The sequence below is a fragment of the Pseudorasbora parva genome, chromosome 7, assembly GCF_024679245.1.
Source record: "Pseudorasbora parva isolate DD20220531a chromosome 7, ASM2467924v1, whole genome shotgun sequence".
Lineage (NCBI taxonomy): Eukaryota > Metazoa > Chordata > Actinopteri > Cypriniformes > Gobionidae > Pseudorasbora > Pseudorasbora parva.
The window spans coordinates 14,068,380-14,140,468 of NC_090178.1; the positions used below are offsets into that span (position 1 = coordinate 14,068,380).

Here is a 72,089-nt window from a genome sequence, read left to right on the forward strand (position 1 = left end):
CCATCACTGTTGACATTTTTTATCTGTGGGAAGGGTATGAAAAGTCCTCATGTCCCCTGCACAGCCTGGAACAGGACATTTGTGTCCATGATCTGCCATTTTCGCTATCCTCGCGTGACGCTTGTTTACCTGATGATTTGGCTGCTCAGTTTTGCCTGACAATGAACATGGGCTACCATGCAAATGTTGGGGGCGTACATATTAATGATACCAGCGATTGCATCCCAGTTGGTTTTATGTTGAGATTCTGCAAAATTTTTGTGGTGTTTTTCATGCACGAGATTTACAAAAGAAGGAGGATGCAATGGTGTTTGAGACTCACTGTGGGTGATGTCCATGTACTGAACTATTATTATTTCACTATGGCAAGATTAATTACATTTTTCATTCTAGGGTACCTTTAATTTGATTGGTAACAGCCCTATTGTGTCTTATTTAATGTATAGATCAAATATAAGAATATGAAATCTGAAGTATAGCCTATATTTAACAAGTTTAGGGGAAAAATGCCCGTTACAAAAGGTAAAAATATCACAAATATGCTAATTTAAATGTCAAAGCTGATTGAACACTCTTGAGAATATTGCTTCAGAATAAAGTATGTGTGTGTGTGCACAAAAATATGAGTTAGTTTAAATATGGGATTCCAGAGCCAGCAGTCTTTCTGTAGGCAAACATTAGTGCCTTGAATTTGAAACAAGTGGCTATTGGCAACCAGAGAAAATTGATGAAGAAAGATGTGATGTCCGCTCTCTTTGGCTCATTCCACTCTCGCTGTGCTCTGGATCAGTTGCAGAGGTTTGAATACATGCTGGAAGGTCTGACAAGAAAGCATTACAATAGTCCAAGTCTCGATAGAACAAGAGCTTGGACAAGGAGTTGTGTATGCTCCGATAGGAAGGGTCTGGTCCTCATAATGTTGTATTAGGCAAATCTGTAGGACCTGAATATATGTACATCCAAAGTGTTTACTGCCAGAAACCGACTTGGAGGCTTCTCCTCCCTCACCACCCTCAATGGAAGAGCTGCAAAGGGTTACACGCAGGTTCCTCACATGCAACGGGTCGTTGCTATGCAACTGTGCCCTAACTCCACCTCTAGGGGGAACCCGCGTCTCAGCCTCCGGCAGCGTCTCAGCCTGCTCCTCACTAAAGAGCGGCCATCTGCGTCTACCTCCACTCCTGCAACGCAGCAGCCTCAACCTAATTGGGGTTAAGGAGCCGGGTGTAAGCAGGCCCCTGCCAAAAGGGGCGGCAAAGCCAAGGTCAAGCGGCCCTAAGACAGGTGACCCAGAGATAAGGAGGACTGCTCTTCAGCAGAGATGGTGACAGCACCCCGGCTCCATCAGGCTCGGCTATGCGATTCAGTTCGCCCAGCGTCTTCCCAAGATCATGGGTGTCCGCTTCACTTCGGTGAATGCCGCAGATGCTCTTGTCGGAACAGACTGAGGCGATCAGTCACATCCTGCCCCGGTGGTCAGCTACTGCCTCCACCTAAATGTCGTCGCCAAAAGGGGGGCGGCAAAGCCAAGGACAAGCGGCCCTGAGACGAACGACTCTAGCCCCGTTTCCAACAAAATTACCCGGAACAATTTGTACCAGGAACTTTTTTACAGGAACTTTTCTCCCCCCCAGACCTGCAGCTGTCTGCGTTTCGACCACGATCTAAAGTTCCGAGAAGATTAGGCAAATTAGTCCGGTGATGTAGGACTGCGCGCGACTGCTCTCCAAATCAGTGAAGGACAGTAATCATTTTTGTGTGTACCGATTGAAAGATTTAGTGGACTATTTACATGAGACGTTATCTAAACCGATCTGGTGATTACATGTGATGACTTTCAATCGCAATCATCAGCCATAGCAACTCTTAACGGCCACCAGGACTAATACAGTAGGCTATTATTTATAGCTATTTATTTGTTGTAAAGTGTAATAATCATCTCAGGAAAAAAAAAAAAATCTTCTGTCAGGCGCAGTTAAGTAAAAACTGCCTGGGGCAATATACGCTGTGTCATTACTCCAAAATTATCTTCATAACTTACGAAATAAAAAGTTTACCCCTCAGAAAAATTAACTTTCCTCTCTTGTCAACATGAGCGCGGCACGCGCTGTCATGTCATGTAAGGACGCACACTTAAAAGTAATCGGTCAGGTCGTTTACATAGTGAAAAAAAATTAATAACGAGTATGGAAGAGATTCAAGCTGTGCTGCTTTTGCTGGTTATGTATAGGTTTACTAAGAGGTAATTAACAACGACAGAAAAGATCACTAATATGCAGATTCAGCAGCATATTCAGAAAGCTTGTAAAGCTAGATTTAAAATGACAATGTATATTATTATCAGCTATTACGGACATTGCACGTGAGATGGCTGAGATGAATGCGGCGCGCGCCATCAGACAGAGCCAAGACTGATATTTACTGAACGAGACCGAACCTCGCGAAAGACTTTTAAAAATGCCCGTTGAAATAAAATGCTGCGTGAGCTCAACCAATCAGCATGTTCAGCGCCCAAGTCCCGCCCTCGAAAGTTCCTGAACTTTGAAAAAGTACTACCTCGCGAGCAGGGCCGTTTGGAGGGGGAAATATTTACCTGGAACTTCATTTAGACCCTGGTTCCTGCGGTCTAAACACACAAAGTACCACCCAAAGTTCCTGGTTCCTGGGTAAAGTTCCTGTGGTGGAAACGGGGCTTCTGAGATTGGCAGAACTGCTCTTCAGGAGATTGGTTCTCCTACTCGGCGCCTCAGTAAAAAAAAAAAAAAAAAATATTTGATTGAACACAGTGCCATGTGTTCCCAAGGTAAGTGACGCACCAGGCCGTCCATGTGATGTTCTACTTTTGACCATCTTGACCACTTTTGATAGATACAGACCACTGCAGACGAGGAACACCCCACAAGAGCAGCAGTTTTGTAGATGCTCTGACCAAGTCATCTATCCAACACAATTTGGCCCTTGTCATCAAACTCGCTCAAATTTTCGGCGTCTAACCAACGCATCAACTTTGAGGACAAAATATTCACTTCCTGCCTATATATCGCACCCCCTAACAGGTGCCGTGATATAATAAGTGTTATTCACTTCACCTCATGTCATAATATACATTATATATATATATATAATATATATATATATATATATATATATATATATATATATATATATATATATATATATATATATATATATATATATATATATATTAATCCAATATAAAGATTAGAAATAAAATATTAATTAGAATAAAACTAATTCTAAGATTATTTTACAAATGTAACCTAGCTTATACTGTAAAGAAAGATACACTCTCGGATGCCCCTGAGGTGCGTGAAATCTCTCCGTTCACAAGCGAGCTCATGGATTAGAGAGATGCGTGATCTCATCAAATATTCAGCACAATCTCTCGAGACCAAAGGAGACCTCACGAGTAGCGATGTTACATACAGAACGCCACCATAAACCTCAGTTTGGTCTTGGAGCACGCAGACGTGAGATGTTCTGAGGATGAGAATGAAATCATTGTCACTATCGGTGTTAAAACAGCTGTTTGTTCTCAGCTAAGGATGCAGTAGATGATTGCAGCGCACACCGACTGCTGTGAAGAACTGTGATGTTTCTTTCCCGCAAGAGCTGTTATCATCAGGTTTGATCTGTGATTTAAGATGCCGAGGTTCCCGTTTTTAAACAGCACTAGTATACCAAATCACAATTATGAATGGAGCTACGAATACTACGACGACGAAGAGCCGGTGTCTTTTGAAGGACTCAAAGCACATCGATGTAAGTCTGTTTCTCTTCAGCATTAAGTCCATTATAGCTTGATGTTTTATCCAGTTTTTGTGTGCATCTTTTTAATAATTATGAAACAAGGCTTATACAAATTTTCTTATAAACGTGTAATTAATGTTTACCCAGCAATAGACATAATATAAATGTTAATATTTATAAAAAATATATACAGTAGGCTATATACATATATATATATATATATAGTGTATAAGTAGTATAAAGCAGCATTGTCATCCATATCCATAGCAGCACACGCACCATAAGTATCCTTGTCTACTAAAATGATGAAAACACATAGCCTATATGTATGACTATATAATACATGTACATTTATTATTAAATTATTTTAACATGTTTAATATATTGTTTTTAATTATTTAGGTAGTTAATATAAGTAGAGACATTTCCGTCACTCAATCACTCAGCTTTGTTTCTTCCTGCAGATTCCATTGTGATCGGCTTCTGGGTGGGTCTTGCAGTTTTTGTCATATTTATGTTTTTTGTTCTGACTCTTCTGACCAAAACAGGAGCCCCACACCCAGAGTGAGTATTTTTTATACCGCAAACTATGACATACAAGCTTTGTGAATCAGCTGTGCAAAGGACAGAACAAACAAAAGAAAAGGCAGTATAAATTCCCAATGGAATCCGCTCTCTCACATCTGCACCGAAATCACAACTTACTAGAGCGAGTCCGCGTTTCAGTAGTTTTTCTGTTTCCCGCTGCCTGCGCTTTGGCCACCTAGCTGCCTCATTATCCTTTGCTTCAGAGAGCTGCGTGTGTGTGTGTGTTTGCGGCCTCCCTCACTCTCATTAGCTCTCTGCTAGGTCAGTATCTCCGATGTGGCACTTCTTCAGAGCAACAAAGAATCTTTTCAGGAGCTGCGCTTAAACCTACAACAGCGGTCTGTAATCTTGGCCCAATTAGCATGAAGTCTGGCAAATTCATCCTTGATAAACTCAGCTTTGATGCCATTTTAATCCAATCTGTGCATGCTCATGTTTATTAAAGTGTACAAATGCACCAATATGCATGCACATACACAAACAATAATTATCACTGTCTGTGTTCTGTTAGCTAACCAGAATTCATTTAAAAGCAAATTAATGTCCAATAATGCCTTCTTTTTACAATCAAATCATTTAGGGGCGTTTATTGTTTATTGCATATATTTCTCTCAGTTATAATAGTCAAGCACTATTAGCCCCCATCCTCTGGTATAATGGAGCAGCGAGGAAGCTCGGGGGTCAGGCTGAGAGTCTGTTTAGAGCCCTTTTAATTAAACTGCTCTATAGATGTGACTCATCCATTAACACAGCCCAGCAGAAACCTCTTACACACCAGATCACTGAAAAGAGAAAAATGTGCGCACACACACATGGAGGATAGAATACAAGATGAGGGTACTCCCACTCTCCAGAAGCACCGGTGCTCATTTCACCTCTACATTAGAAAAGGGAAGTAAAGCTCTTTTAACTTTGCTGATGAAGCTTTTGAGTTCAATATTCCTCTCTCAATCCCACAGGGCAGCGGAGCCTTATGAGAAACGGATGCGTCTCACCAGCTGCGCCGAGGGCCTGGGACGCCAACGTGAGGCGGACACCCGGACGGGTCTCTCACGCCCACTGCTGGAGGAGTCCCGGTCTCTTTTTCACTGTTATATTAATGAGGAAGAGAAAGATGGAGGCAGGGCCACAAGCGACGCTGGCGGTGCCGTCCACGGACATACGGGCAGCGGCGACTCCAGAGGGCAAGTGGACGCGGTCGGCCTTGCCGTCCATAGCATGGGTATGGAGACCAGGGTGGAGCGAGAGGCAGCACTCCTGGCACATTTCAACATCCCCAACTTCGTGAACTCAGAACTGAGCTCCGCACTTGGAGACGAAGATTTACTACTGGGTGATCCACCGATCATAATGGAGGAGGCCCGTCCGCGCTGTACCCATCACATAATTGACTAAACCCCCAGTTTAGAGATGGTCAGATGCCTTTATTTACTCATGGCTCCATCACTGTTCTCAACTCAGCCTATTATCTCTGAAAGTGGAGAGTGAAGAGTGTCTCGCTTCAAAAGAAGCAATTTTCTGGGCATCTGGAGGTCTACAGTGAGGCACGACAACAACATGAAAGATGAAAAAAGATTGGATTGCACAAATGGGACTTTGCGAGTATGCTCTCGACAGCGGCAACAGATTTTCAAGGAAGACTGTGATTAGAAAGAGTCAATGTTTTCTGGCTGTAGGAAGACATTCCAGCAGATTGCAATGCCTTATTAGTTACTACATTCATATTATCAGCATTATTAAAAAAAAATCTCTTGATGTGCAGTAGGAAGACGTTGATGCAGCGTTGTACTTTTGTAGCTGATGATATAAATAAAGCAATCTGGTATCGCAGTGCCTAGTTATCTGGGCCTGTGTGAGCAAATGCCTGGGTAGAAAATAGCTTGCTATCTGCAACTGTCAGCTGAATCAGTGGCTTTCTGCAGAATATCTGCAGTATACTTGCATACTGTCTCTCTGTAATTGTCTGAATACAGCTGCCTGAGCTGCTCAATACTTCAGTTCTGTCTCTCTTGTTTTATTGAACACCTATATGCCAATAAAATTCAGTGCAAAGTTTCCGTTGGTGATGTTGGCTGACGCAGAACAAATCCCTAACCTTAAGACCACACAACGAAGGAAACCTCAAATTATTCAGTGCTATTAATTTCTCAACTGTCATTTCCAAAGTTTCCCAATTATAAACAGTAGAAATAAAATATTATTTGGAGAAAAAAAGTCTCACACATTGTGGGTAAAATATTAAAAAGGATACAAAAGATTATTTTATAAATGTAACAGCCTAAATATCATAAAGACTGTTGAATTTTTTTTTTTTTGAAAACCATAGCAACTACATAGCAATGTCCTGGCAACCACTGAGAACAGTCGGGTGACAAGTTTTGCATGAGAAAGGGCCACTAATATCTTCAGAAAATTCATGAAATTTAGCTGCAAATACTGTTGTAGATTGTAGTGTAGAATTAAGGGATCACAGTGTTTTAACCTTTAAAAACCCATATTGTATTATTACAGTATCCATCATTAGCTAGGATAACTGATCAAAATGTTGCCAAATAGAAATGACTCACAATCTACGGAGCAAATTCATAATTTAGACAGGTGACAGCCAAGGACAGCTTTGAACAGAGATCAAATGTGATACTAGCTGAAGCTTAGCAGGTTATCAGTCCTTATTTAGTCTTTTTTTTGTGATTATGCAAATTTCATTTTTCATTTTCTTTATACTTCATGACCTCTCTAAAGATGTATCCTATGTGCCCAATTAAATTATATCTTGTCAGGACCCGTGGTGTTTATAAACAGTTCTGCATGCTGATGAGCTCTTAATAATCATCACGCAATGCAGCAGATCCATCTCCAGGCACTTATGCAATTTATGTTCTTTTAGTAGTTCATTAGCATTCAGACCGTGTCCACTGAGGCCAGCTCTAAGTCGAGTAATATATCATGACGTCTGCTGTATTTGTTGTGTAAACATACTTTAAGGTTAACCTTTTGAGATGATTTTTTTTTATAACTTATGTGGGTGGTGTATCAACAACCGTTCTAATGCTGTTTGTTCAGAGGCTTTGGATTCTGCTCAATGTTGGATGTTGTAAAACCAATGGAGCAGCAAAACAGGACAAATAATAATTAACTTTAATATAAAATCACATTTGAATTTATGCTGCAATAACTAACACCAAATATCTTTTCGATGTTACATACCCAGATTTTCCTTGACAATAATTAAATATTTACAAAAAGTGTTTTGAATGGTGCAAAGGCAGCTCAGGATTGGAGGGGCAGGTATGTGTGGGTGGTGGTGGAGGTGTGTTCAGGGACGGGGATGACTACACCCTGTCTCTGGAGTTCTCGGAGCACGTCCAGTATAGAGTCCAGCTCCAGTCTGAAGGCATCCAGCTCTTTAGCCCTGCCGTGAGCGAGTCTCCTCCAGCGCTCCACCTCACCCTGCTGCTCCTGTTCCACCACCCGACGTGTGTCTGCTATCACCTGCAACACACCTAACATCAGTGTACTCAATCATGATATAGTGCAGAGGCTGTCCTTCAGCAGACTGCTGCCGAGATCCATTATGAACAACTATATACTGTACATACTGTACAGCAACAGAAAATGAGAAGTGTGCTTACTGTTTATTCTTTGTATGTGTCAAACTGTGCAAGTAAGGATATGTGTTAGTACACTACCTTTCAAAAGTTTAGGGGCAACCAATTTTTTTTAGTAACATTATAAATATCTTTACTGTCACATTTGATCAATTTAATGGGTATTTGCTGAAAAAAAGTATTAATTTCTTTAAAGGTGCACTATGTATTTATGCAGTAAAATATCCAAAAACTACTAGGCCAGTGTTATACATTTTGTTCAGTTGAGTTCTTACTATACCCCAAATGTTTCCAACTACTTGGAAATTATGAGAAAATTGCTATTTTAACCAAGGAACCGGGACATCTGAGGGAGTCGCCTATCAATTGCGTCATATCGGCATTATTCTCGGATTCCGGTTTTATTTTGGAGAAGTGCTTTACTCTTAGCAGAGTGCAACAAGTGTCACAGCAGCCGCTGAGCGATTGCACAGAGTAAAGTCATAACATAATTTTAAACACACTTAAATGATTCTAATACGATAAACAGAGCTGCATAACCTCATACTCATGACCCGAAAAGCAAAAATCGTGCCCGCGGCTGTGTCCCGTCATAATAAAAGTCCCATGAGCCGTTTATTTGGCAACAATCGCTCAAGCTGCTTTGCTCAGCTCCCTCAACATTCGGTCCCACTCTGCTTCATACTACAGTAACGTTAATAACCGCATTCATAAACATGATTTCTGCCAGTCGAGTCCTATCCTGATTCTTTCCCACCACCTGTGAGGTGAAGACCACATGTCCCAAGATTCTGAGCTCAAACTTGGCGCTATCATCAAACTACACCTTTGTTTTGAATAGGCGCCCTCTAACGGACAGCAACATTACATAGTGCAGTTTTAAAGCTTAAAAGTTTTGAACTGTTGGTTATGTATAGCACGTGTAGGTGTGTTACCTGCTGAAGCTGTTTCTCACGCTGATTGTAGCGGAGCTCCATGGACTGAATCTTCTGCTCCAGGCTAGTGAAGTGTCTTAATTCAGGACTGTGGGCTTCTTTGGCCTGTTTCAGCTCTTCCAGAAGCTTAGACAGCTATTTAATAATAATAATAATACGTTTTATTTATATAGCGCCTTTCCCATACTCAAGGTCGCTGTACACAAAATATACACAAAATAGACATACACACACAATATAGGACATAAACATACAAATATACAGAGGAGAAAAACAATTCTGAGCAGAGAAAGATTGGAAATACTGTAAGAAAAGATATGTTTTTAGTTGAGACTTGAAGGAGGATAAAGTAACAGTGTCGCGTAGAGAAAAGCGGAGGGAATTCCAGAGTTTCGGGGCCACAGTACTGAACGGTCTTCCACCCATAGTAGAAAAAGACGGAAATGAGGTACAGTGAGTAGTCTAGAGTCAGATGACCGGAGAGTATGTGGTGGAGAATGCCAGTGCAGAAGCTCAGATAAATAATGGGTAGCAAGTCCGTGCAGACATTTAAAAGTTAACAGTAGAATTTTGTATTGGATGCGGACAGAGACAGGTAGCCAATGAAGATTATAGAGTACTCTTTACTCTTTAATAGAGTATTTACATAAACATAACAGGAAATAAGGAGAGAAAATTAAAAATCCTGTGTTTAAAGAAGAATGGAAATTGAATGACTGATTCTCTACCTGATTCTGCAGGGCTTCCTCTCTGATTTTAGAAACAGCCAGAGCATCTTTGGTTCTCTGGAGCTCCTTTACTTGCCCCTGTAAATGCTGCACTATTATCTGAATAGAAAAGTTACATGAATTCAGAACACATTAAGCTTTAGTCCAAAGCAACTTACAATGCAAGCAAAGTTACTAGTGCCAATTTTATCAGCAAATAAATGCACACAGACATAATGCATAAATAGATATGTTGAAGAGACACAAACAGCTTCAAATTTATTCAAGAACCAACCTCCTGTGTGTTCACTTGATTGGTGAGTTCAGCCACTTTGGAGGAGGAATGCTCAAGGGCATGACAAGCTAGGAGGTGTTCAATCTCTTTTTGATGCTCAGCCTTGACAGAAGCGAGTTGCTCCGCATTCTGCTCCTGAACCCTGAAGAAAGTGCCATTTTGATACTGTGTTAATGCACAATTAGACTGTATTATCATACACTGAAATCTTTCCCCACAATTTCCATGTTTTCACTGTTATACGGTAGTGAAAGTGACATGTGAAGGGCCAAGTATAGTAACCCATACTCTGAATTTGTCCTCTGGATTTAACCCATTCAAGTTAAATTCAAGTTAACCCATGCACATACATTAGGAGCAGTGAGCAGCCATCCTTGCTATGGCACCCAGGGAGCAATTGGGGATCATTTTCTGCTGGTATTGAGAATCGAACCCACAACCTTCATCTGACTCGCTAACTGTTAGGTCACGACTGCCCATAGGGGGTGCTATTACATATTTTCTGAAAGAGTACAGAATCTCTGCATCAAAACACAAGCAAAGAAGCAGAAACAAGCAATAGAAGTTTGTGTGCACCAAGTGTGCTGCACAAGTCCTGAAAAGTGAAACCAAAGCATCTTGGTGGCTGTTTGGAGTATAGGTCTAAACCCCACACTCTCCATGTAACCAAAGGGACACGAGCCAAACTAAAAAATCCATTAAATATCAAATTTTTTTTTCCAAAGACATTTCTATCAATGTAGATAGTTCTCATCACACAAACCTATTTACAAGTTTTCTTTTCCCTGTAATTTTTTTTTCATGCTTTAAAGCGGGGTGTAACATCATGACTGATAGCTGTGCTTACGATTGAGTATGCAGGAGCGGGAGTGCGGGCAGGACCTTGGTCCTGTGACTTCACCTCAGGATAGGCAAAGACCGTTACTGGAATATTTTGGCTTAATTTTCCTACAGTCTATGTTATGCACCTGTTAAATAATGTGATCACTTGTCTAACGTTTATGAAATGTCAAATGAAGGTATAGGACTGTAAAGCTTTGAGTGTGTTGACTGACTCGATCTACTCTTTTTATGCTCTAGATGCATTCTTTGACAAAAAAAGTGTTGAACATTTTCTCAGCTTTTTTTCAAAATGTTGCTTTTTGTTTAAAAGCTAAGGCTTTGTTCAGATATGCACACAACAAAATATTCTGAGGGGCATGACAAAAAAACTGAAATTGAAAAATGCTGGCTGGCAAATAATAAAAAAAAAATGCTGGTGGGGAAGAGTGTTAATGTAAATAATTTGAGTGCTGTACATCCACAAAGCAATACAATTCTTCAGTTTTATCTTATTTTACATATATATTTTATTATTTTTTTGTTAATTCTACAAAAAGAAAATTGTATATTTTGTCCTGATCATTTGTTGCACTGAATTGAATTGATGCTGATTATAATAATTGTCCAAATGGGATTATTTTCATAACAGTGGCCTAAATTTTCAATATGAACATTTTTCTTTTGATTGTGGGTTTGACCAAGTACACCTGGCTGCAGCCTGCAGAACTGGGTGGAGCGTGTTCATAGTAGGTGTAGGATGGAGTACATGTTCAAATCTATATGAACTGGAAAAGAACACACACACACACAAAAAACCCACTATCTCGCAATGTCCCTGAAATGGTTTATGGTTTTGTTAAATTAAGCTGGTCTTTAGGTTAACGCATGAATAACCCCACAACATTTCAACACATGTACTGGTTGATTATCCACGGCAGGAGGCTCAGGTCTTCAGGCAGAAGAATGAATTATGAATCAAATGATTCATGAAATGTGATTACTTCATATCACCAAGGAAATGAAAAAAGATACTTTAAATAGCGTGGCAAGGCACACTTATTTTACAGGTGTCATTGTTTTTTTTATAAGCCATGTAGGGTGCAGTTGTATGTGTGTAATGTGTGTGCCTTGTTGATTTAGTTTCTTGCTTTATTTTTCTTCACTACATTGCAAAGCATAATATCAGACTTTTTCAGGAAAACATGCTGTTCCTCATTATTAATTGCTATTCCTCATTAGTGATGTCTGTTTCCTGAGCGAATCTTTTGATTTGATTATTTTCAGTCAACTGGTTCACAAAGAACATTAAATGGTTCATTTGTGATTCCGACTGATCCAGAACATTAAATTGTAAAAGCGAGTCAAGTGATCGATAAACACTTGATGTGGTCTCACCCTGCTCAAATAAGCCATGATCCAGGAGTAATATGCTCCAAAATTTTCATAATAATGTCAGACTGAACTATAAACTAGTTAAGGTCTATCTTACTTGTGTCACATGAGAAACCTTCCTTTTACTGGAGTAATATTTTAATGAGTGTTTCTCTAATTTAACTTAAGTACAGGTTTTTATGTACACCATGAATAAACACTTTATAATTAATTTATCTTGCCATTGCGGACTATTGCTGCATGATAGGGAAGACAACTCCAAACACATTATAGTAATCATGTATGTCTATGAAAGCAGAAAAATCTGATTTATAGTGCAGCCAGGCTCATCTTAAATCCTGTGAAGAAAATGTATGGGACTGTTTCAAGGTTTCACTTCATGTAGTAGGGCTGCTGTTGTTCAGAACATTTCAAGGGTGCTTCAAAAGGTTTATAAAAACACAACTGAACCACTTCAACAAACGTTACCTGAGGAGCTGATTCTGTGCGTGTGTGACTGCAGCCTGCATGGAAACTTTCTCTTGATCTCCCTGTATCTCTAATTGTGCCAATCTCATCCTCAGACTATCGTTCTCTAGCTGAACCTCTGAGATGTGTGATCCTGAGAACGCTCCGGGGTGGTAGTCCTTCTCATCTTGGGTAGGGGGGAAAGTCTCAGCTGCAGGTTTTTTGGGCTCTTTGGCTGCACCCAAATGTCGCTTGGGCTCATCACGATCGAAGCCAGGACCTGAAAGCATGGTTTTCCTCTCCCTCTGTAGACGCTCTACAGTGCGACTCAGCTCCTGAATGGTGCGGCTCTTGGAGCTCAACTCCTGGGTTAGTCTCTCGATGCGGGTTGCTTGTGCTGCCTCTGCGTTGAGCTGGTGACGTGATGGGCTGCGGGCAGGCTTGTCTGTTTGTGTCAAAGCTTGAGCTTGGGCCTGGCGGAGCTGTTCTTGCAGAGAGGTCAACTCTGCCTGGAGGGTGCTCTCTTGCTTTTGATGGGCCATCTTTACTTCATCCAGCTCTGCCTTTAACCTCCGAGTCTGTGATTCAGACAATTCTGATGAGGTGGCCTGATTGTTCTGGTTCTTCTCAGCCAAACGCTGCTCCAGATCTGTGATCTGCTGTTCATATTGGAGCTGAAAAAGAGAAAAATAAAAATAATTTTAGCTGGCTTAAATATAACTTAAATATAGTCATTAAAGCCTGACTTCATAAGGGCGGGGCAATATAGCTTTAAAAACTAATAAAAACAGATGTATAATTTTATTCAGCAAAGACTTTTCAAAAGATTATGTTTCGAAAGATTTATATTTCAAATAAATGCTTAATTTAAATTTTATTTTTTACTTTCTATTCATCAATTATTATTATTTTTAACTTACTGACCCCAAACCTTTGATGGGTTGTGTATATCACCAAATATATAGTGAATTTTCAATTCATCACCCAGCCTTACTTTGCTTCAGTTTCCATTTTTACTGTTAACATTCTAGTCATGAGGGCACACAGCAGGGTTTAGAAATGAGAGAAATGCTGCCACTCTGAAAGCATATTAAAGTCCATGTGCACTTAAGGCTTAAAATAGAAACCTAATTTTCTTGGCAAACTTGTTTTTCTGTAAATAGATCAATCCATCTGTGGGCTGGGCTCTGGTAAATAACATATTTGGAAAAAGGAAAAATAGTTTGAGTTGCTTTTTTCTTTACTAATTAAGGACAAAGCACTTCAGTCAGTGAGATCAGGGTCACCATGCTCCATCAGTTCAAACTTGTTTCGTAACCTGGGGCCGGTTGCCTGCTCAGACTAGTCTTAAAAGTTATTTGTCTATTTTTTTTCTTCAAGATTGTTCCTAACTGTTTTAAGTCTGTTACATAAAAAGGTAGATTGGTCTAATTTGAATCAGAAAACTTGACTAATTGCTATTTTCTTAATATAGTGTCTAAATTTACGCAACAGATCCCTGGTCTCAATTTTAAGGTGATGATACAAGGGGAAACTTTTTGAGCAATGTTGCTGAGCATTGTTGCTGTCAACGGGCAACCAGGTGAGACACAGGGCCCACGACTGATCTAAAGTATTCAAGATAGAATTTTTTTGCCCATTTTCAATGGTAAAGTGCCCAAGCAACATCGCTCGGCAACAAAAAGTTGCCCTGTGTATTATCACCTTTAAATCATTTAAATCATTCTATAGATTTAAAGGTGCCCTAGACTGAGTTGAAACATGTTAAATTGTTCTCTGATATCTACTTAGAGGGTATGTGGCTTATATAAGGGCAAAAATGTCCAGATACAGTTTTACAGGTCTATTTACAACCCTAGAAATTGTCCCTAGGATATAATGCTCTGTTTTTGCCTTATTTGGAAGGGTCATGAATATTAATAGTGAGCTCTGCTCTGATTGGCTTATTTCAGCAGCTTACACAAGTGCAGTTGTTCAGCGAAGCAGCTCGTGAGTCCTGACAGAACACAGACAGACTAAATGACACTTTAAGCAGAACATCGCAAATGGAGATTGCTAAAAGATTGCTTTATTGGTGTTTTCAGATCATCCGCACGTGCGAGAGAGAGCTCGCGTGCATATGGTTGCCAGTAGGCATGTGCCGATATCAATTTTTCATGTTGTGATTAATTGATGAAGTTTTATCACGATATACGATATTATCACGATATTGAAATAAGTTGCAAAAAAAAAAGTGTTGCCATAGCATAACAGCTTTAAGAACTATTTTTGTAAGAACAAAAACAACTGAATGTTTAAATACAATAATACACCAAAAATATATACAGCTCTGGAAAAAAAAATTAAGAGACCCCTCATTGAGAAATCAATGTTAAGTGGTCTCTTGATATTTTTCAGAGCTGTAAAAGTAAAATTTTCAAACAGATTAAATTGCAAAAGAATTAGGCTATAAAGAACAACAGGTAGGCTTACAAATTACAATAAGGGCTCATTATTTAATGCATTAACTAAGATTGAGCAATAGCTACATTTGGTACAGAAAGTATAATGTTTTTGTTAATGTTAGTTAAGAAATACTGATCATTGTTAGCTTTATCTTAGGTCCATTAAAAAAGTTATTTTGATTTTGATTTTAATGTTATTAAACAGTAACTAAGAAATTAACATAGAATGATTAATTCTTTATAAGTATTTTTCATTGTCAGTTTGGTAATAATGAATTAACATGTTAACTAATGAAGTCGTATGTCTCAAAAGTTTTACTGTACAATAACAAATAATCAGAACAGTTCTAATTATTAGGGCATGTTGTAGTCCAGATTAAAACATAAACATGTTTAAGTTTGAAAATAAATAGCCTATTAAGTCTTTAAGTATTAAGTATTTGGTGCTGTGATGAACAACATTGAGATTACACAAACGAATGGCTGTTTTAAAAACTACACGCTTTTTGTTTGTTTGTTTGCTGGTTTCCGGGGTAACTGCTTCATTCTGCAGTTCATCAGCGCCCTCTGCTGTCACTGAGCGGCACTTCAGCAGCGCGTCTCCTTCACCGGTTCAGTCATGTGCAAACGCACGTTGGCTTGTTTATATCTGAGCGCGTGTCCCTTTGACGCAGAATACAGCAGTGTTAAGCATTTATACGGTTGATGGGCAAAGTATTCTTGAGTGCATTATAAAAAAACGATAAATTGTTAATAAATTATTATTTACGATATTTTAAAGTACCCACGATAACAATATCGTGCATATTCATTACCGTGATAAATCGCATTATCGAAAATCGGCACATGTCTAGTTGCCAGATTGCACGTTTAGGTAAAACACTTCTTCTGTTAATTTAACAGAAAAGCTCTGATTGGAGGATTTAAAATTAGTGAAATCTGGCAACCACAAGGACAAACACTCGAACACTGCTCTTTTTCCCCCGACAAAACCAAAACCAGTGCTTTTTGTTCAAGCTTATATTTTTTAAACTACATTTTAGACTCTTTTTTCGTCAACGATATCGCATGTTTATGTAACATTAGTCACAATGTAGCCTACGCAGTGACTGTGATGTATTCTGAAATACAATCATGCAAAAACATCATAACTCAGCTCTTAAAAATATAAATATATATTTTACAAAATGAATAGAAGCCTTGTCAAATGACTTTCGTTTTAACTTATATGGTGGAGAAGGTGACGTTATCTAGAAGGATCAAGAGAGCAATCTGTAAGCAACTAAACTAATGTAGTATGACATACGTATCTACGGTTGTATTTTGTAATACAAAATAACATTAACCTTCGTCATTAGACACACTATTTAGTTTTGTATGGTAATTGGAGTTTCCTATTGTTACTGTACTAGCATCTTGCGTTATCTAGACAATGCTCTCTTTCAATTTAATCAGAAACTGTTTAGATAGTCTATAAGTGGATAAATCACTGCTTACTGCTTGCAGGAATATAGTTGGAATTGCCTCTTCAGTTTCAGACGCTGAGCGAAGCTTGCTTGATATTGTCCCAGGTTAGAAAAAGTGTCCGTGGTGAAATGGGCTGAGCAAACGAATGATTTTGAATTAATTTGTTGCAGTATCCGATTATAAACATCAACCATGACTGCTGACATTTTTTATCTGTGGGAAGGGTATGAAAAGTCCTCATGTCCCCTGCACAGCCTGGAACAGGACATTTGTGTCCATGATCTGCCATGCTGACATATGCAAATTATGTACATATTAATGATCCCAGCAATTTCATCACAGTTGGTATTATGCTGAGATTTGCATATTTTTCCGTGGTGTTTTTAGTGCACGAGATTTACATAAGAAGTAGGAGGCAATGAGTGTATGAGACTCACAGTATGTTATGTCCATGTACTGAACTCTTATTTTTTCACTATGGCAAGGTTTATAACATTTTTCATTCTAGGGCACCTTTAACATTCAGTGTTTTTACACGAAATTCCCTGTGACCTATTAAAGGGTTAGTTCACCCAAAAATGAAATTAATGTAATTAATGACTCACCCTAATGGCGTTCCTCACCCTTAAGACCTCTGTTCATCATCAGAACACAGTCCAAAAAGATTCAAACGGTTCATGAATCAGTGAATCGATCAATGATTCGGGTCGCCAATGTCACGTGATTTCAGCAGTTTGCCGCGATCCGAACTACTGAAATCATGTGACATTGGCGACCCGAATCATTGATTGATTCACTGATTCATGAACCGTTTGAATCTTTTTGGAGGAACACGGAAGAGAAGACAATGCTGAATAAATTCATCGTTTTTCATATTTTTGGACCAAAATGTATTTTCGATGCTTCAAGAGATTCTAATCAACCAACTGATGTCACATATTGACTACTTTGATGATGTTTTTATTAGCTTTCTGGACATGGACAGTAAAGTGGGCATTGACTGCATATGCTCTGGGACTAAAATATAAAATATCTTAAACTGTGTTCCGATGATGAACGGAGGTCTTACGGGTGAGGAACGACATTAAGGTGAGTCATTAATGATATAAATTTCATTTTTGGGTGAACTAACCCTTTAAGTACTGAATCTGAATCAGAAATGAGTACTTTGATTCTGTGATACTGTTGTTCCATTGCTCGGAGACTACGTTTAGCTTCTTCATCACGGCCCTCTAGCTCTGCCTCCAGTCGATGTACACGTCTCTCTAAAAGAGCCACTGTCTTGGAGGACTGAGGGACAGTTGAGGGGTGTACGTCCAATCCATCAACTTCAGTGCCGGCAGACGCAGCGGCCAAGATCAGGGCTGGCAGGGAGTTTGGATGCCTGCGTTTCAAGAGCTCTTCCATCTGTTTGAGCTGAGAGAGAAAAGGGGAACATGAGTGATAGATGGAACAGAATCTAAGAAGTTCTATTACTGATGCAGCCAATAATAAATATATTGTATCGAAATCCATTCATCACTTTTTTTTAGCATTATTTTTGTTCCTTTGTTTTTAGATATACGGAAGCAGTGAGAGGAAGGGTTTGTGAATTGTTGCAAGCCAAATTCAAACCTACATGAACAACACGACTCAAACTAAATAGAAAAAGTCCGCAAACTAATAAGCCAATTGAATACAAAGTTGTTAATTTAGTTATCAAAATTTACATCAGTCAAAGAAAAGAGTTTAACATGAAGAGGAGGTCTTAAGAAGAAAACCTATTCAGATGGTCTGTTACTCACAGACACAGATGGATAATTCCAGCTCTCAGGAAATTGAACACAAAGAACAATGTGGTCTGAATGAGACGTACCTGCAGAACAAGGCAACAATAACATGTGGAGAGGGACAAAGCTGTGTCTGACCTGTCGTTCTAGGTCCTGGATTCGTTTAGCTTCACCCGCCCTCTCCTTTGTCTTTCTCTGTTGCTCATTGGCTCTCCTGTTGACCTCCATCTTTAGCTTTTCCACCTGCTCAGTGAGCCTTTGAGTCTCAGCGGTGGCGGCTCGAAGTCTGGATGCATCTTTGTCCAGAAGCTCCTGGTTCTCGGCATACCACTGCAGTCTCTTCTTCATCTCTGCAACCTCCTCTCGATGCTTTTCCTGGAGCATCTTTAGCTCGAAACCTTTATCACCTGCCAGACAATTATTTTAGTCAATATGACGATTACCTTGCCAAAAATAGACTGCCACGGTAAAACTTCCATATCTGAAGCTCTTACCAGAAGTACAGACAGCCTGGACTCTGGCAAGGTCTCGCTCTTTCCTCATCATCTCCAGGTCTACATGCAGGGCTTGTTTCTCCTGTTTTACCCTGTGGATCTCATCCTGCAGTCGTTCCTCCTTTTTCTAAACAGAAAGACTTTGCATCAGAAGTGTACCTAAAATTCTGTCTAGGTAGGCAGCTCACTATGTTTTGGAACAGATCTGTTAATATGATGTAGTTCTCTTACCTGTGCAGCTTGTACCTGACTTGTCAACTCTGCAATGCTGAAGCCTTGGTCAGCAATGCTTCTCCCTCCGACGGTTCTTTGAATGCTGTTCATGTTCAGCCGATCCCTGGGGAATGAATATTTATTGCTTTTATATTAGCTGCTGCAAAGAACAGCATGAATAGTAAAAACCTGCTGTGATACGTACTAAAACACTACTGACAGACTTTTAAAGAACTGACCTGGTAAGGGCAAGCTCAGTGAGAAGTCTCTGGTTTTCCATGAACAAAGCCTCCTCGTTTTGTTTGCTTTGAGCTTGGAGTGCTTTCATTTGCAGATATAGCTTCTCGTTCTCCTGTTAAAACCACCGGGAAGAAGTTTCACACATTTTGCTCTGAACCTATTTGTACCATATGAATACTAATGACCAAAATGCAAATATATTCAGTGCATGTAATACATGGTGCATAGTTCCAGATAAGAATTAATTGGATTTGGTTTCTGGAAAGGCCACGAGTTCTCCTGTAATTACAGGAAATGTGAGAAGTAATCACCAACGTTATTCTAATTTCTGAGTAGTAATAGTGTAATTTTAAAGAACTGTTTAATTACGTGCCTCATTAAGCTTAAATAGTCTATAATGATCTGGAAAAAAAAGTCTAAGAGGCTACAGATTCTTGTGTTGTATCACATTAATATATGATATTTGTAAGATCTCACGAAAAGAGATGTAGGACAAGAGAAAAAATAAATAAAACCTATTTATAATAAATGCACATTAATGTGAGCCATGTTTCAGCATGCCTCATTCTAATATATGCCAGAAAATGAGCAGAGATGAAGAGAGAGACTCACTTGATGGTAACCCTGAATCAGAGTCTCCTGTTCCTTTATCTCTTTCTCTATGAGCTTGAGTTTCTCTTCAGTCACAGGATCTGAAGCTTTGCCAAAACTCCACTTTCGTTTGTTACTGGCCTCCTCTGCACGGTGTAGCTATGGAATTAGAAATGTAACAGTTTAGAACTTAAATTTGAGAAATGACAGGGAATTGTTTGCTCAGGCTTTAGGCTGTTCAGTTTATTAACTACAGTAACAAAATATTGAAGCTATCATGCTGTTAACTTAAAGCCCACCTGTGGTGAAAATCAAGTTTTTAAATGTTGTTTATAATGTCTATGTGGTGTCTAAATATGCTTTAAGACGAAACATGTAAATTCAGGATACATAAGGATAAGGATAAGGATACATATTTTTAAAAGGCAGCTGTCTGACTCTGAGACGGTGAACGGGAACATGGTTTGTGTAACATTAGCAACACATTACTGGCTGTTACTGATAACCTAGTCAAGCGAAAGGCTAATCATATTAATTACTGTTATGTGTCTGACGTTGTAAAGAACGATAACATTGTGGTTACTACAGTAACTTGAGGGCTAATTTGCATATTCATCGTTCCACGTATACTAAATGAGGCAAGTTATCTGCAAACTATTTTAAGGCATAAGAGATTTTTTTGTTTTTTACAGGAGAAACATTTAAATGTCATTCTGGTAATCAAAGTTTTACAGGATACAATTATTGATTACAATGGGACTTTAAATGCATTTTTTCTGTAGTATGTAATAGTTTTTTTAAATAAAAGCTTTTCCATTTAAAGTTTTTTTGTGTGTGACATAGCTGTTGTTGTTGTTGTTTCTTACATAACAATTGCATACGCCAACAGAGTGGGCAGAATGTACTGTCCTCCTCTCAGTCAATCTCAAATAGCTTTGGTAAGTCCAAATCAATAAGCCGGTTTGTTTAGACAGGTTCATGTAAACTAACTGATTACAAAACAAATTCACTTGAACCGTGATAAAAATAACATCTTTAGTTACAGGTACACTATAAAAAAAAAAAGGTAGAAGTGGCCATCACTGGGTTGGTACCCTTAAAGGTCATTTTTTTGTACCTCTAAGTAGAGGAAACCAATCGTATAATTGTCCCTAAGGACAAATTACCAGGACCAAAGGACCAAATATGTTTTTTATTTGAACAAAATTGTACCTCCGCTGTACCTTTTTTCTGAGTGTTATTGTCATGAAAATAATTGTAATTAATTGTATTTTTTGTTCATGTCAGCCGCAGGAAATTTCCCCGGGAACTAGGGACTTTGGGGTGGTACTCGCTGTGTTTCGACCGCAGGAACCGGAGTCTGGGGCCGCTGAACATTCTGATTGGTTGAGCTCATCCAGCATTTTATTTGAACCTAAAAGTCAGTTGCGGTGTGTGCAGTAAGACTCGTTTGCTATTCGAATCAACAATGAAGTTTAAAAAAAATATGAAGATGGAGGACAAAGAGGTTCAGGCTTTTTATAGAATTGCCTTTACAGGGACTTTAAGTGTTTTAGCTGAAAACTAATTCACGTGCAGTCCTCTGTCACCGGGTTAATCTTCACGGTACTTTAGACCGCAATGGAAACGCAGACAGCAACAGGTTTGGGCCGAAAAAAGTTCCTGGGACAAATTGTTCGGTGGTGAGGGGGCTTTATTTCACACAAAGGAAAAAAGCTTGGAAAAGCTGTTTAGTGCTCCCTTATTCCAAAAGTGGAGAAACAGGTTCCTCACCTCCTTTGAAGTTGGTAACCAGGCAAAAACATTTAGTGCTGAACATAGAGCTTGTTGTGCTCTTGGGACAGATTTAGAAAATCCAAGCCAGTCAATTATGGGGCATTCACATAACACACTACTGCACTTGATAGGGAACTTAACTCAATTGAGGGTTTGATTCAAAGGAAATGTATGAACTAAGAAAATTTACCTACTAAAGATTTAAGATGCTTTCCATAAAAGCATTTACCAAATACATAAATATAAATGGAAAGACATGCAGTACAAAGTTCTTTTAATTTGAATTATAATAATGTAATTGGAAATTAAAGTACAGTCCCTGACAAAAGTCTTGTCGCTTATCTATTTTCTAGAAATAGCTGATATTAACCTGACTTTTAATTAATTCATTGGTGTTAGAAATAGCTCATATGAAAAGCTAAAACCCTCCCAAATGATGTTTAATGCACTGAAATAAATAATTTTCACAGAAAAAATATTTATCATTTAATCAAGACAGAAAGGTCAAATTTTGGCAAGACAAAAGTTTTGTCGCCTAAACAGAAATGGAACAAATTTACTGCAAATACAAAAATATGTCAGCAAATTAAGTTGTGGTGCTGTGAGATCCAAATGTAATATCTTGTATGACTTCCATGAGCTTGAAGGACTGCATCCATGCGGTTTGGCAAGGATTCATACAATTTATTGATGAAGTCATCAGGAATAGCTAAGAAAGCAGTCTTGCATGCCTCCCAGAGTTCATCAATATTCTTTGGTTTCGTCTTCCATGCGTCCTCTTTCATCCTACCCCACATATGCTCAATGATGTTCATATCTGGTGACTGGGCTGGCCAATCCTGGAACATCTTGATCTTCTTCGCCTTGAGGAACTTTGATGTTGAGATGGAAGTATGCGATGGAGCACCGTCCTGCTGCAGAATTTGGCCTCTTTTATGGTTGGGAATATAAGAGGTAGCTAAGATTTCTTGGTATTTTAGACTATTGATGTTGCCTTCCACCCTGCAGATCTCTCGCACACCCCCATACTGGATGTAACCCCAGACCATGATTTTTCCGCCACCAAACTTCACTGTTTTCTGGGTGAATCTCGGATCCATTCGGGCACCAGTAGGTCTCCTGCAATATTTGCGGCGACTGTGGTGTAATTCAACAGAAGATTCATCTGAAAAATCCACCTTCTGCCACTTTTCCTGCGTCCATCCTTTTAGCAGGCTGTGGGCCTTGGCAAATGCCACACGGTTTTTCAATTGTCTTTTGTTTAGTGCTGGCTTCTGGGCACTGATTCGACCATGGAGGCCATTTCGAGACATAATCGGACAAACTGTTCTGGTTGACACAGGGACTTCAGGTGACCAGGTCTCGTGGAGCTCTGCTGCAGTGGAAAATGGGCTGGCCTTGGATTTTAGAGCCAACAAACGGTCCTCTCAAGCAGTTGTCTTGCAGGGTCTGCCTGACCTGGGCTTGTCAAAAACGTCTCCAGTCTCTTCAAATCTTATTTTTATCCTCTGTACTTGACGCTGAGACACATTGAAGGTGTCTGCCACATCAGCAGTGGATCTGGTCTTCAGCCTCTTGATAATCAAAACTTTAGTCTCAGGGTGAATCTTAGGCATGTTTGCAGAGGTCTAGTTGCAGTTGATGTGAAGGTCTAGTGTACTGGGGTTCTTTTTATACACACTTGAGACCTAATTGATCCATTATTAGTCACAGGTGAAGCTCATATGACAAGGTGACAACACTTATTTCTTTGCAAAAATTGACCCAATGGGCTTTACCAAGCTGTGAATATTAGAATACTTTTTGAAAGTTTAGTTTTTCACTGAAACATTATCAGAAAAGCTGGTGGGATTAAAATGAGCCATTTCTTGTAAAAAAAATCTTAATTAGAAATATATTTCAGCGGCACTTTAGGTCAATTTGTACACAAGCGACAAGACTTTTGTCAGGGACTGTATATAATGATTATGGTTATTTTAAATAGGCCTGATTAGATCAAATTATTATGATTAGATGGTTATTTAAAATTTTTAAAAGGTCTAATGGCGTTTTAATGGTGTGTTTTAGTGGCTCAGGGCACCCTGTAAGGAGTGATCTATGAGTCATCTTCATTGCGCACTTAACCCCAGGTAGCTCCAGGCCAAATGTCCTGAAATATGTTTATGGTGCCATTGTATGGCAACAATGTGCATAAATCATGAAAACAAATATAGGTGGTGAGAAATGTTCTATGGTAATTTGTTCAAATGTAATTAATTCTTCTTCCTGTTATCTGCTGTCAATAATCTTTACTTCTCTTGTACTTCACCAGCAGGATGTATAAAGCTGTGCATGCCCCCATGTGCCCTGTTTATGTTCATTTACTGTTAAAAAAATTGAGTTTTAAAAATGAGACTCATTATTTTCCAGTACAACAAAAAGCACGTCCAAATGGAATCGCAGCATGGCTTTTATACATTTTTCAGGGTATTGAAACAAACAACTAGAATAAACCTTACATAACACATCTGGGCTAAAAGCACAATTCATCACCGTTAAGAGTATTGAACAGCTACTTAAACAGCATACAAGTGAAATCTATGTTGCATTTCCAAAACATTCACCTGCAAGTACAGCCCTTTTTACCAAACACACTTATGCAGCATGTTACAAAACATACAATTTACACTTCAATCATACTTAAGGAGATCTACCAGTCAGCAAAAGGTTTTACCGGTATATTGATCTATGTGCTTTAAGGCTGGTTAAAAAGGCCATGAAAATAGATGAACTTGAGTAGATTTTAAAGGGGTACTTCACCCAAAAATGAAAATCGTGTCATCACGCTTATGTTGTAAGAGTAACTCATTAGACTTTTGTTAATCATCTCAAACACAAATTAAGATATTTTTAGTGAAATCTTAGACAAAAAGTATATTCACCCAAAACAGTTAAAAACTCTTTAAAAGTAAATAAATAAATCCTTAATATTCATTCATATATAAACAATGATCAGCTAACATACATAGAGACGTCAAATATGGTAAATGAAAGCTCAAAAGTACATGCTTAAACCAATGAGGTTTGCTCACAAAGCAAGCATGAATTAGAATTAGAATTACCAAATTAGAGTGCTCTATGTATATTCGCTGATCAATGTTTATATGTGAATAAAAGCCTAAATAAAATCTGCTCAACATATAAAGCGATCATATTTCTTGGATTAAACTGCTCAATTCATGTGCATTTATTTTACAATCTCTTTATGAATGTTTTGAAGTGTCAAAGATTTTCAATGGAGAGAAAGAATTCTCAAATATCTTTATCGGTGTTCCGGGCAAAAGTCTTGCGTGTTTGGAACAAGTGTGCGTCTGAAAAAGTGCCAAAGCGCCCCAATCGCCCCAAGGTGGCTGGATGCAGTATAGGTTATAAACCTCACCACAGGCAGACAGTATTGAAGTATTTTTTGTTTTTCATGTATATGTACTTAATCAGTGTTCTTCTTTGGAAAACCTTTACTTCACAACAATCCAAAACATAATATTGTACTTTTTTACAGCAATGCATTTCATATTGAATATCATTAAATACTTAATTACATAAAAAATGTAGCACTGTATACCTTTACTCAAGTAAAAGTATTCAAAGTTTTACTTGATTACAAGTAAGAAAGTGCTACATTTTTAATGTAATTAAGTATTAAAGTTAAGAAAACAACAACTTTTATTTATGAAATGTAATGCAGTGAAGTACAAGTTTTCTAATGAAAAACACTGATAAAGTATACACTTAAAGATTTACTTGAGTAGAAAGTAAAAATACTCCACTACTGTCCGCCTCTCTGCATCGCCCTCTCAATGTGATGAATGGGACATAGACAAACTAAACAATCACATTACACTTCTAATATTTTTTTTATTACACACTGATGTTAGTTCAAGTGTTCGTTCCTTAAATAAATTTGGTTTTAGTTAGTTATTTGATGCTATAAAAACGGGAATGTGTGACGTCATGATCGACAGCTGATATTGAACGCTTCTTTGAGCTAAGTAGTTACTGACGCACAAACAGTCACTGGAAATTGGAGCTTTAACTTTAATTTCTACATTTCCTGTTTATTTTACAAAAAGTTTTTGATTAGGCGAGAGTGTAGGCAGGACCTTGATATTGTGGCTCACTACTGCGCAGACTCGAGAATCAAGATGTCAGCCCGATATTTGGATACGGGTGGCTTCACTTACTTTAATGCAAAAGAGTGAAGGTGTGTCGCCCATCTTTTTTAACAGTCTATGGTTTGGAACGACATGAGAGTGAGTAATTGACAGAAATCTCATTTTTGGGTGAACTAACCCTTTAAGTCCATAATTATGAAGAGGTAGATCAGCAACCAGAACAGAACCAGCTGGTGATGTAGAGTCATGGCAAAAAATATCCACCAAAGAAAAAGAAACTTTCTAAAAACACCATCTAAGCTTTATAACTACACAAAAGCGTACCTTGCTCTGTAAAACATAGTTTTCCTGTCTGAGTGCTGCCAGCTCTTGCTTGTGCTCCTCTTGTAAATGGTTTTCCCTCAGATGGAGCTCTCTCTCTTTTTGAGCGAGCTGAAGACGTAAACGCTCCAGTGATGAGTGCGCCTGCTGAAAGGGCATACCACCATCCATATTCTCTTGCATCACCTCACACTAACAGACAAACAGAACAGGTGGTTAATGAGCTGGAGGGTTTGATCCAATGCTCTGATTCAGTCCCAGTTAACTTACTCCTGTCAATGTTTCGGGTGTGATCCTGTCTACTCTGGGAGGGCCGTTATCCTGTAGACTGCTGGCTTCAACCTGATGCTGTAGAAATGTAGCAAAAGACTGCACAGATGTCACCAGTTCACTGCTAAGCCTTAAACTCGTGTCTAAACCTGTAAGGGATGCAAAAAAAAAAAGAAAAAAAAAAGACCATTGTAATTACCATTTATTAATGACTATTATCATACAAGCAAATATGGTTAATTCACAATGAAAATAATTTTACCCCCAATATTACAAGAAATAGAAAATGTTAAGACTTTTTTTCTTAGGACAGGCCATTCATTTTTGTTATTGCATTGTGACATTATTTACATTATAATTAAGATGATTTAAGATAATATTGTTTCCCCTAATTCCTCATTAAATCACTATTTTACTTTGTTTTGGTAAATATTGATATTTGTGATCAAATTGATTAATATATATCTACATGTAATGTAATTCAAATTGCCTGCTTCTATATAAACCTATTGCATTAAATGATCATGAGTTTTTTGCATTTCAGTACACAGTATTTAAGTCATGTTAACTGTTGTAAAAATGTTACAAATTTCATGAAAACTATGAAAATGTATAAAATAAATGATAATTAAAATAATTTATGAAAATTAGCTCAATATTCTTTATACAACACACACACACACAAACTTAATTGTATTATTTTTATACAGTATTTGTGAGGTTAACCCAGGTACAGGTACCTTTGACTGCTTGTGTTTGCCTGAGGTTGTGAGTATTTTTTTGGGTCTGGTTCTGAGCTTTCCTCTGTGTTAGTGGAGATGGAGGTTTAGCAGCTTGGCTGGTTCTGCTGGGTGCAGGTCCTCTGGGCAATAGTCTGCTCTCAGGTTTTTTGGCCCTTGTTGATGGAACAGGAGTTTTTCTAGAGGAAGCAGATGCAAATGCATTGGTTCTGGCAGGAACCTGAGAGAGAGAAGTTAATATTCCATCATTATCTTCATAAATGTGACTATCATCACCATGTGAATAAAGGCGGCACGTAGTTGCCCACAAAAATTATACCTCATTTACTTTGCAGAGTCTGTGCCTCTATCTTTACATTTTCATTTCTCAAAACCCCAGAAATAACAGGATCTAATTTATGGAGGAAATTCATGAGGCAAATTACTCATAATAGCAGAGTCTCTAACCTGGCGTTTCTTGGGTTTGACAGGAGGTGGTTCCACAGAGGAGCAGTCCTGTTCCTGCATCAGCCATTTGATCTCCTCAGCGATGCTCTTTTGAGTGTACTGAAGGGAGGCTGGATGTCCCCCTTCTGTAAGACTAGCTTTATTACCCCCTCCACAGCCCTCATTAGCAGAACTGAAAGGGTTCTCGTCTGAAGATCTCCTTAATGGACTATGATTTTTGCTGCCTTGAGGCACAGCCTCACTGTAAGACAAATGCTTCTTCTAAAGCTGCTGTACTGAGAATATATGACTCATAGTGTGTGAAGGCGAATAGTGAACTCACCTAATAGGCTGGAGAGAGAAGCCACGGGTGAAACCAGAGTCTGGTCCAATTGGTCGCATCAGTTCCTCTGCAGTGGGTAAATCTATGGTACATAAATGAGAGCATGGTGACAAAAATTTCCCTAAGGCCAGAGTCACTAGCTGATTTATAGTTAAGTAAACTTTATTTGGACATGTGACAGTCTCACAGGCAGTGTCACATGATCCTTTAGAAATCATTCAAATGATCCAAACCATGAAACTTTTTTAGAAAGTTCTTTGATGAATAGAAAGTTCAAAGCCAAAACTTTTGAGGGACAGATCTGTCATAATGTATTGCTATTCCTTCAATTTAGTGATCAATATTTATAAAAGTCAATAGGGGAAAACAAAAGTCTGCAATTTAATTTTAGCTGATAAATATCCAATCAACTGATTTGCCACTATAATATATGTGCCAAGGAATCAGAAAAAATGCTGAAAAAAGAAAGCTGTTTAAGTCCATCACCCCCTTCCATTCATTTTCAGTTAGGGTGATAGACCTCCAACAGAAGACAGTGAAATTTCAGGAAAAAACATTGGTGTGACATCCTCATTGAAAATTGAGTTGTTTAGAGTTTGCTAGCAGGACTTCACCTAAACCAATAGTGCAAACAAAGCAACTGGTAAAAATCTCACGTATTTGGTTTAAAGCATAACTGGAAGTATCTGTGGGGGTAAAGCTGCAAATCAGGAGGTTTGAAGCACAGGCATGCCCACAGTGACTGCCAAACATTAGCTAGGTGCTGAGTCTGACCTGACTCCACAGTGGAGACTGGATGGAGTGAAGAAAGAGAGAGGGGAGTCCTGCCGCCCTCTGCTCGCCCGTCCTCACACTCCCCCGCTGAGCTGCTGATCTGCCTGTATGCCTCCTGCAGCGCCTCAATCTCACTCCCTCCACTCTGACCGTATGATTGGACTTCAATGATATGGAGGAGAGAATGTATCACATCATCTGTTGGAAGTTTACTTTAACAATACAAGCTTTAAAAAATTAAACTGGCTCTCAAACCTGCAGGTTCTGGGCATTTTTCTTTTCCTGCTTCCAAACTGGGAACTGAAAGAGGCAATGCTCCATCCGTAGAATTTAGAGAGTCATGCAGTGACACTGGGACATAAGAAGACCATTTCACCTCCTGATCTGAACATTTACAACATATACACAATGCAAATTGGGATGCGGTTTACCTTTGGAAAGCATACCATGTCTTTCAGGTTTCTGAAACAAAGAGTATCAAAGATTGGTTAAAATTAGGGGCCAAGAGATTTTGCCATACATTCACATTTTGTCACAATTCAAAATATAAAAATTTAGATTCTACTTTGATTAATTGTCTAGCGGCCTTTAAAATACTGCATAATAATTATACGTTAACACTATGTTTCTTAGCCAGCCAGCCACACCTTCATTTGTGTCCATGCATCTCTACATACCTCACTTCTCAATTTCCCAGGCAGGGCTCATATCATAAGCTTAAAGTGCATTAAACATTTATATTCACCTTCTCTTGAAACCCCTCATCACTTTTCTCACTTGCCTCTTCCTCAAAATCTTCACTATATGTAGGAGATGCTGACAGAGAAGCAATATACAAGTGTTTTATTGCTTCAGAAAGTAATAACGAAACATCCATTTCAAATTCTTATTCTCTTCTTTGCTCTTACCAGCGGTGTCTTTATTTTCCCCCTGTTCTTCTGCATTTGTTGAATCTATTTTTTCTCTCCTGAAAGGAACACAGTGAAACTACATTTAAAGAAGGACAATATGCAAATGCTCCCTCGCAAACAGCATCCTTGGAATTCATTATACTTTTGAGCCACATAAAGCTTTTTTTCTGGCACCTTTGTGGGCTGGTGGGGGTGGATGGCTCCTGGTCTTGATTCAGTCTGGAATAGTCAATGGAGGATGAGGACTCTTTCTTCAGATTGGACAAAAACCTGGTATTGTCATCCTCATCCAACAGGTCCAGCCTTAGAGCACCCGCACTTGGTACTGTTCCAGAGACCATCACAGAATTTGTAAAGGAGCATTAACATATGCTGCTGGTCAAACAAACACAGCAGTGGTGGATGTTATGGATTCAGAGGTAGGCTAGATTGAAGAAAAATGGGTTAGACTGACCTTCAGGCTCAAGACTGTCTCTGCTAAAGACGACTAGGTCTCTATTCCCTTCATCATCCGAGAATAGCTCTTTTGGCTGCTCTTCATCCACCTCCTTAATAGACGGAGTCTTTCTTAGAGACTTCAGGAAGGACTTTCCAGTAGATGACATCCCTACATTCAAATGACAATTAATTTCAAACCATACAAAAGAAACATCTACACAGTAGGGCTGTTTCGAATGCCATTTTTTGAGCTTCGAAGCTTAGGTGGCAATCAATATCGAATATTCGAAGCTTCGGTGGGTGGGGCTAAATATATAATAATAGTGTCGGTTTGTATTTGTATCATCTTTCACGACTTCACGTTTCACTCTTCGGCATCGTAAATGTGTTGCGGCAGACCCAGTGGAGTGCAGTGTTGCATTTGGTGCAATATGATCAGGTGGCACACATTCTTTAAATATTAATAAACATTTAATAATCTTTTAAATAGAACAGTTTCCGGTACGCATTACATGGGCAGGTTTATGCTCCGAAAACGGACAGTGCACAAGTGATACAAAACACAAAGCCTGTTGAGAGCAAGAACTTTAATAAGGTATTAATAACGAACCTTTCTTTAAAACAAATGAATCCCAAAACAGAAATTAAATTAGTAACACACAGTGATTTCAATGAACTGTAATAAATAAAGAACACGGTAGCATGCTTATAAACAGTTGAATAAGAATAAATGAATTGTTTTTAAAATGACACAAAATGTAATATCTATTACAATTAGTTTTATTCTATATAAGGGATTTTTGTCTTATTCTGACTTTTTGTTAATTTAAATCTTTAAAATGCACGATGCTTTTATTGAAAGAATGTTGCAGTGTTTTTTAAATTTATTATTATTATTTCAAGCATGAGTGAGAATGAGTCCGCGACGGAAGTCACGTGTTGAAAAAAAAACACGAATATTCGAATCTCAAAACTGAAAATCGAATGCCACCTCACCGAACGAATATTCGAATATTCGATTATTCTAGTACAGCCCTACTACACAGTTAATCAGACTTCCTTGAAAATGGTCTAAAAAACAACTACACATTTATTTCACAAAAGGCCCATTTACCCCAAGGATATTATCTATAATGATTACTATAACTATCATCAAGTTGTAATAATCATTTAAAATGATTTAAAAATTGGGAAGTTTACACCACAACTATAACGTTAATGACAATGAGGAGTGATATAGTTGCAATCACTTTCATTTTCCAGCTGATGATTGACAGCCAATCAGAATCCACCCCAACTTCAACGAGGAAGAGCATTTAATGAGCCACATGGCTTAACTGCTGTATGTGCTTGTAATAAACAGAACATTATAATCTGTTGGTGTGTGTGGACTGTGTGGACACTAATATAATTGGTGTTCTTGGTGTGCACAGGCCTTAATTCCACAGTTTGATGCACTGGCCCTCTGTGTGGCTATTATCATTCTGAGCTGCACATATTCAATTAACGAGACATCAGAGAAATGACTGACTGGCACAGCACGTTCTACAAACAGGCACTATTGCAGTGAATTTGCTTACAGCAGAAACTGGTGCTGAAAACACAGCAATTACATATAATCAAAACAACAGCTCTGGTCTGTTGTGTTTAATTATTGAATATAATTATATATTATTAAGGGGAAAAATATTAAAAAGCAAAAAGATTTGTCTCCAACAGAAATTCCAGTGAGAGAGTTCATCCTCAAAAACTATATATATATATATTATTAGGTCAAAACTTCAAATTTCATGTTAAAAATAAAAAACAGTCTACTGATTCTTCACATGCTGAAACTTTACCATCTTCTCCCTTGACTGAATCACTAGCATTGCTTTCCACAGAAAACTCGGAATCAGTGTGAATGGGACTCTTCTGTCCTGATGTACCAGGGGAGTTATAAGACACTAGACTTGGTACACAGCAAGAGTTTTCCTCTGACACCCTCTGTTCCTCTAAACAATAATTATGTTCAGGTGATGGCATCTTCTCATCTACTGCATTATATTCAGGACTCTTCTGATGGCTTGTGTGGCGGGATGCCCTCTGATTGGACAGCTGGCTCACCCTATCAAAGGCTTTGCTACGAGGTTTAGGGGTGGGCTTAATAGGGACTATGGTAAGGGCAACAGACAAAGAAGAAACACAAAAAGTTAAAGGGTTAGTTCACCCAAAAATGAAAATGTGATGTTTATCTGCAACCCCGATTGCATCCAAGATGTAGGTGTCTTTGCTTCTTTAGTAGAACACAAATGAAGATTTTTAACTTCAACCGTTGCAGTCTGCCAGTCATAATGCATGTGAATGGGTAACAACTCTATGAGAGTAAAAAAAAAAAAGATTTAGACAACATGCACAAAAACCCTGCTGCTTGTGACGACACCTTGATGTCTTAAGACACGAACCGATCAGTTTCTGTGAGAAACCGAACAGTATTTATGTTTTTTTTGTACCTTATATGCAGATGAATCTCATCTAGTGTTCCCATCTGCTATGGTCTATGATCGCATAAGTTTGACCTTGCCAAGGAATAGTAAGTCACAGAAACCGATCGGTTAGTGTCTTAAGACATCAATGTGTCGTCACGAGCAGCAGGGTTTTTGTGCATGTTGTCTAAGCATGTTTTTACTCTCATAGAGTTGTTACCCATTCACATGCATTATTACTGGCAGACTGCAACGGTCGAAGTTAAAAAACTTTATTTGTGTTCTACTGAAGAAACAAAGACACCTATATCTTGGATGCGCTGGGGGTAACAAGAAAAAACAATATGAAGCTAGAATATGTCTAAGTCAAACACATCTTAAAAAAATAGATTAGCATACTGTTGAATGAAGTGTGTAGTTTTGCAATGTAATAATACTTTCAGGAACCGTTTTTTTTTTTGTGGCAATTCTTTGGGGCAGAAATTACACACTTCATTAAATACTGAGTGAGATGTACCCAGAGGGGGGCTTTCTCTCTGTCTGGATCCCACCTGAGAGTCCACAGCTTGGAACTTTTGAATTTTAGCAAAACGACGTTTAGCGTTTTTTTCTGCAAGATGGATGGACAAAGAGAAAAGCAGAATAAAAAGAGAGATAGAGACATAGAGAGAGAGTAAAAACAAGATGATTACGTCATACAAAAGAGAAAAACTACAGTTTGACGGATAAAATGTGAAATTGGACAAATTATATACAAAGTGGTGGCTGCGGGGGAGACTTCTTCATCCATTGAAATGCTGAACAGTAATAGCAGTAAAGTACATCTCTGTGAACAGCACTTCAGAAGTTCAAGGAACAGCGTACAAAACCATTCTTGGAATTATTACTATTTATCAGACAATACTTGTACACACCATGTTCTCTTATCAGAAGTAAACACAATTGTTGAATAGAAAACTATATGCAAAAAAATCATTTTGATAGTTCTTACTATGAAGCTCTTTTGTAATAAAGTAGCAAATTCATCATACATACACACATTAATGCTCAAAAAGTTTAGGATCGGTAAGATTTTATTCAATGTTTGCATTGTATTTAATGAAAGAGCTGCTGTGAATAATCCAAAGAACAAGGAGCGGGACACGGAATGAATGACTAGATCATTTTCAGCTACCACAAAGAGTGAGAGCATAGACCAAACAACTAGCATATCAATAAATACTGGTCAATAAACTAAATAAAAAAACATAGGCTAATTAAAGTGTTACTTCAGCGTTTAGCAGTATCTTCGAATGATCGTGCTCACCCCCCCCCCCCCCCCACATCCCCCTGAGCAGTGTTGCCAACTATTTTCCAAGGAAAGTAGCTAAAGCCTGCCCAAAAAGTCACTAAATGTCGCTAGATGACGTCATGCGTCAATTAGCATATCATGACGTCATCACGCCATCCTTGCGTTCTGCCTCCCTAACGTGTTTTTTCTCCTAATCCGTGCTCATTTAGTGTATTTTAAAATAATATAATACAGCTGACTGTCCAATAAATGTTTTTGTAAAAGGACTATGATATAGTGAATTACAAAATTTTGATATGTGTACAATCTGAATTGAGAAACTGGATGAACTAAAGCTCTGTGTCTGTGATAGTGAGTAATATAAGTGATAAGCACAAAAGAAGAGTGGAACTCATCATAACTCAGTCATTTCTTTAAATATAAAACAAAAGAAGCAGATAACATTAAGTGAGAAATCCGTGGCAACCCTGTGTGCTCACGTATAGCTCGCTCATTCACGTCTGCCAACTGCTGTCTATGTACGTTCACCGTTCATCTCTCAGCCATTCACTAAACAGGGGTAGACGCAGAGAGAGGTGTAATGGTAGGGATAAAGCAAGACCTCACGCTTGCAGGAAAGTGCTGGCAACATTTGTAAACTAAAGTAGTTGACGTTTGTCCAAAAAGTTGCTAGTTGCTTTTAAAAAAAAAAGTTGCTAGGAGGGGTCTGAAAAGTCGCTAAATATAGCAACAAATCCACTAAGTTGGCAACACTGCCCCTGAGACGAGAGATGTATGCATTTTATTTCTGGAAAAATTACTCCGATGATGCAAATATCGTCAATTTGCATCATTGGACAATTTTTTGGCCTTAGGCTAAAGACAACAGCCAGCAGAGGGAGCTATTTCTGCATGTTTTAAACTCGCACATGGGGGATGGGGGAGATCTCACTCACAGCTCAGCTCGCCGATGCAGGCATTCATGTAAACGAAGTGGCCGGTGGACCAAAGTGAGTGTTTCAACTTGTCAAATTAATTCCTATTAAAAGTTAAGCTTCCAAAGGCATGAACTGAAAACGCGCCAGACTGAACACGCGCTGTAAACAACTGCCGCGAGTGCGGACGCGTTTACCTCAGCTCTCATCACGAGAGCTCATTCAGCTAATTCATCACGGTGAATGTAATCTGACTTCTGCTGCGTTTGTGCTGTGACGCTCCCTCAGCGGCTAAATCACTTTATATTGAACAGATACGTTCAGTTCTCTAACTGAACTGATTTTATGAAGATGAACGCGATGGGAAAGTATCACAGTGGCTTTGGGAGTGGCCAGGGCAGCAAAGCATTCTGGGAATTGTTGCCTTTCATCCCCATGAGACAAATTTTTTTGTTTTGTCTTTTCTCAGTCTAGAAAGCACCAAATTAAAAAATAATTTCACATCTCTACTAAATTAATGACCCAGTTTAAATACAGATTCCTCTTCCCAGCACTGAAGTACCCCTTTAACAGAAAGAGGTGTGCTTTATTTTTGTGTTTTAAATTTCGTTCGTTTGTTTCATTTGTCCTTAACATCAATGAAAATAAGCATATGCATATATGAATATGAATATAAGCATATAAATCCTGGCACATTTTATGTATAATTAATGTGTAGTATACCTGATTAAATAAACATAAATAATCAGTAACCAAGGAAACTAACTATGACAAAGAAAAAACACTGACAAACAGGAACAGAATGAGAATGTTAATGTAGTAATATTGTGCAATATTGCTATCATTTAAAATAACTGTTTTATATTTGAATATATTTTAAAATGTAATTTATTCCTATGATGGCAAAGCGGAATTTTCAGCAGCCATTAGAAATCATTCCTTCAGAAATTATGATAAAAGGCTGATTTGATGCTGATTTTTATTATCAATATTGAAAAAATTAGTTTTGCTTAATATTTTTGTGGAAACTGTGATGCATTTTTCCAAGATGAATAGAAAAGACAAAAGATCAGCATTTATTTAAAATATAATTTTTTTGCAACACTATACATTTCTTTACAATTTAATACATCTGTGCTGAATGCAAGTACTAATTTTTGAAGAGTAATATGGGTAATGCATCCAAATGCATGAATTCAGCATTTCAATTTTGGATAATCTCATGAATATATAAACAAACCCAATTAATTGTTCACCCTGAGAACAGCAATATGTGCAAACAAAGTAAATAGGGTAAATTTTGATTAAAAAAAAAGATTAAAAAAACACAGTAAACACCTAAATCACTGAGGGACTTAGCAACCCTTTATGGCAGAACAAAGTACAATTAGTTATAAGTATTTTCCTATTACTGTGTTATGCCACGTTGCTTTACTGTTGTTTGATTATAAATGCACTTGCAACATTCAATAGACCTACATTTTGTGTTAAGTGTTGGTATAAATTGCTTCATGTTCCTTATTCGCCAAGTCAGATAAAAGCATCTGCTAAATGACTAAATGCTAAGTCAATTTACAGGCACACAAGTGCAAAAGCACTGGAAAAACCCTAACTTTAAAAGCAGATCATAATGAGAAAACAGAAAACTCCTCAACCGGAGAAGAGAAAAGTAATTAGGCTGCCAAGATGAAAACAAATATGCATCAGTTCATATCTAGATTGATGTACTGAACAAAAAACACCAGTCAAGCTTTGTTTTTGTATGATAAAGCCAACAACAGGAAAACAACAGTTCTAATCAGCTGTCCCATTTAATTGATTCTATTCAGAAAATGAAAATAAATGGCTAAGTCAAGTCACCTTTATCTATATAGAATTTTTTACAATACAGATTGTTCAAAAGCAGATTCACATGGTTAACAGGAAAACAAAGCAACAGATTTAGACCCCCCCCCCCCACCCCCCAAAAAAACAGAATCAAGCAAGTTATGGATTTGGATGAGTCAAGCGATTTAGAAACAAAGTAAGTGCAATTCATAGTTGCATTTTAGGGGATTCCTGATTAATTTATAATTTAAAGGGGAATTATTATTTATTTTTTCTGCTTTGTGCTTGCTGCCCTCAAGTGGACAGACTCCTAAACTACAATATTGTTGATAAAAAAGAAAGTTAAGCTATGTTCAGACAGCAGGCTAATCAGATCTTTTCAGACAGACTGCCCACACTACTAACTGCAAGTGATGAAATAAAATGTGTGTCTAGACATAATTAGCCTATCTGCATGGGTTGCTTTGGTAAAGACTTAAGTGTACCCACATATGTGACAAGGCTTTCCATAAGAATGAAGATAAAATATAGGTGCATCATCGCTTTTCAAACAAGCACTCTGTTGAGTCATGGAAATCTTTACTTCTGGCATTATGGTCACCAGTATTGATGTCATCGTTGTGTTGCATTAAAGGTTTAGTTCACCCAAAAATGAAAATTCTGTCATTAATTTCTCACATTCGTGTTGTTACAAACCCACAAGACTTTAGTTTTTCTTCAGAACACAATTGAAGCTTTCTGTCCCTCCATTGACAGCTACGCAACTACCACTTTGACGCTTCAAAAAGTTCATAAATAGATCATAAAAAGAATCCATATGAATTGACATTTAAATCAAATTTCACCACTTAATTTTAAATGCATTAGTTGTGGTAAAGCTCAAGCATGTTCGCTTGACGTGAGTGAACCAATGTACACACATCACAGTAAACTAGTGAGATCCCAAACCAAGTTGTTGTTTGTTCACATTTCTGTTGTTTACTTAAAGATTTAAAATCCAAGAATTTATGTTTTACTATAATACATGATACAAACAGATTACACATTTGTCACAAAGAAATAAAGTGGTATTTACCGTTACTTCACAAAAGAAAGAGAAAACATACGCGTTGCTTATTCAGTCGCATCTGTTTCAGTTTGTTTGCAATCACTGGATAGTTTATCTGCCAACAAAAAATGACCTGAGCAGCTTTAGTGCTCAATGTGCTTTACAGAGCAGCTTTACTCTCTCCAATGTGATATTTGTATTTTCAGTCAGAGAAACGGAGTAAGCTCCTGAAAAAGATGCATTATTTTATGACATATAGTGCTCAAAATGGATATCAGACAGTCCGGTATAAAGAGACGAGATCTGACAGATCAAATAAAAAGTGATTTTTGAGCTAAAACCATTTTTAACGTTTTTGCTGGAATGTAAAGTCACGCGCGCGCCCACGGCGCTGCCATCTCTATACTCTGCCTTTGTTCGTAACCACTCCTCAAGACCGAACTGGCCCGCTTTAAAACAAGGTATTTGGCGGCTCAAAAAATCCTGGCCGTTGGCCCAGAGGAAGCTCCGTCAAGGCCCGATCAAGCCCCGGAAGTAACAGTGGAAATGTGACTGGCCCTGACACTAGCCTCCCCGCTTTGGGCCCGACAGTGGAAACGTGGTTATTGACTCCATTCAAATTATATTTTATTTTGTTCAAATTAATTTATCTTTTAAGCACACTAAAGCAATGACCATTTTGTCAGAACCTCTAGATTGCATGTTCTTTTGTTTAGTTCTCTGATGTTTTTTGCCTTCAGAATCGTGGGAGAACCGCAATCTCCACTTTGAACACAAAAAACGTGAATCTCAATTTATCCAGAACCGTGCAGCTCTAGTTCACACGCCTCAATCCGGTTTGATTGAGCCTCTGTTTATGTTCACTGATCAAGGTTGAACTAAATAAATATGGATTCGTTTTACAACCTTTTTATGAAATTTTTGAAGCATCAAAGTGCAAGTTGCATAGCTGAGAACAGAAAGCTCTCAGATCAAAAAATACCTCATGTGGTTTAAATCAGATTTGAAAAATAAAAATCCAATTTCATGTTGCTGTTTTCTTTTTGCTTTCCAGACTTTCAAAAACCCATGATCTGTATATAATCTAGATATGAAAATCAAATTTTTGCTGGCTGTCTGAACATGACCTATATTTTCTATCTTTTCTCAAAGTATTTAAAATATACACTTATTACAAGAACAGCATGCTTCCCTGGAAATCTGGGATAAAGATTCAAGGGCACTATAGTGTTAGTGGATCTCAAAAACATCCCAGGATGTGAACCATAAACCTTTGGCTTTCAAACCCAGAACAAAGATTATGCTAAAGCTTTCAGCCATGATGGTGAGTTCAACCAAGCTCTCTTTTTAATTCAGGTAACAGCAGAACTCACCAGTTCCCCCTTCACTGTCATCATCATCCTGCCACCATGGCACAGACACTGAAGCCTTTTTCACTGGCCTGACAGGTGCTTTACCCAAGCTGTCAAGGACACTAGAGTGCTTGGTGCTGGAGCCCAAATCAATAGAGTCATCAGAGACAGACTAAAAAAATAAAACAAAAGCATAAGTACACAACATAACAGTTTCCTGCAATACTGGACTCAACTATTTGTCTTTCAATGAGATGTATAAAACAATTTGTAGAATAAGCCTGTTTAAAATAATTATAGATAAAGTATAGCATGTCATGCCACAAGAAGCATATAAAAGCATAAACAAACGTAATTAAAATTGTCAGTAGTAAACAAAAGACTGTCAACAGTAACGTTAACGTTACCTCTTTCATGAATTGCTCAAACTGTTGATCCAGCTCCTCTTTAGTCAGTCTATGAGCCATAATTCACTGAAAAACTGCGAGACAAACATAAGAATTAGACCAAACACGTGAACGTTAACTTATACGTTTTATATAAACGTGTTATTATAAGAATAACTAATAAAACATAAACAATCTGCTAAACATCACAATCTTAAAGAGAAAGGTAATGGGAGAGAGATATGGACGTCAGCTCGTTCTGAGTTATAAACATACAGGTCGTTGTTTGATTTATTAGACCAAAAAAAACTGTTATGTTGTTTTTGTGTGCTGCGATTCTAACTAAGTTAGAGGTTTCGTTATTAGCTCGCTAGCTCTTTTGTCATGGTAACGGAGAGAAACGAACATGTTTGCTAAACGGAGGAAACACAGGAAGCAAAAGACTCACCAATACAGAATGAGCTGGGATATAAATATACAGTAAATCCTTTAAAGTTCACATTGTTTTTTGAAATGATACAGTTTATCATAAAGTTTCCCGCTGCAATAACCGGGGGATTACTGACAGCTTATTGGCCATGTCCGTCACATGTGTCCGAAGATTTGATTGGGTGGCTCAGTTCCGTATGTTTTTGGGTTGCCATGTTGGAGAGAAATCTGTAAAAGAGAGAGAGAGAGAGAGAGAGAGAGAGAGAGAGAGAGAGAGAGAGAGAGAGAGAGAGAGAGAGAGAGAGAGAGAGAGAGAGAGAGAGATGCATTTTTTTACTCAAAACAGGTGATTAAGAGCATTTTAGTTTTTCATGTCTGTTTTATTAGCCTACCTTGTCTAATGAAACGGACATGCCCGCCCACACACATTTATTCCAAAGTGTAGGCCTAAATCTTTGCTAATACAGAAATAAAGAAAAAGCATCACCATGAAAAATAAATAAATAAAATAATAAATAAATAAAAATATTTTTTTGTATGAAAATGTATAATTATAGACTAGGCTACAAAGTAAAAGTAACCTTTCATTAATAAAGACATTAAAGTAATGTGCAAGGAAAATGACCCTGCTAATGTTAATACAGTTTTTATTTTTATTTTTTATTTATATTATTCTAGCTGTTTTAAAGGGTTAGTTCACAAAAAAAAAAAAAAAAATTTAATAATTAATAATAATAATAATTAATGATCACCAAAAATCATTAGGCTGCTCACCTCATGTCGTTCCAAACCCGTAAGACCTTCGTTCATCTTCAGAACACAAATGAAGATATTTTTGATGAAACCCGAGAGCTCTCTGACCCCTCCATAGACAGCAACTACCACTTTCAAGGCCCAGAAAGTATAAGAAAGACATTATTATAATAGTCCATGTGACCCCCGTGGTTCAACATTAATGCTATGAAGCAACAAGAATACTTTTTTTTGCGAAAAAGAAGAAGAAAAAAAGCCAGTTCATGGCACCTTTAAAAATGTTCCTATCTTTTGTGTTAGGCCCCATCCACACGAAGCCAGCGCTTTCCCAATCCGATTCCCAATCCTTGTTTCAAGAAATATCTGCGTCCAAACGAGATTACGAAAACAGACTAAAAACGATGTAGTTTGCATGCCAGGCCAGTGTGTGTGGCGCTGTAATTCTGCCACAGAAATACACTAAAAACGGAGAAGAAGAGTTGTGGCTAGGCAGGGGTATAGCAGTGGTCGGAGGTGAGGCAAAATCTCACAATAAAATAACAATACATTTGCTACTTAAAGCCCATCTTTCAAGTTGAAGATCACTGTGAATGAACGTGTAGATAAATAGTATAGGAACTCGACTTGCGTGAAGAAATTAATCATAAATGTGCATTAAAACAGTTTTTTAAAAGAAATTGTAAGTTAAATTACTTCCGTTGTGAAAAACGCTCTGATCGGAAGTGACGCAACGGCCGGTAAACATCGTCTCTTTGTAATGGAGTCAGACAGCGAAGAGGTTGCAGTTGGAATAAATGTCAACTCTTACGATGGGCTATTGCTGTATAATTACGAGCCGCCTAGGTGAGAGGGGGGTCAGGGAGAGTTAAGGGGAAGGGTAAATGGACAGAGGAGAGAGATAGAGTTGTGGGATAACTACGTACACGTTGCGGCATTAGTTTTGGCTTTTGTTCACACAGCGCTCATCCCGGGTCGAACCCCGCAATGTTACTAGGTCCCAGACCCGGGTTCAATTCGGTAATTAATGCCGCGACGTGGTTGCTTTCACACAGAAGGCGACCCGGCAATGTTCCGGGAATATTGCGGGTCCGACGTGCAGTGTGAAAGGGGCTTTGGTGAGTGACCACAGGGTAACGTTATAGCTAATTGTGGCTAACGTTGTCTCCATGTTTATCACATTGCAGTATCTTTAATAAATCATATTTAGCAATATTGTTGTCGACTTTGTTGTTTTTCAAGCATCCATGTAGACTGTCACCATCTATGCCAGCAATATGTGTCTTAAAATAATTAATTTAGATCCCAGATTTTATATGAATGTTGTAGGATGTAGGCTATAGCTTACACATGTGACGGTCAGATAGGGATAGACATTCTGCGCATTTCTACACAACATAGTTTATCGTGAAATTTTGTAGAAATTGCTAGCTGATGTTTAATCATTAACTACTTTTAGATAGGTGCCCGCTCCGCATGTTCTGCTTCTGCAGATGTCAAGCGTTTGGGCCGTATATCTGAACAACATAACCGGACAGCTGGAATTCCGACCTTAGTCGGCTGTTATACTACTCACCTCTTAGTATTTCCGACGGACATAATGTAAATGAGCTCACATGTACTGTGGAGTATGTGTATGAAAGCAGTTAGTCTTTCGGCTAGGACGGGAATATGCTGTTCATGTAAATACAGTCATTGTAACAACGATCTTTTATTGATTCACCATTGTGACAACAGAATTCACCATTGTGATGACTCAAACCTACTATAACTATAATTACGATAACGAAAATCTCTATTTTTTGTTTCCACCTCTCAGACTACGTAAACCCACAATGAGAGCCAGGGCTGCAGCGCCTATGTTTGCCTGTTGTTTTGGGGGTTTTTGGAGCGTAGCTTAGAACAGGCACTTTTTTTCTTAATTTCTGCGCGTGGGTGTTGTAAAACATATGCATTCTTATGCATGTCTTTTTAAATTGACATTTTCATAAAATATTCTGTATAAAATTAGTTATAAAATTAGATGGCCTTTAACAGATGTATTTTATTACGCCTACACCTACCCCAACCCAAAACATACCCTTACAATAATGCAGATACGTTAATTAAATGACGCGATATTGATGTGCGCATGCCCAGTGCCCGTAGTTGTATCCCTTAACTCTTTCACCGTGCTGGACGTAGTGTGATGACATCACCGTTTCAGAAAATATACGGATACACACGAAAACGGAAGATGATCGTTTTCAGATTTACCCACTTTGGGACCCGGTTTCGAAAAATATTGGATTCATGCTTCTAAAACGCCGGATCCGTGTGGACGAAACACTGATACGGTACAAAATTTATAAGTATACAGTTACAGGCCTTAGTCGCTATGCTATTTACGTTGTTACTGCAGTGCAGCACTTTGGGGTTCTGTGTCAGTATCACATGAATGCGTTGTGGTGCTCAGATGAACAGCTTCGGCTTATAGTGATCCGGCGTTCTGATGTAGAACCTGGAAGTACTCCACTAAGTTCTTTACTAACTTTCTGGGCCTTGAACGGCAGTTAAGTTGCTGTCTATGGAGGGGTTTTCCTCTTAGGGGTTTGGAATGACACGAGTGTGAGTAATTGATGACAGAATTTGAATTTTTAGGCGAACTAACCCTTTTAGGGTGTTTTATCTGTTAACAATTCCTAAAATACAAAAGCCAGCAATTTTAACATAATCTAGTGATGTGAATGTCACATATCACCTGCAAAATCACTTTCTTGAAAATGCACATAAAGTTTTTTAAATGATTTGCTGGACAGATAATTTAACTCCTCCCCCCTTCTCAATAAAACGTCCATAAATTGTATGTCTAATCATTTTCAAGGTACAGTATTCAAGCCTTCTTCTGACGTGGCGTATACAGCACTGACTGTGAGTGACCTCAAGGGGCAGTATTGCTCCACAGATTAGTCACTTTTGACTGTAACATTTTTCACAGACTACAAACTCTGTAGGCTTCAAGATTTGCAGATAACTAATAACAGTCTCCCCAACACCATACTGTTTTAAATGCAGAATTAAGCATTTGCAGTAAATATCTGATCCTTAAGTGAGTGAAATAATAAAAGCCTTTATTTTTTTAGCTTCATCCATCGCACATCATTTGCCTTGTCATGTCTTTTCATTAGCCCCCTGATGGGTGCCTGAATGGGACTATCAGCAAATCACTACCGGGAATACAGAAAAGCGAACATTTATGAGTGTGGTTCACCCTCATCTTTGTTTCCGATTTCTCTAAATGAATGCTTAATGCATTCTAATTGTGACCCTGGTGTCATCAGAGCTCTATCTGACTGTCTGAATGAGATAAGTGAATGAGTGATTAGGATGTGCATGCTTCCCTTGTCCCTCGTTTCTCATGTAAATGCACCCCCATCGTCCACCAAACGCACCCTATACCTTAATGAAGGCAGTGTCCTCTCCCGTCAACTTGACATTGGGATGCTGGTGTGCTCGCTGATAGGAGCCGGACAGGATCACCCTGTCCACCCCACCCTCACTGTAATTCATATTCATGTAAGGCCCTGTGAATATTTTGGTGGGGTGGGCATCTTGTAAGGGAGGGGCTCCATTACAGATAATTGGACTGACCTTCAGTTGTATTTCAGCATCATACAGTACACTGACATTGACTGTCCTTTAGAAAACTTATACATTTAAAAGCCACATGGAATACATTTCATCAGGCTCAGCTCTTTGGGAGATTGCAATGGCTCTGAGCTTAATTTATCATGCAACTTTGAATAAATCCAACAGATTGATAACCAGTCCTTTAGATGCTATAGCGATATGTATAGTGCTGTCCTTCCAAGATCTAGTAACTTTTTCATACTGATACATTGGGTACGGACAGTATTCAGACCCTGTTAAATGTTTCACTCTTTGTTATATTGCAACAATTTGCTAAAATCATTTAAGTTCATTTTCCCCCTCATATTGACATAAAAACACAGAATTGTTGACATTTTTGCAGATTTATTAAAAAAGAACAACTGAAATATCACAGGGTCCTAAGTATTCAGACCCTTTGCTGTGATACTCATATATTTAACTCAGGTGCTGTCCATTTCTTCTGATCATCCTTTAGATGGTTCTACACCTTCATTTGAGTCCAGCTGTTTTTGATTATACTGATTGGACTTGATTAGGAAAGCCACACACCTGTCTATATAAGACCTTACAGCTCACAGTGCATGTCAGAGCAAATGAGAATCATGAGGTCAAAGGAACTGCCTGAAGAACTCACATACAGAATTGTGGCAAGGCACAGATGTGGCCATGGTTACAAAAAAAATTCTGCTGCACTTAAGGTTCCTAAGAGCACAGTGGCCTCCATAATCCTTAAATGGAAGACGTTTGGGATGACCAGAACCCTTCCTAGATCTGGCTGTCCGGCCAAACTGAGCTATTCGAGGAAGAAGAGCCTTGGTGAGAGAGGTAAAGAAGAACCCAAAGATCACTGTGGCTGAGCTCCATGCAGTCGGGAGATGGGAGAAAGTTATAGAATGTCAACCATCGCTGCAACCCTCCACAAGTCGGGGCTTTATTGCTGAGTGGCCCTACAGAAATCTCTTGTCAATGCAAGACACACAAAAGCCTGCATGGAGTTTGCTAAAAAACACCTAAAGTACTCCAAGATGGTGTAAAATGAGATTCTCTGGTCTGATGAGACCAAGATATAACTTTCTGGCCTTAATTCTAAATGGTATGTGTGAAGAAAAGCAGGCACTGCTCATCACCTGTCCAATACAGTCCCAACAGTGGCACATGGTGATGGCAGCATCATGATGTGGGCTGCAGGGACACGACAACTGATTGTAATTGAGGGAAAGATGAATGCGGCCAAGTACAGGGATATCCAGAGTGTAAAAACATTTACCAGAGTGCTCAAGACCTCAGACTGGGGCGAATATTCACCTATCAACAAGACAATGACCCCAAGAACACAGCTAAAATAACGAAGGAGTGGCTTCACAACAACTCAGTGACTGTTCTTGAATGGCCCAGCCAAAGCCCTGACTTAAACCCAATTGAGCATTTCTGGAGAGACCTGAAAATGGCTGTCCACCAGACAGAACTGGAGAGGATCTGCAAGGAGGAACGGCAGAGGATCCCCAAGTCCGGGTGTGAAAAGACTCATGGCTGTATTAGATCAAAAGGGTGCTTCTACTAAATACTGAGCAAAGGGTCTGAATACTTAGGACCATATGACATTTCAGTTGTTCTTTTTTAATAAATCTGCAAAAATGTCAACAATTCTGTTTTTCTGTCAATATGGTGTGCCCCCCCCCCCCAAAAAAAAATAGACATGAAAATGCACTATCCAAACTTAAATGGCTGTAATTGAAGAATGCATTGGAATATAAACCTCAGTTTGGTCTTGTTTTAAAGAAAACACTCAGCAGATGATTGCTGAAGTGTTCTTGAAGTATTCTTTATAAAATAAAATATTTTTATTTAATAAAGAATATATATTTTACAAAACATGTTTTACTCTAAAATTACTATAAAAGCAAAGCCATGTGTCTAACCAAGTTGCAAGTTGATTTCACAAAAATTAAGATTTTGTTTAGGCACAGTACTAAAAATAGCCACCGAGTGTCACACATTCCATAGATTGTTTTTTAAAAAGCATTTTGCTGTAAATTTCTGTCCAAATATCACTTCCATCACAAAAAGTCACCAAATATGGAACATTGAGACTCTGACCTTTCCGGTGATATGTATTTTGTCAAGATTAGAAAAGATTTTGATTATAAAGTAGTTAAAATAAAGGTTGTAATATGAAACATGACAATGCCCACTATGGGAGGAGCCTGCTAGAAGAAATTTGAGAACCGTTTCCATGGTAACACAACATCCATTTCAAAACAGTTTTCACAGGATGAATTTTTTTTGAGCTCGTAAGCTTTCAAATGATACCTAATTTATGATGATTACTAAAATATAGGGTACAAAAAAAAGGCCATCAAAAAAGAGTGCCCACCTGTTGGACGGTGACAGTTAAGGGGTTAATAAACTTTATTTTGTTCTAAAGTGGACTCATAGTAAAGACAACCGCGACACTATTTATATTGTTGTTCAGTCATTGTGTGAATATAATACTATTAATTAATATATTTTATTTCATAAATATTTTAAATGTATTTTTTTATTGAATTAAAATGTTAAATTAATTAATAATATATTTTAATAACATTAATTCATAATACATTTCTAGTCCACTCTCCAGTCTTGAATGTAAGCAAAAGTAGGATATAAATGTAGACTTCTCTTTAAATGTGGCTCAGATAGATTGAGAGGTAGTAAAGAAAAATGAGCCTGCACGTGTGAGAAGAGATGAGGCCCATTAGACACTAAGGCTGGCAGTCTCTCCAGACATCATCTCTTTCACTCGTGCTTTTCTCCTGGCCGATCAATTACTACTGCCTCCTGAAACACTTTGGCGGGGGACACTCAAGTCTGGCAGCCTGCTTCATCATCAGCTTTCTGGGCTCGTTGCCTCAGGCCCATTTCTGCCACATAGAGGAGAAGAAGCTGTTTATGATGTTATGAGCGGGGACTTTGGCTATTGATATGTGTGTGTCTGCACCTGACATGATACTGAGGTCTGTCTGCGCACACAAACACACACGCACACGCATGTTGTGTTTCCATGTTTTACATTCCATAGGTGTAATTGTTTTTTATACTGTACAAACTGTATTTTCTCACCCCCCTACCCCTAAACCTACCCATCACTGGAAACATGGTTCTGTATGATTTATAAGACGTTTTCCTCATGGGGACCAAAAAATGTCCCCACAAGGACACAAGGACAAGGATTTCAGATATAGCCATCTTTGTGGGGACATTTTGTCCCCATAACAGGGTTTAACCCCCCACACACAGCAGCTAGGGAATTTCCATAGGTGTAATGGATTTTGCACATTACAAACTGTGTATTCTGTCTCCCTATAGGTACACTGCCCCTAAACCTTACAGGAAACTTTATTTTCTATCCCATTACACAAACCCTATCCCTAAAACTACCCATCACAGAAAAAAATCTGCATTTTTACATGTTCAAAAACAACATTGCCAGCATATTGCCATCTTTGTGGGGAAATTTTGTCCCAATAATAGTGTTCACCAGAAAATGCACGCACACATACGCACACATGCACACATTCACATACACACACAGCTTCTTCACTGTAATTTTTTGTGACGTCTTTCCTGAACAGACTCATATTATCTGTAATTATGATTCATGACCCACGTTTCAAGCTCTTTTGTTCAGTTTTGTTGACCTGTCATAACATCGCTTAATGAAAACCAAGTGTTTTGGGAGATTATTAATACCCAGAGATGTCTGAATTCATGTTTAAGAGCACTTACTGTTGTGCATTTATATAAAAACTGAGATGTAAAATACAAATGGTAAGCATTAATATTTAATACCAGCCTATTATAGCCACATTTTTAATAGGCAGTTCTCATAGAGCAAAGGCTTTTAAACTGCATATAGGGACCCCCAGGGGGCCGCAAGGAAACGTTTCGAGGAAAACAGCATACAAATTCAAAAAATATATAATAAATAAATAAAATGTAAATGTAACCTAATGAGTAGAAAAACATATTTATAGTGTTCATTTATGCAAGGAACTATACTGTAGATGCCTGTTCAGTTTTAGGATGGCTGTCCTTCCTATGAGGATGATTAATTTGGGGGTTTGTTGCATCTAAAAAATGTAACCCCCCTATAGGGAATGAAAGATGTAACTGCATTTAAAAGTCACAATAATATGTGTACTCACTGGATTTCAAACCTATGACCTTGTGTTTGCTAGCGCGATGCTCTGATCATTCTTGTTTTATGAATACTGTGAATACTTTCGCATTCTGTTTTCACATATAGAAGTATGCATAATAGATGCAGCCTTAGTTTAGTCTGATAATGAGGGAAAATTCCTCATCCATCATCTTCCAATAGGGGGCAGGATTGCTCTATGCTTTAAGCGTTTTTATAGCTGTAACATCCCTGACCAGTAGAAACATACACACTTGGCTTCTGATCATCTTTCTGCCCATCTCTATCTGTGGGATTTAGGTGTAATCCCCTGAGCATACAAACCTGCCCTCCAAACTCCTACTCAATCGACCAAAGCTCATTGATCACCAAGTGCATTTGTCTCAAGACCACTCCAAAGGTGTCAAAATATAACCCACTACGAGAAAACAGAACTGTGTTGTTTAATATCGCTCATTATCTTCACAAAATCACTTCATCTCTCAGAGGCCCTTCACCTAAAACCTTGTCTACAGTGAGATATCCTGCCCTCAATGTTCACGAGCGTTGGATTTTCAGATGGTATATTACTGTCTTCAAACTGACTGGCCCTTGCCGCTCACCTTCCCATCATACCTCGGTTAGAGTGAGCCGGGCGGCGAGATGCAGAGCTGGAGGGTGGCCCTGACTCTGGGGGACGGGAGGGAGGGACTCTGCACAGTAACTCTGAGAGGAGGGTGCAAGAGGCACAGACTCACTGCTCTTCAGTGGAGAGGAGGAGAGGCACATTAATCATCCCAAGACATCTGTTCTTTCTGCTGCTTTAGAATTCTGTCAAAGTGCTCCTGACTTCCCCCCTATAGCTGAACAGAAAAATGGGGAAAAAAAGAGATTTGGTGGAAAAAGCCAACAATGGTCATCTCTTTGTCATGGGCAGACAGAGTGAAACATTAGATTTAAGTCTATGATCGTCACTTCTCATTAAATTCCATTAAATTTTTATTTGAGCCATTGACAGGTAGCATTTAAAGTCAGCACTGAATTTGGAAGTTGCGATAATCTTTTCTTCTCTACTCTCTTAAAAATAAAGGTTCTTAAATGGTTCTTTGGCAGGGCATATGGTTCTAGGAAGAACCTTTAATATCTAAAGAACCTTTCCATTAAACAAAAGGTTATTTGTAGTGCAAAAAGTTCTTTAGACTATAAAATGGTTAAAAAATGGTTCTTTAAAGAACCTTTCAAAAAAAGGTTCTTTGGGGAACCAAAAATGGTTCTTTTAATGGCATTACCGTGAGACCCCATTTTTGGTTCTTCCTAGCATCTTTATTTTTAAGGGTGCATCCATCTTTTCCTGACGAGTTTATTTCCTTTTCAATGGGTGACATTTCCGGTTTGGGGAACGTCCATTCAAAAAGACCGAGGGTCCTATCACCTAGCGCAATGCGACGCCAGCTTAATGCAAGTGTTTTTTTGTTGTTGCTAGTTTGAGCTCGACGCAATTATCATTTTCATGTCCAGCGCCCACGTTGTTTAAATAGAAAATGCACTTGTGCCCATCTGTTTACCCATAGGCGTGCTGGTCTAAAAACGTGTTCAGGTGCATTTTTGGTGCATTGCTATTTTGAGGCAACTGAAAACCACTGTGCTGAAAACGACTTTGCCATTGACAAACAAAAACCTGGTAAAGTCAATTTCATAGTAATTTTTGACAAACTGCACACATAACATTATTACTTTATTCATAGAGGGAACGTCCCCAGATTTATTAGCATCCAATTGATGCGTTAATAGGTAGGCCTACGTGCAGGGATGATGACAGAGTTTTCTATATACATACAGCGGTAATTCCTGAACATTATTCTCGATAGATAATACGGCAGGGCGAAATGTTAAATGTAATTGTTTTCTGGTCAAATTTACTCTAGTAGTACTTCAGACATAAACCAGAACTGTTAAGATGTAAATACTCAATCGCATCTTCACCAATTCAGAATAAGAAAGAGCTTTACTGCCAGGCATGTTTACACATAAGAGGATATTTTTTCATCTTCCACAGCACAAACATAATGACTGAGAAGATAATACAAAAATAATAAAAATAAAATATACTTGCGTTAACAACTCTTAAATATTGCAGTAAACAGTAAACCCACTCAGATTCAAAGTCCACGTGCAGCTTCATGGAAGAAGTTACTGAATTGTAATGTGGCATGTGATGGAGAGAAGGAAATAGAGAAGTGGTCAAATAAACGGGCTAGTAGAGAAGAAACATTTTTGGCATTATTTTCATAAATATATTCATGCAAATGATGTCATTAATACACCGTAATGTCTAATCTTAACACAATGGAATATGTAGGCAATTAGGCGTGCTATTTGTTCAGAGTCTGTAGTGCTATAAAGATTTTGCCAGAGAAATGGGCTGTGGTGTGTTTATGACAGTTGTTAATATTAGATCTCTTGACTTATTAAAAAGAAGACTGTTGGGAGTTGTCTTATGGCCATGTATTTTAAATTGCAGAAGCATATTAGACAGTGATGATATATAATCAACACTAAAGACATTTCAGAATATATATTCAGACTATAGGTATGTCCATAAGCACTCCTGGTTTTTGGTAGGAGGGCTGCTTTGTTCATGTTATAGTTTCACCCAAATATGTGATTTACAAACTATTGTAATGTCCACTCTTGTCTTGACATTGTTCACACTTTTGTCCCATGATTTATATGATGTGTCCACTCACATTTTAATGCTTATCTAGCTCTTTATCAAATAACTTGTAGTTCTTGTAGACTGGCTAAATTTGAAAAAATAAAATAAATAAATAAACACTTCATAACATTATGGGAAACTTTACACATTTCTTCAAGTGTAGTGTGATGATCTTTATTGCCAGATTGGATGCATTTACATCTGTCACATTAAATTATGTCACAATAACAAAACACTTTCTTTTGTGAATTATTAATCGGTCACTATCTGCTGCTTTCAGGCACATGCATATACAAAGGCAGATGTTTACATTATGCAAAATGCTGTATAATGTTTTATTGTCAGGGGTCTTCCTTTTGTTTTAGATTCCTAGAAGGGCAATGTCCTGCATTTGCATTAATAAAGAATTACTGAATGCAAACCTTTAGCTTTTCTTCAAAGAGGGATTTTGATCATTTGAATTACATTAGAATTAAAGAATTAAATGTGAAATGTGTATTTTTTCTACTACTACATCACCGGAACTACAAATGGAACTACAGAAATTATATATATTTTTAAGACATTTTAATATATATAAACTTTATTGCACACAAACAATCAAACAATAAGATACAAAGTGGATACACAATATACATAAAATATACAGGATATACCGTGTTGCATGTATACATGGAAATGTTTCCATACCCAATTGGTTGAACATATACAGATAGCTTTTAAAAATGTACAACTCTTTTATATATTATACACATTTTTAAAAGCTTTTGTAAATACTTTGATGCTGTCAATTAGTTTTTGTATTGTCTTTTTCAGTGTATATTTAAACACACAAAATGTGCATGCAAACACTAAGAATAGTCTATGAATATATATCTTGAGATCAGGATGCAGGTTAAGCTTGGTTAAGAAAACTTATTAATAAAGAAAAAAATGCACTGTACACAATTGAGTCTACACTTTATCTTCAAAGCATATATATATATATATATATATATATATATATATATATATATATATATATATATATATATATATATATATAATAAATATGACCAAAGGTAGGCAAATGTTAATAATTGCATTAAAAAGTAAACCCACAAAGGTTCAAAGTCCAGGTTCAGTTTCATGGAGGAAGTTACTAAATTGTTTTGTGGCATGTGATGGAGAGAAGGAAATTGAGAAGTGGTATAAAATTGGCTAATATAGAAGAAAAAAGAAGAAGTAGAAAAAGTTGTTTAGATAAATCTGAAAGTGCGAAAGGCATCTGCTGTGGGGAAAAAGTGGAAGCTAATGGGGTAGTAAACAATTATTTTTGTAATAGGTAAATACGTAAAAACTCAGGTAAATACGTTTTGAGAGATTATTGGGAAAAGCTTCTGCATTGAGTTCTGATGCCGACGTAAGTCCTCGATGAGAGATGGAGCTAGTTGAAAAGTTCTGAGAGGATTATAATGCTCTGATATGTAGATCTCCTCGATTTTGTTCTTGTTCATGTTGAGTTTCACAATGACTCTGTCCATGTTGCTCACTTTATTATGTGGATCATAGTATTTCCTCACTTCATAGGGAAGATCCTCAGAGTGCCGGTAGTGAAGGTTTCCTATGGTGAAGTACGTATATGTCCGTTTGTCCTTCAGTGGAGGGAGCAGGGACCCGCTGTTATGAAACACATGGAACCCAAACTCTCCAGCCACGGGATTACAGAGAGCCACCATGTTATTGTCAATGCAATTTTTCACATACCACTTAAGTAGAGCAAGTCCATGTCGGGGTGGTGGATTTCCAAACCCAGTCTCCTTCAGCTCCTCCTCAGTGTTTAATGTTATAATGGCGAGGACCAAGATGGCAAGCAAAAGGATGAAATGTTTTATCATTTCTGTATGCAGTCTGCAGGGAGAATGAGATTATTTTAAGATCGAAACAGCTGGAAAAATGACTACAAGCCTTTCTTAATGCACGTTCCCAGCTAACAGGTAACGTACTTAGAACTTAGAAGGTTCTCTCAAAGTTATGAACAAACATTATTTAAGCAACATTAATAGAACATTCAGATATATAATGTTCTCAAAAGGGTAAAACAAAAACATGATTTTTGAATGTTCAGAAATAACGTTTTCATAACTTAATGGGAATGTTAGCAAAACATTTTTAGAATGTATTTTGTTAGCTGCATGGGTTCCTGGTCTCATCTAACCGCATACCAATAAAAGAGACATTTTTATGATTGAACCAATTTCTAAAAATATTTGAATATTTACAATTTTTAGGGTTGCACCAATATTGCAGAGAATACTATTCTATACACTGTAAAAAATTATCTGTTCAAAAAGTTATGACAAAATATGTTTTTACATTGTTTTAACTCATCAGAATAAGTTAAGAAATGTTAAACTTTTTTTTATTAGTTAAACAAGATGTAACTCATTTTTTAAAGTCAGTTTAACATAATTTAAGTAGAAATAACTTAAACATCCAAGTCGATTCTACTGCAAAAGTTCAAAATGTGCCCTTTTTTCCAGTGTACTATTTTGCCTAAATTAAAAAAAGACAAAAGAATTAAAAATCCATTGTTTAAAATACTACAATTTAGGCACAACATTAATGTACAATATATATGAAAAATAAATATATAGTTTATGGATTGCTAAAAACTATATTTAACAATGTTGTTACATTATTACACCATATATACACTGGATGCAACCATTGAGATGTTCCGCCACAACAACTAGAAGCTGTCTACAGATGTGACAAAGTGACCGTCGCAAATCTATTTGTAATTCATATGAGAAGTATCGCCATTGCATTCACGAGGCATCAGTTTACTGTCGGGGATTTGCCGTGTCACACCACGCACATCCAGTGTAGACAACATCACTGATAATAATGGGTTATATTGCCTTTTGTAGTGTCACATTGTGCCACTTGCGTTCAGTGTATACATGGTGTTAGTATTTTTAAAGATTAGCTTGTAAGGGACAAAGCTAATTTAAATGTGAATAAAGAAGTCAAGAAGCTCAATAATTAAATGCTGGATCAGTTGGTTGTGCATGGGACTGCATAGACCAGTCAGGTTGCCCATGTTGATCCCTGTCAGAACAGGGCACATTCTTCTATTGCTTCGTGGTTCAGTTCTGATGCCCACTGTTGCAGCTTTCAGCATACACATCAAACTGCGATTCACTGTGTATTCTGACACCTTTCTATCAGAACCAGCATTAACTTCTTGAGCAATTTGAGCTACAGTAGCTCGTCTGTTTGACCGGACCACACAGGTCAACTTTCGTTCCCCACGTGCATCAATGAGCCTTGGCCGCCCATGAAACAGGTTCACCACTGTTCCTTCCTTGGGCTACTTTTAATAGATACTGACCACTGCAAACCAGGAACACCCCACAAGACCTGCAGTTTTGGAGATGCTCTGACCCAGTCGTCTAGCCATCATAATTTGGCCCTTGTCAAACTCCCTTAGATCCTTACACTTGCCCATTTTTCCTGCTTCTAACACATCAACTTTGAGAACAAAATGTTCGCATGCTGCCTGATATATCCCACTCAATATATATCCCACCAATATATATATTACTCAAAAGATCTCGGATATCATCCGACATATGATGTGGTGCATCCCATGTGCATTTTTGAATATCCTGTTTCACTCTGTCATTATAATATGGAAATAATATTATTTTCAAAAAATTCTTTGGGAATTCAGATTCTTGTTGACTTTAATACTTGTTTTAAAATCTCTTGCTGATCTGAGTAAGAGTACTGTCAACAATGTTTCCCCCTTTCCATTCTTTCACATCTTTTTATCAGGTTGGCATGAAGAGAATGTCTTGTACCTGCTTTTCCTGTTGGTATTGTTATATCTAGACAGAAACATGTTTAACTTAAACAGGAACAGACACTTACATTTCTTGTAAAAGTGTTTTTTTGCATCTCATTTACAGTTTTTGGAACCTGCGCAGAGCTATAAAACAAAAAAAGAATAACAGCAAAAATAGCATAGTCTATTAAGAGGTATTCATGTTAATTTACCTGAATGACTCAGCAGAACGTGGGTGTGGAACGTCTTGAGGAGGCTGCGGATATTTTGTGAGGCTAACTCAAGTCTTTTCAGAGAATGTGGGCCCTTTGTTTAAGAGCTACGTTGTCTGGCTGATTTTCTCAACCTATCTAAGAGGAAGTGGTTAAATATGTGAAGTCTACATGACAGATGCGTTCTGCCCTGTTGCCCGGTCTCAGTTCCGGATTATGAATTATCAAAATGCATTCATTTTAATCCTAACAGCTCTGATTCAATTCAAAACATGAAAGCTGTGAAATTAAAACACATAATGTGATGACTGAAAAGGGGAAAAAAGCATTTATTTTTCCCTAGAGAAAAGCAAATATGGCATGTGATAACCTACTGGATCCGTGCTTTGAGATTTTTTCACAGAGAATCTCTCTAGGTGGAAAGTACAGTTTCCGTTTACAGATTGTCTAAACTCCCTTTAGGCAATTCAGTTCACTTTTGGCTGTCTCGGAAACCCCCCAGCTATTTTCTGTGTAGGTAATAGGCATGCAAGTAACTCTTGAAAACTGCTTGGAAGAGTGAAATGTCCATAACATTTTTCAAATTAGCTATAAAATTGGACAACAACGGTATCATAAATTGTAGCTCAATAACACTGCCTTTTTTATTTCCAAGAAGGTCCAGCTAATGTGCCTTTTATATGCATTTTTGAGTAAACAAAATGTTCAAAAGCTGAGTGTCTTTTATATAGTATTTTCAACAACATTTTGACGTACAGATTCCATATTTATGACATAAATAGCACGTTCCTCTCTTTCCCATCACTTTTACCATATTTCACCACCAATAAACATGCCTTAGGTGGCCAGAAAGGGACAGTTACTTTCCTGTACACATTTCATGTAAAACAGAAATTCGACTCTTCTCTTCACTGGTCGCTCATTCCAACTCACAGTGTCATATTAGAGCTTCCCAACTTCATTACAAATAGATTATACTTTTAAATGATCCCAGCATGGCAAACAAGCCCAGCTTTTAAAGGAAGGTATGAATAGAGAGAGAGAGAGAGAGAGAGAGAGAGAGAGAGAGAGAGAGAGAGAGAGAGAGAGAGAGAGAGAGAGAGAGAGAGAGAGAGAGAGAGAGAGAGAGAGAGAGAGAGAGCAGGCATTAGCATTTCATTTCTACAGATTTAACGCCAAATAATGTTTCATTTTGCTACATTTATTTATTTATTTTTCCATCTTCCTGCTTACATTGATGCGCGAATAAAAGCTCGCTGGGCTAATCTCCCTGGCAACGTGGCCGCTCTTGCTGTTGGGTAGTTTCTTTAATTCCTCTGGTGTATGTATACACGACTTTAGGGTCACACCATATTAGTTCCCCCTGCCTTTGGGTGTTATAAGCCATCTAGAGCTGCACTGAGTATAAAGATCAGTTTCTTCCATTCCTTGCCAAGTGTGACCTGAAGTTAACCAACTGAGCCCTACTGAAACGACTTGATGGAATACAAACTCTGGAGCAAATTCTCCTAAAAAAAGAACTTCCCACTAACAGCGTTGTTTATTTGTGTACATTGTTGGCCAACTTATTAATGAAATCATTTCAATAAAGTAATGATAAAAAAGTTATTGTTGTGGGGGATGCAGAGCAAACTACTGTGATCTAGTGTACTTTATTTCTACTGTACAGCATCACTTCATCACTGAGATCCACGTAACTGAATTAGCTCTTCAAAATGCATTTAATAGACCTTATTTAGAGCAGCGCTATGACAGGTATGAAATCGAGGATGTGAGGGATAGACGTGACGTGTTGTCAATGGCATCCGCTGTAAAAAGCTTTGAGCTGTATGTGTGGGTTGTCTTTCAATGCACAGTTGTCAACGATGACTGTCATTTTGAACTTTCTGGATTACAAGATTAATTACATTCCAGCTGCTGTAAGAAGAGGCCACAAACAATCCACCACCTGCAGCATCCACACACTCGATATAGCCTACTAGCCCAGACTCATTTTTTACAGACATGACATAATGACTCAAAGACGAATGGTGGAAGCTCATATTTCCTGCAGAAAGCTACCAGTACCACTCAAATTATAGCACATTATTACTTACTATGGTGAATTGGGTAGGGATATCGCTTTGAACCTTGGCTGGTTATGTACTTGCTCAAAAATTGGTTTTGGGTAATTTTTAACCCCCAAAAATGTACAGACTGCTGCCTTAAATAACAGTCTACTGAAGAGATGCATGTCTATCCCTCACAGCCTCGCTTTAAAAATTAAAGATGGTGCTGCTGTGAATAAGGGCTATGCATGTTTGAGTGTGAAAAGTATTAGAATTTATAGATTATTTAAAATCTAAAAAACAACCCTAATGTCATGTTCTTATATGAACAAAATGAGTGTTCTTTTTTTTGGATGGGATATTATCCTCCCATTCTGTCAGTAGCGCTCTGTCTAGTTCCAGTCCCTATGAAGCCCCTCCTTTCCGATAAGTGCAATGTGCTCTTATTGGTTTGCTGGAGTGTGTTTTGACAGGTAATTTCTGAAATGTTATGGCCCTTACCATAACCGTAAGTTTCAACACACTACTAGCACAACTCAACCAGGCCTCGTCCTTTTTTTGTGCTTATGCCTTGGGCAGCAATTATTTAAATTAGGAATATTGTGTATGTTCCCAAAGTCAAGACTACAATCTAGGCATTTCAGGGAGTTTGGAAACAGTGCTTGCTGATGAGAATAACTCATTTTGGAGTGGACTTTGTGTTTTGTAACTCTTTTGATTTCAAACAACAACATCACACATTAAAGAAAGTAAAACAAATGTATGTTAAAAAAGCATAATAGATTTTATTGTTATTTATTTATTTATTTTATTTTATGATTTATCGCTCATCCACCCATGATTGATTGGAATGTTATTATTTTATTACTTCCTTGTCAGAACTGGAAACCCAATGATCTGGAGGAACCGATGCAGCTTGGTAGAACTAAACTAACCCAGACAGAAAGGGATCGCCGGATGAGGGAACGACGCTGTCTGTACTGTGGGAAGTTGGGCCATTTCCGATCCAACTGCCCTGAATTGTCGGGAAAAGCCAGTTCTCGTCCAGGAAAGGGGGAACTGGAGCGAGAGTAGATATCTTCCCCCATCCTGCAACCTCTGGGGTCACGGTTCAAGCCACCATCATCCACAACAACCAGCATCACCAGCTTGGTGCTTTCATTGATTCTGGGGCTGCTGGGAACTTTTTGGATCTAGATGTAGCCAAGCGCTTGGGAATTCCATTGGTGCTCCTCCGGAAACCTTTAACCATTACAGCGCTAGACGGCCGACCTCTGGGGTCGGGACAGGTCAGTCACTGCACTTCATTCCTTCAGTTTGAGATTGGTGGTCATAAGGAATTAATGCATTTTTTTCTGATCCAGTCACCAGAACTCCCCTTAGTTCCTGGATTTCCATGGCTAAATTGTCACAACCCACATATTGACGGGTCCAGAGGTATAGTTAAAGGTTGGGGAACTAACTGTTGTTTTTCTGCTCTTTCTTTTTGCCAGTCTCCTGAGATACTGGAGGCATTCTCAGGGCCTTTGTCAACACTCTCCAGGAGGCCTGCCAATATCAAGTCTGACATATCTAACACTCAAGGGCTACCCGTTTCTCTGCTCAAGTCTGCCACCACAAGTTTCCAAGTCCTTCATCCTGAGTCGTCTCTAGCTCCCCAGCCCACAGAGGTGCTAAAGCTTCCTATTACAAAAACTCTTAGTACTGTGCCTCCTCCGCTCTTCCTAAACTGTCCAGAGTTCCTCCAGAGTATGCTGATCTCAGTGAAGTCTTCAGCAAGTCCCGAGCCACCTCCCTTCCTCCGCAAAGACCATATGATTGTGCTATAGACTTGGTTCCTGGAGCATGCCCACCACGGGGTAGACTTTACTCTCTCGCTGCCCCTGAGAGGGGTGCTATGGATAAGTATCTTAAGGAAGCCTTGGATAATGGTTTCATTCGTCCTTCGACCTCACCTGCTGGAGCAGGGGTTTTTTTTGTTGAGAAGAAGGATGGTGAACTCAGGCCCTGCATCGACTACAGAGGTCTTAACCGCATCACGATTAAGAATCGTTACCCCCTGCCCCTGATGACTACCGCTTTTGAAATCCTGCAGGGTGCCAAGATTTTCTCTAAGTTAGATCTCCGAAATGCCTACCATCTTGTCAGGATTCGAGAAGGTGACGAATGGAAGATGGCCTTCAACACCCCGACAGGCCACTATGAGTACCAGGTAATGCCCTTTGGCCTGGTCAATGCCCCAGCTGTCTTCCAGGCATTCATAAATGATGCCCTACGGGAGATGCTGAACAAGTTTGTTTTCGTCTACCTTGACGATATTCTGATTTTCTCAAGTAACTATAAGGAACACGTTCAACATGTTCAACAGGTCCTGTCCCAGTTACTTAAACACAGCCTTTTCATCAAGCTTGAGAAGAGTGAGCTCCATGTGTCTTCAGTCCCATTTCTTGGCTTCATCGTTTCCAAGGGCAGTCTCCAGATGGATCCTGATAAGGTTCATGCAGTGCAAGAATGGCCTCAGCCTTGTTCTGTGAAGCAGGTACAACGCTTTCTTGGGTTTGCTAATTTTTATAGGAGGTTTATAAGAACATTTAGCTCTGTTGCAGAACCTCTTTCCGCACTGACCAAGAAGTCTGCCCAGCCATTCACATGGACTGAGAAGGCCAACAAAGCTTTTAACAAGCTGAGACAACTCTTTACGTCTGCTCCCATCTTAACCCTTGCAGATCCAGAGTTGCCCTTTGTGGTGGAGGTGGATGCTTCAGATGTGGGTGTAGGGGCAGTCTTATCCCAAAGAGCCAGAATCGACAACAGGCTTCCCCCATGTGCTTAACTGTCTCATTGACTTACTGAGGCAGAAAGGAACTATGACATTGGAAACCGGGAGCTTTTGGCAGTAAAGGTGGCACTGGAGGAGTGGAGGCATTGGTTGGAGGGGGCCAAGCATCCATTCCTCATCTGGACAGACCATAGAAACCTTACCTACATTCGGGAGGCCAAGAGAATGAATTCCCACCCGGCACGTTGGGCTCTGTTTTTTAACCGGTTTGACTTTGTTCTTTCTTACCGCCCAGGTTCCAAGAATTCAAAACCAGATGCACTGACAAGGTATTTTGATTCCCCAGAGGAGGAGTCCAGACCGGAACCCATCCTACCTACCTCCAGAATAGTGGCAGCTATCCAGTGGGGCATTGAGGCTGAAATTAAGAAGGCCCAACAGAAACAGTTGGTTCCAGGTAATGGTCCACCAGGACGTCTCTTTGTACCTAACCGACTACGCTCTGATTTACAGTGGGCACATAACTCTCTCCCCTCTGGTCATCCTGGAGCCACTAGAACTTGCAAGCTCATCCGGAGAAGGTTTTGGTGGCCAAAGTTGCAAAAAGATGTCCGGAATTTTGTAGCCGCTTGTACTGTATGTGCCCAGAACAAGGATCCTAGAACCCACCCTCAAGGGCTACTGCATCCTCTACCTATCCCTAAACATCCTTGGTCACACATATCTCTAGATTATGCCACAGGGCTACTGAAATCCCAAGGTAATACAGTCATTCTTGTGGTGGTGGACAGATTTTCTAAAGCTTGTCACCTCCTGCCATTACCCAAACTTCCCACAGCAAGCCAGACTGCAGAGCTCCTAATGCAGCACGTGTTCAGGATTCATGGATTTCCCCAGGATATGGTCTCCGATAGAGGGTCTCAGTTCACCTCTCGGTTCTGGAAGGCATTTAGCCGCCTCATTGGGTCTGATATTGGTCTGTCATCAGGTTTTCACCCACAGTCTAATGGACAGACAGAGAGGGTGAATCAGGAGATAGAGAAGACTTTGAGATGTTTGGTAGCAGACAATCAGACCACATGGAGCTCTCGATTAGTATTGGCAGAATTTGCACATAATACTCTCTACCATTCCTTCTTAGGCATGTCTCCTTTCGAATGCCAGTACAGCTTCCCCCTCCTTTGTTCCCTGGACAGGAGCCAGAGGTATGTGTTCCTGCTGCTGCTCAAATTGTTCGCCGGTGTCAACGGACTTGGAAGAAGGCCCGGGCAACGTTACTGAAAGCCACTCAACAACAGCAGGGGCAAGCTAACCGGTGTCGACAGTTGGGACCAATGCTTCGTCCGGGTCAGAGGGTGTGGCTTGCAACCAGAGATCTTCCTCTGTGGGTAGAATCTCGCAAACTGGCTCCGTTATATTGGGCCTTTTAAGATCCTCAGGAAGATAAATCCAGTATCTTATCGTCTGCTTCTGCCCAGGTCTATGAGGATCCACCCAACATTTCATGTCTCTCGGCTAAAGCCTGTTGTTTGTTCCTCTCTGTCCCCAGCTTGCAAACCTGCCCCAGCTGCCAGTATCGTCAATGGACAACCAGCTTACACTGTACGTAGGCTGGTGGATTTTCATATGGTCCGTGGAAAGGTGCAGTATTTGGTCGACTGGGAGGGTTACGGCCCTGAGGAGCGCACATGGGTGCCTGCTCGAGACATTCTGGCCCCAGCACTCATTACAGCCTTCCATCGTACCCAAAGACTCCTTCAAGGGAGGAGCCGTTCTTAGAGGGGAGACTCCTGTGAGAACTCATCACTGGACTGCTATTTTCCTCATGGTCGGCAGGTGGCGCCTCTCACCAGACTCATACTAAACACTACCACTCATTATGCCTGATATGTGACACCTGTGTTTTGCCCTATTTAAGTGGATTCATGACATGCTGTTTTGTTCAGTCTTGAGCCTATGCTACCCGTTGTCAGCCGCAAGCTAAGTTTGTATTTATTAATGTTTTTTGGACCCTTGTGTCTGTTTTGTTTTTTGGAAGCCAGGCTTCCTTTGTTTTGTTGCAATTTTCTTCAGTAAAGATTGTCTTTGTTTAAAGATCAACGACTCCTTGCTTTTGCCACCTCTGCCCTTGGATTCAGTAACTGGGGACAGGCCCGTTACAGTTAATGCCATATATGTAAACAATATATGTCGACTTAATATATGTAAGTTTATTTAAACATAATAGGTTTTTCTATGGATTTAAGCGAGCCAGTTACAAGCATGAAGGGGTTTGTTTGTTTCGATTGTTTATTTTTGAAGTCTAATAAAAAGCCCATTAACCTTTGCACCCTTGAGTCCTTCATCTCTTGCCTTACCTGACAATAAGTAACATTATAAATATTTTATATTTTAAATGTCATTTGTTTTATACATAGTATATATTTTAAGACTCTATACGACATTTGACAGTGATAGTGATTTGTCACATATATAATTTAAACATTTATAATATGTGGACTAAAGATATATGTCAATATATGGAATTTCTGATGCTGTGCATATATGTGCATTCATGTTTTTACTCTAAATTAGCATATTAGGATATTTCATATATGAGACCTATATGTCAAAATATGTATTATACATACTTAAACATATATAATATATGGGATACATTTATATTTCAATATATGGAATTGTTCCAATTTCTAATATGTTTCATATATGTTTTTACTTTATATATCACATATATTGCATATATTGATATTTCATATGTATACACATATATTACATTTCTGTATGGGTTGTGCACAGTCTCATTTATAATAATTGAATTAAATATTCTCTGGATACTTTTTCAAATTTTTTTTAAATTAATTTGAACTAATTCACTTAATGGTTTTACTAGATTGTTAGGCTTAAACTTTAAAAAAAAAAAAAACTTCTTCTCCATTATTTGAAACAGCTGGTTAGCACGTGGTTAGCAGGGAATATAAAAGTTAGTTTGGAATACCATGGAGTTGAAGAGTTTAATGCAACATAATGAAGGGATATTAGGACGATGTATGTTGTGCACTTAGCCATGAATTTACAACCAGCTATGCCTTCAACCGACAAACCCACGGAAGACTGAGCAGAGGCCACTTCTTGTTGCACTTTTGTGAACATATATATATTTATATCTCTGATGAATTGACAGCCGAGTCCCACTGAGGCACAATAGGAACACAAGCTGGTGGATCCTTTAGTGTCTGTCTGCATTGACTGCGGGGGCTAGAGAGGCAGTAAAAACTCTCTCATAAGCGTGTTTGACACTTCTATCGCAGTGCTGCCAAGCGCTCCAGGGTCCGCTTTATATTTTATCCTCTCACTGCAGTGTCAGCCTGCACGAGAAGGCACTTTTTAAATTGCTCTGCACACTCGATTTACACTGTGTTTCTCCCCAATGAAACGGGCCTCCATCAAACCCACAGCAGAAGCCACGGGAAATCACTCTTACATGTGATGAACATATAATGAATCTGGAGTGCATCATCATATTACATGTCTGATGTGTGCTTTCTAGCGCAGATGGAGAGTGGTTGTAGGTGTTTCTGCATATAATATTTATGCAACATGTCTCGTATGTAGGTAAGTGTGGGGATGAGCAGGACTACACTCTAAAACAAGCTGGGTTAAAAACAACCCCAAGTTGGGTTGGAAATGGACAAACCCAGAAATTGGGTTGTTTGAACCCTAGTAAATGGGCCCATTCAAACAACCCAATTTCTGGGTTTGTCCATTTTCAACCCAACTTGGGTTGTTTTTCACCCAGCATTTTTTAGAGTGTAGGGAAACATGTTGAGTTTCAGCATGGGATCAGGTCAAGGTCTATATTTTGTGAAGTAAGATATGTTAGCAATTCCATGTTAAGCCATTACTCCAGTCTTTAGTGTCACATTATATTCAGAAATAATTCTAATATTCTGATTTTAAACTATAATTTCCTATTATTATTTCAGGGTTCTTTGATGAATAGAACGTTCAAAAGAACAGCATATTTGTCAAATAAAAATCTTTTGTAACATTATAAATGTCTTTACTCTCACTTTTGATTTTAATTTAGAATTGAACGTGTCCTTACTTAATAAAAGTATTAATTTATTAAAAAAAATAAAATTGACCCAAACATTTGAACATTGGTGTAGTTCAGATGCCATATTTCATTCCATTTTAAATTCTTTCAACCAAGAATACGAGAATTTAATTGGTGTAATGCATAAGCTTTAGTTTTGCGTCAATTGTTTTTGTATAACTTCCAAGTATGCTTGGGTGCAGGTTATAATTATTGATAAAAAATAAGTCATTGGAGTGTATTCAGGTTTTGATAAGGTAAATCTAATGCTTCTTCTGACAAATAATACACCAGAAAGGAATTTGTTTCCATTCAATATTTGGGAAACCATCCAAACGTAACCTGAATCTTTTCAACGTTTGCAAAAAAAAAAAAAAAAAAAAAAAAAAAAAAAAAAAAAAGCAAATTAGGTGCGTTTCCATCAAGCTGTTCGAGACGTGGTATTGGTAACCTAGAAACCAACTGTAAATAAAACCAGGCATGCATAGAAAATGGAGACAATTAGTCTCGTAACTAATTGCAGAAAATGGTGCAATTAGTTACGATTGGGCAAGTTATAAATTTACTATCAGTGCAGCTTGTAATTGCCAAATTGAATGTAATGCACAATAGAATAAATGCAGAAGGCAGTAAGGGCATTATGACGATGTTGTGCCCCATAGGAAAGACGATGTAAGCAGGACTTTCGGAGGTCGTAGTGACCAGACATTTCACAAACAAACTTTGGCTACAACATTTCAGGATGTTAGAGGCCACATTTGAAATGTTATGCAACACTTGCAATACTTGCAGGGTGTATGGAAACATAGCTATGACTGTGAAGAGTGGATGTGGATTTTCTAATCCAAGCCTTTGAAAAGACATGTCAGGTGGGCAAAAGTCTGTCTAGCATGTTTACAAAGATCAAAATTGGAAAAAACACAGATAAACCAACCCTATCTCATGAGAAAACATACTCGGTTACTCTCGTAACCTTGGTTCCCTGAGAGAGGGAACAAGTATTGCGTATGGGAAAAGCTCCTTTTCTCAAGAATATGAAGCAAAAATCTATTTAATAAGCAGATGTGACAGAGCAAGCTACGTGCTGATTGGCTGTGCTGCCGTAACTGCAGGAACCTATGGTGAGGCGGCTGAGAGAGTGAGCCAATAATGGTCGCTAAAAAAATCCTGCCGGAAGCGGTCACCTGAATTAGCATATTGAGGCTATAAAAGGCCGTATTCAGCCATAGGAATTCAGGTTAAAAATCGTCTGAAGCAATACTGGTTCCCTCTCTCAGATAACCAAGGTTATGTGAGTAACCAAGTACATTCCCTTACAAGAGGTCTCTTGTATTGCATATGGGAACCCCTTTCAAACCACTGAGCGTGCTTACCTGCCCCAAACTGTGGTCTGAGGAAAAAAAATGAGGCACAATATGGGTAACAGTGAGCCCCAAGGCGGCCGAAGATGTGGGCCTCGTATGAGGGCATAATATATATATAGTCGGGATAGAATAGGGCCATGTGAATTATAAAACTATGACCGGACATAGTCAGGCTTATAGTATGTAGTATAAAAACACATGCTTGTGAACATGGATTTATAAGTGTCGAGTGGGATAAGGCCGGAAGTAAATTGGCCCTGAGAAATAATGACAATGCCCATTAAATGGACAGGATCCCAGCTTGTAAAGTGAGGACTTCCAAGTTATAAAACCTGATAAATGTGGACGGAGAGGCCCAGCCTGCTGCCGCACGGATATCTTCCAAAGGTATGCCGCATGACCATGCCCATGACGAGGCCATGCCTCTAGTGGAGTGAGCTTTGATACCTATAGGGCAAACGAGGCCTTTAGATTTATAAGCCAGCGAGATAGCGTCTACTATCCAATGTGACAGTCTCTGCTTCATGACAGCGGACAACCTTTAGTGCGGTCACCAAAGCACACAAAGAGCTGTTCCGACTGCACGGAGAGGGCGGAGTGCTCCAGGTATTGTCTCAGTGCTCTAACTGGGCAAAGCAGATTTGCGTCTTTTTCATCTTGTTTCATCTTTTTCATCACATGGGCAGGGCCGATAGATCTGTGCCCTGAAGGGAGTGGAAAGCACTTTAGGAATATAACCATGTCTTGGTTTGAGGATGACCCTGGAGTCGTGTGGCCCAAACTCGAGACAGGACGCACAAGCGGAGAGTGCGTGTAAATGACTGAGGCCATAGCCAGGAGAAAAGCGGTTTTGAGTGAGAGGTGCTTTATGCTCACAGACTCAAGCAGTTTGAACGGGGAGCCCTTCATAGCTTCTAACACTGTGGAAAGGTCCCATATAGGAACTGAGGGGAGGCGAGGAGGGTTCAGTCTCCTGGCCCCTTCAAGAAAGCCCACTCAGAGCCGAACAGCCCTATATACTCACTATGCAAGCTGCGTAGGGCCCCGCAATTTACTCAAGGCCCAATCTGTGTTCTTTGTGCCTGAAAATTAAAATTATTTAAGGTTTTTTTTTTGTTTTTTTTTTGATAAACGGCAACAGTGTTTGTTTACTGCAGCTCGGAAAAGATCCGCGTCGCGCATGAACATGCGTTCGTATGCGCGTGCACGAAACGAAACATGTATTTTCCAGCAGAAATATCTGTGTGGATACCAGACCGACAGAACAGTATATGGGCATGATGGTCCTCCTCCTCATCATAAGTGCACATAGGCTACATAACAAGACAATGATTATAGTCTTAGTCAATGTTTAGTTAAAACTCTTAACTACTGCACAAATTATGCAAGATGGAAAGCAAAGTATTGACAATTTGACATTGATTGACTATTGATTTATATTTTTTTTATATTTTATATTTTGATTGCTATATTGAATTTAAAATGTTGATATTAATTAGCTGGACATGGTCAATATGGATGCACATTCCTCAGTAAATAATAACAATATTGCTTTAAATAATCAAATATTGCTTTAACATGCATAATATAAAACACAGTAGCATCCTATGGCAAGCCATTTTAGCTTTTATTTATTCACAATTTATGCATTTTTAATGTCAATAAATAAATGTTCACTGTTTACATTGTGAATTCTTAATATAAGGTATGGGATTTTTACTAGTAACAATGTCTTTTTGATTACATGTTCACTTGTACAAAAGTGAATTCTTGATATCAACAATGATGTCATCACTCACAGATTCTTGATATCTGAATCACTAGTTTGTTAAACATTACAAGAGCCAAGCCATGCTATAAATAGTATTTTATATTTGAAAATGTATAAAAGGAAATCTGGGGGAGCCAGTTTGAATGGGTCTGATGCTGCTTATAAATTTTTGTCCATAATTTGCAGGTGCTATGCTTAAGTTTGTACGTAGAGGAGATGCTGGATCATCTGCCAGTACAAGCACAGACCCAGATGATCCACATCCAGCCTCAGCCAGTACTAGCAGAGACCCAGTACAGCCAGATTCACCAACAGTAAAGACATCTTCAGCAAGAAAATACTTCAGAAAATACTCTTTAATAAATATTGTTTGTTTGAACCTCATTCTTTGACTGTTTTGTTCAAAGGAGGAAGGATTGTACTGGGAGCACTAAGGTGTCAGGTGTAACTGCATGGCAATGGCAAATGGTTTAAATAGCTTACGGGTCAGGTAGGAGGGCCCCTTAGCAGAATTTTGCTTAGGGCTCCATGGAGTTCAGGATCGGCTCTGAGCCCACTATAAGCTTGCTTTTCCCCAGTGATTTTCCTGAGACCTGCACGTGATTTGCTGCTATTGCGCCAACATACACCTTGAGCGTGGAGGGGGAACGAACCAAGTTCATTAGCTCTTGAAGGAAGGAAAGCACTTTTTCCACCTCGCACAAGTGTGGATCGAGGTTTCGTGCTTTTTCGTGCTTCCTATTTTCACCTCTGACACATCAGTTTGACCACCAAACAACAAAATACATTCTGATTTAGATGATCATTTGTTGATTTCTGACAATGTCTGTTGTTGGTTTCAGTAGCAAGAGTAAACATTCTTCTGGAGAAGTTCAAAAGAGACTTGCTTGTGGTAAATCTCACTAAACTTCTGCCATGAAATCACTCTGCTTGACACAAAGTTTTGGAAAATGTTAAATTTATACTTAAGAAAAAAATAAAGAATAGGGGCAATAGTCTGGAAAAACAAATATTTTTTCCCATACTTGGAAATTACTCAAATCAAATCCCATACTGTGAAGGAACCCTGACGTTTATACACATTAGCCACCAATTTGTCAAAGCATAAAATAGTAAGATTGCATGAGATTGTTTGAAAAACCCAATAAACTTGTGTGTATGGCCCTTAACATCATAACTAAACCAGCCTTAAGCTCCAATTGACAATATTTTGCTAAAAAATGGAAAGTGCATACGGACAGGAAATATCTTCTACCTGGGTGAGTGGTATGGCTACTGTCTTAGATTACAAGTATGAGTAGTATAACATTAAAGAAATGGTATATATAGCCATACCACACATATTTTGTTTATGTACATGACAAGTGAAATGCTGTCACCTGTGAGCATCAAGTGGCTCGTAATTTCTTCTACAAACTCCCGCATATTAAGCAGCAAGACAACAACTTTAGTGAAGCATACTCAATCTGATCGGTTTAATTGTCCTTCTATTCTTCTTCTTCACTTTCTTTCTACTTAAGCAGAAACCATCAATCAGAAAGCCTGTCACTTGCAGAGTAGAAAAGTGTATTCTTCCTTATGATGGCTATTTTCACACCCAATTGAAACACAAAGACAAAAAAAGAACTTAAACAACAGGAGGCTTTTTGATTAGTTTAAATGAAGCCAGGTGCGCTGCCCCAAAACAATCACCCAGAAACTTTGTCACAGCGTTTTTACGGATGAAAAGTATGCTTTGCAATCATTTCATTCAAATGAGGGTTCAATCGACATGTGATTTCTATTCATCAGACCTTGCTACAGGCCAGGGTGCCACCACAAAAAAAAAATAATCAGAAGAACAATCTTGTCGTCTGTGTAATCAAAGGAATATCAGTGCCATTTGGCAAATAACAATTAAAGCGTATAATGCTGGCAAACACAACTTAGAAAAATCAAGTCAGAGAAAAATAAATAAATAAAGTACATGGATGACACATGCCAATTATATTCCTTTATATGGTGGGAGTGTATCTCTCTTCGTGTTTGCGTCCCTGTGCCAGCAGACCATTAATTGATAGGCTTTTAGTATGTGTGTTTGGGAGAGAGATGTGGTTGAGTGGAAGGTTGCCAAGCATGTCGATGTGGGCAGATAAAAAACAATGGGAGAAAGATGGGAGCGAGACCTCCCTGGGGCCAAGAGGGAGTAAGCTATAAAGAGATAAATGAATACTAATGGAAAGATGATTGGCACAGAAGATGGGACACAAATGGAAGGGCACAAGGACAGGGCAGGGATGATGTGTGATCACATAAATGCTACAACCTTGCCCTTGTAGAGGTCAGTGTAAAAACACTACACATTTTTACTCTGATATGACCATGGAAGCTTAAATAACAACGTTTTAGGAGAAGAATAAGAAACCCTGTGGGACTTGCTTTTTGGCTCACCCACCTGGCAAGATGCAGAGCCGACTTGAGAACAATGTTATGAGGATTTGAATCTAGGATCTATGTCTCCACAACTTTTTAAAAATTAAATGTTTGCTTAGGTCAGGGCTATCTATCTTTAGGGTGGTGCAACCATAAGGACTTGCACAGGAACCCCCCCCCCACCACCACCCACATGAATAAGAATGACTGAAGCAGTTAGTTAGTTACACATTCAGTCATCTTCCCACTAACATTTCCCAATTAATTCCTACTCAAGGGTCATCTAAACCATGGGGTCATTTTAAATGGCTGTTTGAATGCTAGGGATTGTCTGAGCACTTTGTTCTGATAGCTGAGCTCCATGGTATTTTAATATTTCTTTAAGAGGAAATTTATTACAGTGGATAAAGGGGTTAACCGTAAGAACTTGAGTGCCTGTTCAAGTGCCATTTTTCCATTATTTTTTCCCCTCAAACTTTTTGTGATATTCATGAGATCTTAAGTAGTCCTATCTTTGTTATGAATTGGCACTAAGACTCAAAATTCATTGAGACTGCTTAGTTGTCAGATGAAAATGAAATCTGCTGCATTAATTAATGTCGTAGTCACCCGTCAACATGAATACAACTGGTAAGACTTGAGGTTTGTAATAGCAAATGGTTTTGTAATGGTGATTTTATAGCCTGGACATTTTTGAGAAGATTAGTTAAATATTGTGCCTGGGGTATGTTTTTTTTTTTTTTTCGATATTGGGGATGATTGTTGTTAAACACAATCATTATACACCAAGTCATCTAATGTGCCTTTTAGCTCTAATATACAGGTCCTTCTCAAAAAAGTTCCATAATGTAATGATAAAAATTAAACTTTCATATATTTTAGATTCATTGCACACCAACTGAAATATTTCAGGTCTTTTATTGTTTTAATACTCATGATTTTGGCATATAGCTCATGAAAACCCCAAATTCCTATCTCATAAAATTAGCATATCATGAAAAGGTTCTCTAAACGAGCTATTAACCTAATCATCTGAATCAACTAATGAACTCTAAACACCTGCAGAAGATTCCTGAGGCTTTTAAAAACTCCCAGCCTGGTTCATTACTCAAAACCGCAATCATGGGTAAGACTGCCAACCCGACACTGTCCAGAAGGCCATCATTGACACCCTCAAGCGAGAGGGTAAGACACAGAAAGAAATTTCTGAACGAATAGGCTGTTCTCAGAGTGCTGTATCAAGGCACCTCAGTGGGAAGTTTGTGGGAAGGAAAAAGTGTGGCAAAAAAACGCTGCACAACGAGAAGAGGTGACCGGACCCTGAGGAAGATTGTTGAGAAGGACCGATTCCAGACCTTGGGGGACCTGCGGAAGCAGTGGACTGAGTCTGGAGTAGAAACATCCAGAGCCACCGTTCACAGGCGTATGCAGAAAATGGGCTTCAGGTGCCGCATTCCCCAGGTCAAGCCACTTTTGAACCAGAAACAGCGGCAGAAGCGCCTGACCTGGGCTACAGAGAAGCAGCATTGGACTGTTGCTCAAATTTTGCATGTCATTCGGGAATCAGAGTGTCAGAGTCTGGAGGAAAACTGGGGAGAAGGAAGTGACGAAATGCCAGTGTCAAGTACCCGCAGTCAGTGATGGTCTGGGGTGCCATGTCAGCTGCTGGTGTTGGTCCACTGTGTTTTATCAAGGGCAGGGTCAATGAAGCTAGCTATCAGGAGATTTTGGAGCAATTCATGCTTCTATCTGCTGAAAAGCTTTATGGAGATGAAGATTTCGTTTTTCAGCACGACCTGGCACCTGCTCACAGTGCCAAAACCACTGGTAAATGGTTTACTGACCATGGTATTACTGTGCTCAATTGTCCTGCCAACTCTCCTGACCTGAACCCCATGGAGAATCTGTGGGATATTGTGAAGAGAAAGTTGAGAGACGCAAGACCCAACACTCTGGATGAGCTTAAGGCCGCTATTGAAGCATCCTGGGCCTCCATAACACCTCAGCAGTGCCACAGGCTGATCGCCTCCATGCCACGCCACATTGAAGCAGTCATTGCTGCAGAAGGATTCCCGACCAAGTATTGAGTGCATAACTGAACATAATTATTTGAAGGTTGACTTTTTTTGTATTAAAAACACTTTTCTTTTATTGGTCGGATGAAATATGCTAATTTTTCATGAGGTTTTCATGAGCTGTATTAAATAATCAGTATTAAAACAATAAAAGACCTGAAATATTTCAGTTGGTGTGCAATAAATCTAAAACATATGAAAGTTAAATTTTTATCATTACATTATGGAAAATAATGAACTTTATCACAATATGCTAATTTTTTGAGAAGGACCTGTATATGTTACCGCCAGGTCATTCCAAATCGGAGTCATTTCGCAAAGGCTTCATTCTACTGAATATGGCTTAATCAAAGCAAACTCTACTGCAAGGATGTAATATAGTAACTGATAATTTAATTGTGGACTGTTTTGAAGGGTTTAGTAAATGCTATAATTATTCTGACTTTTTAGTTGTTAATATTAATTACATTCAGTGTTTGTGATAACATTGGATAACACATCTTTCTTATACACTCACCTAAAGGATTATTAGGAACACCTGTTAAATTTTTCATTAATACAATTATCTAATCAACCAAT

General features: G+C 38.6%; 3 protein-coding genes across 3 annotated transcripts; 1 reads left to right on the forward strand and 2 right to left on the reverse strand.

Annotated features, from left to right (window-relative positions):
* The first annotated feature begins 3,328 nt into the window (after positions 1 to 3,328).
* On the forward strand, positions 3,329 to 6,414 carry mrap2a (melanocortin 2 receptor accessory protein 2a). The gene is made up of 3 exons (XM_067449574.1): positions 3,329 to 3,783; positions 4,236 to 4,335; positions 5,319 to 6,414. Exons 1-3 carry the CDS (start codon positions 3,666 to 3,668, stop codon positions 5,752 to 5,754), a joined length of 654 nt encoding a protein of 217 aa, XP_067305675.1. The 5' UTR covers positions 3,329 to 3,665; the 3' UTR covers positions 5,755 to 6,414.
* Positions 6,415 to 7,480: 1,066 nt separating this feature from the next.
* cep162 (centrosomal protein 162) lies at positions 7,481 to 39,801 on the reverse strand. Its single transcript, XM_067448257.1, has 26 exons — positions 39,665 to 39,801; positions 39,238 to 39,311; positions 38,852 to 39,002; positions 29,950 to 30,102; positions 29,670 to 29,820; positions 29,493 to 29,551; positions 29,330 to 29,400; positions 29,016 to 29,046; positions 28,840 to 28,935; positions 28,585 to 28,746; positions 27,811 to 27,892; positions 27,489 to 27,729; positions 27,042 to 27,261; positions 26,302 to 26,450; positions 26,035 to 26,223; positions 19,805 to 19,942; positions 19,192 to 19,304; positions 18,971 to 19,076; positions 18,740 to 18,866; positions 18,384 to 18,652; positions 17,644 to 17,892; positions 12,587 to 13,239; positions 9,905 to 10,046; positions 9,631 to 9,729; positions 8,903 to 9,037; positions 7,481 to 7,851 (listed from the first exon to the last, which is right to left on the reverse strand). Exons 2-26 carry the CDS (start codon positions 39,295 to 39,297, stop codon positions 7,630 to 7,632), a joined length of 4,068 nt encoding a protein of 1,355 aa, XP_067304358.1. The 5' UTR covers positions 39,298 to 39,311; positions 39,665 to 39,801; the 3' UTR covers positions 7,481 to 7,629.
* A 12,162-nt stretch (positions 39,802 to 51,963) lies between these two features.
* Positions 51,964 to 55,096, reverse strand: si:ch211-198c19.1 (uncharacterized protein LOC100151013 homolog). Its single transcript, XM_067449575.1, has 2 exons — positions 54,966 to 55,096; positions 51,964 to 52,811 (listed from the first exon to the last, which is right to left on the reverse strand). Exon 2 carries the CDS (start codon positions 52,796 to 52,798, stop codon positions 52,262 to 52,264), a length of 537 nt encoding a protein of 178 aa, XP_067305676.1. The 5' UTR covers positions 52,799 to 52,811; positions 54,966 to 55,096; the 3' UTR covers positions 51,964 to 52,261.
* Positions 55,097 to 72,089: the final 16,993 nt, after the last annotated feature.

Excerpts from the sequence above, each read along its gene's own strand:
- cep162 (XM_067448257.1), bottom strand. The coding sequence starts at position 39,297 with ATGGCTCATAGACTGACTAAAGAGGAGCTGGATCAACAGTTTGAGCAA. Across the intron at positions 29,552-29,669 it reads ACCCCCACCAGCCCACAAAG|GAGAGAAAAAATAGATTCAA; the intron begins GTGCCAGAAAAA and ends TGTTCCTTTCAG. Across the intron at positions 7,852-8,902 it reads GTGAGAAACAGCTTCAGCAG|GTGATAGCAGACACACGTCG; the intron begins GTAACACACCTA and ends GGTGTGTTGCAG.
- si:ch211-198c19.1 (XM_067449575.1), bottom strand. The coding sequence starts at position 52,798 with ATGATAAAACATTTCATCCTTTTGCTTGCCATCTTGGTCCTCGCCATT.
- mrap2a (XM_067449574.1), top strand. The coding sequence starts at position 3,666 with ATGCCGAGGTTCCCGTTTTTAAACAGCACTAGTATACCAAATCACAAT. Across the intron at positions 3,784-4,235 it reads AGGACTCAAAGCACATCGAT|ATTCCATTGTGATCGGCTTC; the intron begins GTAAGTCTGTTT and ends TTCTTCCTGCAG. Across the intron at positions 4,336-5,318 it reads ACAGGAGCCCCACACCCAGA|GGCAGCGGAGCCTTATGAGA; the intron begins GTGAGTATTTTT and ends TCAATCCCACAG.